At 44.9% G+C, this 72,089-nt stretch overlaps 3 protein-coding genes across 5 annotated transcripts; 1 reads left to right on the forward strand and 2 right to left on the reverse strand.

Annotated features, from left to right (window-relative positions):
• Nucleotides 1–14,016: 14,016 nt before the first annotated feature.
• Nucleotides 14,017–17,683, reverse strand: tagln3b (transgelin 3b). The gene is made up of 5 exons (XM_040167714.2): nt 17,232–17,683; nt 16,153–16,370; nt 15,380–15,554; nt 15,137–15,239; nt 14,017–15,047 (listed from the first exon to the last, which is right to left on the reverse strand). The coding sequence occupies exons 2-5, from the start codon at nt 16,330–16,332 to the stop codon at nt 14,906–14,908; spliced, it is 600 nt and encodes a 199-aa protein (XP_040023648.2). The 5' UTR covers nt 16,333–16,370; nt 17,232–17,683; the 3' UTR covers nt 14,017–14,905.
• Nucleotides 17,684–18,467: 784 nt separating this feature from the next.
• On the reverse strand, nt 18,468–21,469 carry abhd10b (abhydrolase domain containing 10, depalmitoylase b). The gene is made up of 5 exons (XM_040166969.2): nt 21,276–21,469; nt 20,601–20,787; nt 20,050–20,161; nt 19,292–19,429; nt 18,468–19,205 (listed from the first exon to the last, which is right to left on the reverse strand). The coding sequence occupies exons 1-5, from the start codon at nt 21,367–21,369 to the stop codon at nt 18,864–18,866; spliced, it is 873 nt and encodes a 290-aa protein (XP_040022903.2). The 5' UTR covers nt 21,370–21,469; the 3' UTR covers nt 18,468–18,863.
• Nucleotides 21,470–22,226: 757 nt separating this feature from the next.
• On the forward strand, nt 22,227–30,541 carry ythdf3 (YTH N6-methyladenosine RNA binding protein F3). Of its 3 annotated transcripts, none has more exons than XR_013454056.1 (6): nt 22,256–22,723; nt 23,471–23,495; nt 23,802–23,881; nt 24,175–25,920; nt 26,105–26,206; nt 28,478–30,541. XR_013454056.1 is itself a non-coding variant. In XM_040166968.2 (5 exons), the coding sequence occupies exons 1-5, from the start codon at nt 22,700–22,702 to the stop codon at nt 28,499–28,501; spliced, it is 1,899 nt and encodes a 632-aa protein (XP_040022902.2). In that variant the 5' UTR covers nt 22,227–22,699; the 3' UTR covers nt 28,502–30,541. The 3 variants fall into 3 exon arrangements, 1 of the variants encoding a protein (XP_040022902.2); XR_013454057.1 differs by having other exon boundaries at nt 22,290–22,723; nt 26,105–26,202; nt 28,478–29,482; XM_040166968.2 differs by lacking the exon at nt 26,105–26,206 and having other exon boundaries at nt 22,227–22,723.
• The last annotated feature ends 41,548 nt before the right edge of the window (nt 30,542–72,089 follow it).

Consider the following 72,089-nt stretch of genomic DNA (forward strand, 5'->3'; position numbering starts at 1 on the left):
CGCGTCCCCGTCGCTCCCTGAGAGATCAGCTGAGATGCACAAAACCATCACGAGCTGCTTTTGCACCAATTGATTACATTAAGTCTTTGTTCTCCGTAATCCTCCTCATATTTATTTTTTCTTTTAGGCTCACGTGTTATTTTAAATACAATCATATTGATTGTCTCTTTATCTTGGCTTGTTTCTCAGAGCTTTTCTGTATTATTATCACAATTGTCAGGATTGTGAGTTCAAACTGACTGTACAACTCTATATATTTCAGTTTCTACAGGTTTTCTACAGGTGGTGGGCCGTCAGGGCCAGCAAGGCCCTCTCTTCTGGTCTAAACACCTTCCGTAGTGAGTCTTCCTTTACGACTGAAGAGTATTCCGCTTCTTCAGGATAAGTCCGCTATTTAAAATCCCTCTTGGGTCAGGTTGCCAGCAATGTTCCCTCTGATTTTTCACGTGTCTGGGCACACCAAATGCACCCTGAGCACACGGAGGACCACTGTGAGCAACATCAGATGTGCGCGCTGTGACCACACACATCACACCTGTTCAAAACCTTGGATCATCAAGTTACATGCTTTATTAAAAGAATCAAATCACAGCAGCAATTTTCATTAGTTTACTTTTAATATAAGCGATTTGGTCCACTTAAAATGAAAAAGACAAACATCTTGTTGGTGTTCATGAGATGTGTAGTATGCTATATGTTATGTGTGTTATTTTGCCAAATTACATGTGCTGTAGCTTGTGTTGCAGTGCAAATTCCACAATTACAAAACAGAATTGTTTTGTGGATAAAAGTTAAACAAACTTATTTCCGTTACCCTCACAGAAAGTACCGTGTAATATATCTATCCATATACTTTGGAACGGCGCCACCTACCCATTGGCACGCCATGCTGGCCGAAAACGGTACTGCACCTGCTCTTGCTTGAACCCTGCATCCATCCGAATTCCACTCCGTCCTAGAATTCCACTCGCCACAACGTGATGGTTCAAAATGACAGAGCTCGATTGGCCGGTGTGTCCTGTCGACAAGTAGAACACCTAATCAGTGGTGTAATGAGCCCTGTGGCTAAGACAAATGTGACGTAGCCCTAGGGTCATCCCACCAATCAGCACATACAATGATACAAGTGACTTTTTTTATGAATATGTCTTGATATTTCACACTCCGCAGCGGTTTTGGAGATTACCCACAATGCATCTGGGGCAGTTTTGGCCTCTTTCAGACCCAATAACGTAAAAGCTAAAGCAATTTGCAAGTTGGAAAACGGCTTCTGGGGCGTCACCGAGCCAAGCACAGTCTCCCAGACGTCAAAATCGCCCCCCAAAAATGTACTGCACCTTGACTGAGACAAGGACTTGCCCAGAGGGCTTTAAATACCTCTCGAGTTCCAAGTTCATTTAGCGGATGGCGCCCCAGCGTAGTTCCCAGTGTGGTGCGGCGGTCTCGTAGTCTGCACGTGACCGTTCGCTCACACACCTAGTGGCCAATAGGTGTGTGAGGGTAAATGGAGCGTTGCAACTACGCCTCTGGATCGTTCCGCACGTCCACTAACATAACAGGCGCGTACTGCATTTTTTGACTACTTACTGACTTGATTGGGTTTTTAGTGGTATTGTAATAATAATAACTTGCTCAATTTTTTGCCGATTTGGAAACGGTTTGCTTTGTCATCAACGTAACAGGTCTACTTGTGGCACTGCATACGTATGAATAATGTTCTGTTCACTATCATTTTCGTGTGAAAAGCCATGGTTATACCCATTCATAAGTATCACCAATACATACATCTCTGTACAGGGTGGGGATTTCAACATGCAGCATTTCCTGATGCACATTTCTAAAGGGAAACCGTGTGCCTTTTTTAGAATTTCTTTTTTTTTTTTTTTACAACATAAAACCATTACTCATATTATGTATGCTGAGCCATAACTACATGTTGCACGTTGAGGACAAAACAAAACCGTTTGGTCTCGGTTGAAAACGCAGACGAGAGACCTAGCCTTTATTATGAATCCATGGTCTCTATCGGGAACCAGTATGACGTCTATATATTTCCGAGCAAGGTGCGGTCGCCCGACACCGACGCTTCAAAGCCTGCCACGGGCGCGAAAGGGGTTCCTTCGCCACTGGCACACACTGGCTTTGCCAACTTGAGTTGTCCAACCATGTGTGTCCACAGCATGCGCGAGGGAATATGGATCGCGGCAAAAGTAAGCTTCTAAATCGGACCGCACCTCCACAAAGCGGACGAGACATCTAGCCTTTATTATATATTTATCGGGAACCGAACCCGCGTTCCCAAAACTCCGAGCGAGTGCGCATGCGCAGTGAGGCCCCACAGTCTGTGCTGATGTGCTAACCGCTGGGCCAAGTAAGAGAATCGCGATCCCAACCAGTGACGTGGAATAACGCGTCACTGTCGCCCCCTGAGAGATCAGAGAGACGTTTTTAGTGGTGCATGCACTTGTAATATTAATAACTTGCTCAATTTTTAGCCGATTTGGAAACGGTTTGGTTTGTCATGAACGTAACAGGGGTAGTTATGGCACTGCATACGTATGAATAATGTTCTGTTTTATATCATTTTTGTGTGAAAAGCCAAAGCCTTTCTGTATTATTATCACAATTGTCAGGATTGTGAGCTCAAACTGACTGTACAACTCTATATATTTCAGTTTCTACAGGTTTTCTACAGGTGGTGGGCCGTCAGGGCCAGCAAGGCCTTCTCTGCTGGCCTGAACATCATCAAGATATATATCTTTTTTTCCTGTCCAGTGGACTGTATATAGTCAGATGTGCCGTGACGCGTCCCCGTCGCTCCCTGAGAGATCAGCTGAGATGCACAAAACCATCACAGCCAGCAAGGCCCTCTCTGCTGGCCTAAACACCTTCCGTAGTGAGTCTTGGGAGCGTACGTCCACTCATAACTGGCCTGGGGCGCGGCCTGCTTTTTTGACTACTTGAGTTGTATATGTGAAAAAACACTACCCTTCTTTTTTTTTCCGTCATGTGAAGGTGAAAGAAAGCACTTAATCGTGAACCAAAGATTCATTCTAAATTCATGAGCAGATGCTGGTGCGTGAGAGGTGCTCGCTCTCAAGTGGAGATGAGCGGGAAACACATCACAAGGTGTTCCCACTTAAGTCACAAGGAATCAGCTAATCCTAATGAACACTTGCAAAGGTCACGTGACCCCCATGTGACACAACGTGGGAGTATTAGTTTATTCAGAAATAAAATCACACTCCCCATATTACATCACGGTGGGCGTGAGCCGGTGACTCAATGCTACTTAGATGTTACTACCATGACAGCTCAAGAGCTGCGTGCCAGAGACCTCGGTACATTTTGTGAGCGTTTAGTGAGTCTCTGTGCGTAGATCCTGTCAGATGTAAAATATGGATAAGGAGGAAGGCTGCAGACCATTTCCCCTTTCAAACACACACACACACACACACACACACACACACGTGAGTTCCAACTGACTGTACAACTCTATATATTTCAGTTTCTACAGGTTTTCCACAGGTGGTGGGCCGTCAGGTCCAGCAAGGCCTTCTCTGCTGGCCTAAACAGCATCCAAATATATATATCTTTTTTTCCTGTCCAGTGGACTGTATATAGTCAGATGTGCCATGACGCGTCCCCGTCGCTCCCTGAGAGATCAGCTGAGATGCACAAAACCATCACGAGCTGCTTTTGCACCAATTGATTACATTAAGTCTTTGTTCTCCGTAATCCTCCTCATATTTATTTTTTCTTTTAGGCTCACGTGTTATTTTAAATACAATCATATTGATTGTCTCTTTATCTTGGCTTGTTTCTCAGAGCTTTTCTGTATTATTATCACAATTGTCAGGATTGTGAGTTCAAACTGACTGTACAACTCTATATATTTCAGTTTCTACAGGTTTTCTACAGGTGGTGGGCCGTCAGGGCCAGCAAGGCCCTCTCTTCTGGTCTAAACACCTTCCGTAGTGAGTCTTCCTTTACGACTGAAGAGTATTCCGCTTCTTCAGGATAAGTCCGCTATTTAAAATCCCTCTTGGGTCAGGTTGCCAGCAATGTTCCCTCTGATTTTTCACGTGTCTGGGCACACCAAATGCACCCTGAGCACACGGAGGACCACTGTGAGCAACATCAGATGTGCGCGCTGTGACCACACACATCACACCTGTTCAAAACCTTGGATCATCAAGTTACATGCTTTATTAAAAGAATCAAATCACAGCAGCAATTTTCATTAGTTTACTTTTAATATAAGCGATTTGGTCCACTTAAAATGAAAAAGACAAACATCTTGTTGGTGTTCATGAGATGTGTAGTATGCTATATGTTATGTGTGTTATTTTGCCAAATTACATGTGCTGTAGCTTGTGTTGCAGTGCAAATTCCACAATTACAAAACAGAATTGTTTTGTGGATAAAAGTTAAACAAACTTATTTCCGTTACCCTCACAGAAAGTACCGTGTAATATATCTATCCATATACTTTGGAACGGCGCCACCTACCCATTGGCACGCCATGCTGGCCGAAAACGGTACTGCACCTGCTCTTGCTTGAACCCTGCATCCATCCGAATTCCACTCCGTCCTAGAATTCCACTCGCCACAACGTGATGGTTCAAAATGACAGAGCTCGATTGGCCGGTGTGTCCTGTCGACAAGTAGAACACCTAATCAGTGGTGTAATGAGCCCTGTGGCTAAGACAAATGTGACGTAGCCCTAGGGTCATCCCACCAATCAGCACATACAATGATACAAGTGACTTTTTTTATGAATATGTCTTGATATTTCACACTCCGCAGCGGTTTTGGAGATTACCCACAATGCATCTGGGGCAGTTTTGGCCTCTTTCAGACCCAATAACGTAAAAGCTAAAGCAATTTGCAAGTTGGAAAACGGCTTCTGGGGCGTCACCGAGCCAAGCACAGTCTCCCAGACGTCAAAATCGCCCCCCAAAAATGTACTGCACCTTGACTGAGACAAGGACTTGCCCAGAGGGCTTTAAATACCTCTCGAGTTCCAAGTTCATTTAGCGGATGGCGCCCCAGCGTAGTTCCCAGTGTGGTGCGGCGGTCTCGTAGTCTGCACGTGACCGTTCGCTCACACACCTAGTGGCCAATAGGTGTGTGAGGGTAAATGGAGCGTTGCAACTACGCCTCTGGATCGTTCCGCACGTCCACTAACATAACAGGCGCGTACTGCATTTTTTGACTACTTACTGACTTGATTGGGTTTTTAGTGGTATTGTAATAATAATAACTTGCTCAATGTTTTGCCGATATGGAAACGGTTTGCTTTGTCATCAACGTAACAGGTCTACTTGTGGCACTGCATACGTATGAATAATGTTCTGTTCACTATCATTTTCGTGTGAAAAGCCATGGTTATACCCATTCATAAGTATCACCAATACATACATCTCTGTACAGGGTGGGGATTTCAACATGCAGCATTTCCTGATGCACATTTCTAAAGGGAAACCGTGTGCCTTTTTTAGAATTTCTTTTTTTTTTTTTTTTACAACATAAAACCATTACTCATATTATGTATGCTGAGCCATAACTACATGTTGCACGTTGAGGACAAAACAAAACCGTTTGGTCTCGGTTGAAAACGCAGACGAGAGACCTAGCCTTTATTATGAATCCATGGTCTCTATCGGGAACCAGTATGACGTCTATATATTTCCGAGCAAGGTGCGGTCGCCCGACACCGACGCTTCAAAGCCTGCCACGGGCGCGAAAGGGGTTCCTTCGCCACTGGCACACACTGGCTTTGCCAACTTGAGTTGTCCAACCATGTGTGTCCACAGCATGCGCGAGGGAATATGGATCGCGGCAAAAGTAAGCTTCTAAATCGGACCGCACCTCCACAAAGCGGACGAGACATCTAGCCTTTATTATATATTTATCGGGAACCGAACCCGCGTTCCCAAAACTCCGAGCGAGTGCGCATGCGCAGTGAGGCCCCACAGTCTGTGCTGATGTGCTTACCGCTGGGCCAAGTAAGAGAATCGCGATCCCAACCAGTGACGTGGAATAACGCGTCACTGTCGCCCCCTGACAGATCAGAGAGACGTTTTTAGTGGTGCATGCACTTGTAATATTAATAACTTGCTCAATTTTTAGCCGATTTGGAAACGGTTTGGTTTGTCATGAACGTAACAGGGGTAGTTATGGCACTGCATACGTATGAATAATGTTCTGTTTTATATCATTTTTGTGTGAAAAGCCAAAGCCTTTCTGTATTATTATCACAATTGTCAGGATTGTGAGCTCAAACTGACTGTACAACTCTATATATTTCAGTTTCTACAGGTTTTCTACAGGTGGTGGGCCGTCAGGGCCAGCAAGGCCTTCTCTGCTGGCCTGAACATCATCAAGATATATATCTTTTTTTCCTGTCCAGTGGACTGTATATAGTCAGATGTGCCGTGACGCGTCCCCGTCGCTCCCTGAGAGATCAGCTGAGATGCACAAAACCATCACAGCCAGCAAGGCCCTCTCTGCTGGCCTAAACACCTTCCGTAGTGAGTCTTGGGAGCGTACGTCCACTCATAACTGGCCTGGGGCGCGGCCTGCTTTTTTGACTACTTGAGTTGTATATGTGAAAAAACACTACCCTTCTTTTTTTTTCTCCGTCACGTGAAGGTGAAAGAAAGCACTTAATCGTGAACCAAAGATTCATTCTAAATTCATGAGCAGATGCTGGTGCGTGAGAGGTGCTCGCTCTCAAGTGGAGATGAGCGGGAAACACATCACAAGGTGTTCCCACTTAAGTCACAAGGAATCAGCTAATCCTAATGAACACTTGCAAAGGTCACGTGACCCCCATGTGACACAACGTGGGAGTATTAGTTTATTCAGAAATAAAATCACACTCCCCATATTACATCACGGTGGGCGTGAGCCGGTGACTCAATGCTACTTAGATGTTACTACCATGACAGCTCAAGAGCTGCGTGCCAGAGACCTCGGTACATTTTGTGAGCGTTTAGTGAGTCTCTGTGCGTAGATCCTGTCAGATGTAAAATATGGATAAGGAGGAAGGCTGCAGACCATTTCCCCTTTCAAACACACACACACACACACACACACACACACACACACACACGTGAGTTCCAACTGACTGTACAACTCTATATATTTCAGTTTCTACAGGTTTTCCACAGGTGGTGGGCCGTCAGGTCCAGCAAGGCCTTCTCTGCTGGCCTAAACAGCATCCAAATATATATCTTTTTTTCCTGTCCAGTGGACTGTATATAGTCAGATGTGCCATGACGCGTCCCCGTCGCTCCCTGAGAGATCAGCTGAGATGCACAAAACCATCACGAGCTGCTTTTGCACCAATTGATTACATTAAGTCTTTGTTCTCCGTAATCCTCCTCATATTTATTTTTTCTTTTAGGCTCACGTGTTATTTTAAATACAATCATATTGATTGTCTCTTTATCTTGGCTTGTTTCTCAGAGCTTTTCTGTATTATTATCACAATTGTCAGGATTGTGAGTTCAAACTGACTGTACAACTCTATATATTTCAGTTTCTACAGGTTTTCTACAGGTGGTGGGCCGTCAGGGCCAGCAAGGCCCTCTCTTCTGGTCTAAACACCTTCCGTAGTGAGTCTTCCTTTACGACTGAAGAGTATTCCGCTTCTTCAGGATAAGTCCGCTATTTAAAATCCCTCTTGGGTCAGGTTGCCAGCAATGTTCCCTCTGATTTTTCACGTGTCTGGGCACACCAAATGCACCCTGAGCACACGGAGGACCACTGTGAGCAACATCAGATGTGCGCGCTGTGACCACACACATCACACCTGTTCAAAACCTTGGATCATCAAGTTACATGCTTTATTAAAAGAATCAAATCACAGCAGCAATTTTCATTAGTTTACTTTTAATATAAGCGATTTGGTCCACTTAAAATGAAAAAGACAAACATCTTGTTGGTGTTCATGAGATGTGTAGTATGCTATATGTTATGTGTGTTATTTTGCCAAATTACATGTGCTGTAGCTTGTGTTGCAGTGCAAATTCCACAATTACAAAACAGAATTGTTTTGTGGATAAAAGTTAAACAAACTTATTTCCGTTACCCTCACAGAAAGTACCGTGTAATATATCTATCCATATACTTTGGAACGGCGCCACCTACCCATTGGCACGCCATGCTGGCCGAAAACGGTACTGCACCTGCTCTTGCTTGAACCCTGCATCCATCCGAATTCCACTCCGTCCTAGAATTCCACTCGCCACAACGTGATGGTTCAAAATGACAGAGCTCGATTGGCCGGTGTGTCCTGTCGACAAGTAGAACACCTAATCAGTGGTGTAATGAGCCCTGTGGCTAAGACAAATGTGACGTAGCCCTAGGGTCATCCCACCAATCAGCACATACAATGATACAAGTGACTTTTTTTATGAATATGTCTTGATATTTCACACTCCGCAGCGGTTTTGGAGATTACCCACAATGCATCTGGGGCAGTTTTGGCCTCTTTCAGACCCAATAACGTAAAAGCTAAAGCAATTTGCAAGTTGGAAAACGGCTTCTGGGGCGTCACCGAGCCAAGCACAGTCTCCCAGACGTCAAAATCGCCCCCCAAAAATGTACTGCACCTTGACTGAGACAAGGACTTGCCCAGAGGGCTTTAAATACCTCTCGAGTTCCAAGTTCATTTAGCGGATGGCGCCCCAGCGTAGTTCCCAGTGTGGTGCGGCGGTCTCGTAGTCTGCACGTGACCGTTCGCTCACACACCTAGTGGCCAATAGGTGTGTGAGGGTAAATGGAGCGTTGCAACTACGCCTCTGGATCGTTCCGCACGTCCACTAACATAACAGGCGCGTACTGCATTTTTTGACTACTTGATTGGGTTTTTAGTGGTATTGTAATAATAATAACTTGCTCAATGTTTTGCCGATATGGAAACGGTTTGCTTTGTCATCAACGTAACAGGTCTACTTGTGGCACTGCATACGTATGAATAATGTTCTGTTCACTATCATTTTCGTGTGAAAAGCCATGGTTATACCCATTCATAAGTATCACCAATACATACATCTCTGTACAGGGTGGGGATTTCAACATGCAGGATTTCCTGATGCACATTTCTAAAGGGAAACCGTGTGCCTTTTTTAGAATTTCTTTTTTTTTTTTTTTTACAACATAAAACCATTACTCATATTATGTATGCTGAGCCATAACTACATGTTGCACGTTGAGGACAAAACAAAACCGTTTGGTCTCGGTTGAAAACGCAGACGAGAGACCTAGCCTTTATTATGAATCCATGGTCTCTATCGGGAACCAGTATGACGTCTATATATTTCCGAGCAAGGTGCGGTCGCCCGACACCGACGCTTCAAAGCCTGCCACGGGCGCGAAAGGGGTTCCTTCGCCACTGGCACACACTGGCTTTGCCAACTTGAGTTGTCCAACCATGTGTGTCCACAGCATGCGCGAGGGAATATGGATCGCGGCAAAAGTAAGCTTCTAAATCGGACCGCACCTCCACAAAGCGGACGAGACATCTAGCCTTTATTATATATTTATCGGGAACCGAACCCGCGTTCCCAAAACTCCGAGCGAGTGCGCATGCGCAGTGAGGCCCCACAGTCTGTGCTGATGTGCTTACCGCTGGGCCAAGTAAGAGAATCGCGATCCCAACCAGTGACGTGGAATAACGCGTCACTGTCGCCCCCTGACAGATCAGAGAGACGTTTTTAGTGGTGCATGCACTTGTAATATTAATAACTTGCTCAATTTTTAGCCGATTTGGAAACGGTTTGGTTTGTCATGAACGTAACAGGGGTAGTTATGGCACTGCATACGTATGAATAATGTTCTGTTTTATATCATTTTTGTGTGAAAAGCCAAAGCCTTTCTGTATTATTATCACAATTGTCAGGATTGTGAGCTCAAACTGACTGTACAACTCTATATATTTCAGTTTCTACAGGTTTTCTACAGGTGGTGGGCCGTCAGGGCCAGCAAGGCCTTCTCTGCTGGCCTGAACATCATCAAGATATATATCTTTTTTTCCTGTCCAGTGGACTGTATATAGTCAGATGTGCCGTGACGCGTCCCCGTCGCTCCCTGAGAGATCAGCTGAGATGCACAAAACCATCACAGCCAGCAAGGCCCTCTCTGCTGGCCTAAACACCTTCCGTAGTGAGTCTTGGGAGCGTACGTCCACTCATAACTGGCCTGGGGCGCGGCCTGCTTTTTTGACTACTTGAGTTGTATATGTGAAAAAACACTACCCTTCTTTTTTTTTCTCCGTCACGTGAAGGTGAAAGAAAGCACTTAATCGTGAACCAAAGATTCATTCTAAATTCATGAGCAGATGCTGGTGCGTGAGAGGTGCTCGCTCTCAAGTGGAGATGAGCGGGAAACACATCACAAGGTGTTCCCACTTAAGTCACAAGGAATCAGCTAATCCTAATGAACACTTGCAAAGGTCACGTGACCCCCATGTGACACAACGTGGGAGTATTAGTTTATTCAGAAATAAAATCACACTCCCCATATTACATCACGGTGGGCGTGAGCCGGTGACTCAATGCTACTTAGATGTTACTACCATGACAGCTCAAGAGCTGCGTGCCAGAGACCTCGGTACATTTTGTGAGCGTTTAGTGAGTCTCTGTGCGTAGATCCTGTCAGATGTAAAATATGGATAAGGAGGAAGGCTGCAGACCATTTCCCCTTTCAAACACACACACACACACACACACACACACACACGTGAGTTCCAACTGACTGTACAACTCTATATATTTCAGTTTCTACAGGTTTTCCACAGGTGGTGGGCCGTCAGGTCCAGCAAGGCCTTCTCTGCTGGCCTAAACAGCATCCAAATATATATCTTTTTTTCCTGTCCAGTGGACTGTATATAGTCAGATGTGCCATGACGCGTCCCCGTCGCTCCCTGAGAGATCAGCTGAGATGCACAAAACCATCACGAGCTGCTTTTGCACCAATTGATTACATTAAGTCTTTGTTCTCCTTAATACTCCCCATGCTTATTTTTTTCTTTTAGGCTCATGTGTTATTTTAAATACAATCAAAATATCTTTTGATTGTCTCTTTAACTTGGCCTGTTTCTCAGAGCTTTTCTGTATTATTATCACAATTGTCAGGATTGTGAGTTCAAACTGACTGGACAACTCTATATATTTCAGTTTCTACAGGTTTTCTACAGGTGGTGGGCCGTCAGGGCCAGCAAGGCCCTCTCTTCTGGTCTAAACACCTTCCGTAGTGAGTCTTCCTTTACGACTGAAGAGTATTCCGCTTCTTCAGGATAAGTCCGCTATTTAAAATCCCTCTTGGGTCAGGTTGCCAGCAATGTTCCCTCTGATTTTTCACGTGTCTGGGCACACCAAATGCACCCTGAGCACACGGAGGACCACTGTGAGCAACATCAGATGTGCGCGCTGTGACCACACACATCACACCTGTTCAAAACCTTGGATCATCAAGTTACATGCTTTATTAAAAGAATCAAATCACAGCAGCAATTTTCATTAGTTTACTTTTAATATAAGCGATTTGGTCCACTTAAAATGAAAAAGACAAACATCTTGTTGGTGTTCATGAGATGTGTAGTATGCTATATGTTATGTGTGTTATTTTGCCAAATTACATGTGCTGTAGCTTGTGTTGCAGTGCAAATTCCACAATTACAAAACAGAATTGTTTTGTGGATAAAAGTTAAACAAACTTATTTCCGTTACCCTCACAGAAAGTACCGTGTAATATATCTATCCATATACTTTGGAACGGCGCCACCTACCCATTGGCACGCCATGCTGGCCGAAAACGGTACTGCACCTGCTCTTGCTTGAACCCTGCATCCATCCGAATTCCACTCCGTCCTAGAATTCCACTCGCCACAACGTGATGGTTCAAAATGACAGAGCTCGATTGGCCGGTGTGTCCTGTCGACAAGTAGAACACCTAATCAGTGGTGTAATGAGCCCTGTGGCTAAGACAAATGTGACGTAGCCCTAGGGTCATCCCACCAATCAGCACATACAATGATACAAGTGACTTTTTTATGAATATGTCTTGATATTTCATACTCCGCAGCGGTTTTGGAGATTACCCACAATGCATCTGGGGCAGTTTTGGCCTCTTTCAGACCCAATAACGTAAAAGCTAAAGCAATTTGCAAGTTGGAAAACGGCTTCTGGGGCGTCACCGAGCCAAGCACAGTCTCCCAGACGTCAAAATCGCCCCCCAAAAATGTACTGCACCTTGACTGAGACAAGGACTTGCCCAGAGGGCTTTAAATACCTCTCGAGTTCCAAGTTCATTTAGCGGATGGCGCCCCAGCGTAGTTCCCAGTGTGGTGCGGCGGTCTCGTAGTCTGCACGTGACCGTAAATGGAGCGTTGCAACTACGCCTCTGGATCGATCCGCACGTCCACTAACATAACAGGCGCGTACTGCATTTTTTGACTACTTACTGACTTGATTGGGTTTTTAGTGGTATTGTAATAATAATAACTTGCTCAATTTTTTGCCGATTTGGAAACGGTTTGCTTTGTCATCAACGTAACAGGTCTACTTGTGGCACTGCATACGTATGAATAATGTTCTGTTCACTATCATTTTCGTGTGAAAAGCCATGGTTATACCCATTCATAAGTATCACCAATACATACATCTCTGTACAGGGTGGGGATTTCAACATGCAGCATTTCCTGATGCACATTTCTAAAGGGAAACCGTGTGCCTTTTTTAGAATTTCTTTTTTTTTTTTTTTTACAACATAAAACCATTACTCATATTATGTATGCTGAGCCATAACTACATGTTGCACGTTGAGGACAAAACAAAACCGTTTGGTCTCGGTTGAAAACGCAGACGAGAGACCTAGCCTTTATTATGAATCCATGGTCTCTATCGGGAACCAGTATGACGTCTATATATTTCCGAGCAAGGTGCGGTCGCCCGACACCGACGCTTCAAAGCCTGCCACGGGCGCGAAAGGGGTTCCTTCGCCACTGGCACACACTGGCTTTGCGAACTTGAGTTGTCCAACCATGTGTGTCCACACCATGCGCGAGGGAATATGGAGTGCGGCAAAAGTACGCTTCTAAATCGGACCGCACCTCCACAAAGCGGACGAGACATCTAGCCTTTATTATAAATTCATCGGGAACCGAATCCACGTTCCCAAATTTCCGAGCAATGTGCGCATGCGCAGTGAGGCCCCACACTTCGTCATGGGACACGGGGAAGCCGGGACTCAGATCACCAACCTTGTAGCTCCCAGCAAACCCTCACTACCCCTGCGTCACGACGACCCCACAATATTACCAGTTTCTTTTGCCTGCAAATCAGAGAACAGGATTTTAATGGGCTGTTAATTCAATGTATCCTATTAACAAGTTAAAATGTTAATTTGTGCATGCTTTTTTGAAATGTCAAGTCAGGAGCAGTTGACCCCATAAAACTGGTTCATTGACATAAAATGTGAGCTTTTTATGGTCCAAAGCCCACCATCACCGGAATGCCTTTAAGAAAGGTTTATGCTTTTCTTATTGGCATTGTCCTTCAGTTGTCATCTAGATGCTAGGCAGATTTTATTCTTAACCATATTTAGTGTGAGTGGCCCTCCGAACACTGACTTCACATTGTGTTCTAAAGGCCATACAAAAGAAAAGTACTACAAACATTCCCAAAGGACAGTAACTCAAAGAGGTAATCACCTCATGGCAGTTTTGGTGTCTCTTTTGTATTTGCTACACCCTCCACAAAGGTAGGATGAGCTTGCTAACCACATTATGAGACCAGCATGGGGTCTACTGCCTTACTTAAAGTCACTCACTTAGTCAACAGTTCTCCTGGACACAGACTTGAATCAGGACTGGTAGAGGAGCCGTCGGCCCAAACGTTATGCTGTGCTGCTGTCGCTTTATTAGGCCTTGTGAGGAGAAACGTGGGGGATGGGTGCATGGGAGAAAACACAAAACCAAGCTTGTGTAAGAGACAGACACAAATATATGTTCACATTCTTTATTTTCTTCAATACTTCTTCTCACAAGCCTCTCTCTCTCTCTCTCTCTCTCTCTATATATATATATATATATATATATATATATATATATATATATATATATAAAAACAAAACAATTAATAAAAGTGCACATTGACGCAACGTCTTTACCTGGCACCAGAAATGGAAACTTCACTGTCAAACATGCTGGCAGCTGCACATTTACTTGCATTGACACATTATGGACAAAGATATTATCTAGCAAACAAAAAACAAGAGCATGATTCCGAATCGAATGTATTTTTAGGTCAATGTATCAGGACCCGGTCTCCGTAGTCCCATAACCAGGCACAACGTGAGGTTGATTTGGTTACAGAGGATACTGCAAAAAGTCCTCAGACAAGACCACAGACACGTTGAATAACTTAATGAGCTCATCACGTTAGATGGCTAAATAAGTACTCACGTACAGATCATCCTGAGACAATAGCTAGAAGTAAATAAATGTACACATAAACACAAATAGAAAGCATACAGCATGTTGTAACAGTGGCTAACAGTATTTCAGAATGATAATGTAAATAACACCGATGGTTTCTTTTGCCATCGTTATTCTTAAATAACTTTCAGCTACTCATTATGTAATCATTTATAGATGCAGGTAAACAAAGAGGGAGGCAAGAGATTAACAGGAAGAGAGTTTGAAGAAGACTCGTATTTGACATCATTTTTTAAGGTACAACACTGTTTTGGGAAAGCAGCAATTCAAGGAAATTTGAGGTTCACATGGCAGGCGCTATGGAGGAGATGGAGGTATATATCGGGGCTACAACCTTGGGGGTATTAGTAGAAAAGGAGGTCTGAAAGCAGGGGAGGGGGTCAGTCAGAAAGCGGTCTACATGATCTGGCGGTGCATGCCGTAGCCCGTCATGCCAGCTTGGGAGGCCCCGCGGTTGCTGCCCATCTGCAGGCCAATCAGACTCTGGCCCTGGCGGAGTTGCTCCTGGCTGAACTCTCGCCGGTATCCCCGGGCTTTCCTGTACACGGGCGACAGTCAGAAGGTGAGGAGGAGGGAACATGAAGCTTCCCGCAGCTGTTTGGATCTCCTCCGTCACATCGTCTTTACCTGCGGAACCAGTCCAGGTCACCTCTGTAGTGACCGTCGTCCTTGGTGACGGCCACACTCCCCAGAGACATGAGAGTCCTTTGCACTGCCGCCATGTCCTTTCCTACAGCCAGGACGAAAGGATAATTCATATAAAATGATAGTTTGATAATGATAGTAACATCTCCTAACTAAAATGGACGAGTACAAGGGAAAGTGTAACATGACATCGGAGGAAATGTAAGTAATCAGAAGTAAAATCACCTTCCCAGAGATCCACAGTTTGAAATATGTCCGTGGTTGTTACTCCGTAAGCTTCAGCAGCTTCCAGGAACTGAGAGATCTTCTCCATCTGTTTGAAGGCCATCTGCGTCTCTGGAATCTTCTTGATAGGCTCTTTCCCTCTCGGATAAAGGCTGTTGATGAGCCGACAGAGGATCTGGGACAGAGGAGGCCAGAAATCTAAATCACACTGGACTGACACTTTTAGCTTAACAAAATGACAGTTAAGGATTTCATCTCATGCTTAAATTACATAATTAATATGTTTTAAGTTAGGAGAGCAGGGTGGGTACAGAAATCTCAATTTGGATTTAGTTGTGAAAGCCAATAAAATGTATTGTTGTGGGTCCTGTTAGTGAAAAAGCAACATATTTATTGACTGCATCATAGCCTTAAGTTACTTACAGGAGTATAAATTAATATCAAACTTTTTTTCAAAGTAAGGAGACATTGCAGCATCATGCACACGGCATTTTACAATTAGCTGGGAATTGTAGTGGGATAATAAGGTATGGTCAGTCATCGAGGTCATCAATCATTCGGTACAATATGATACACTTGCAAAGCATTTTCAACAACAGTTATTAATTCCAAATTTCCTGTTTGCTAAAACAAAAAAAGATTTCAGTAAGACTAAAGCGTGGGACCAGTCTTTTAAAGTGGATGGAGGCTCGGCCATGTTGCAGCTTAAATAATTCAACAGTAACTTCTATTTTTATATTTTAAGCACAGGTAGGCCCACTGCAGCCACTCACTGTTCCATCCACGAGCCATTTCTGGAAGTTCTCTCTGCCCGTCTGCGGCCTCTCCAGGTTCCCTCCACACTGGCCAACGATCCAGTCCACCAAGCGCTGCTCCAGGTCCGGGTCGTACTTCTGCTCGATCTTCTCCTGCACCTCTCGACTCAGTCCGTAGCTGGGGCCTCTGTTCGCCATGGCAGCTCTCTCAAGTATCTGTAGTGTACAGAATAGCCCTGCAGAGAAAATGTCATGAGGATGAAATGGCAAAACTCTGTTACAAACTAAATTCTTCTTCTAACACCCCCCCCCCAGCCCCATCTTTCTAATGTATAACGTATATTAGTGAGTTGCTTTCGACTGCTTTATATCCTGAATAAATGGATGAATAAATAACTAAAACAATTTTCTTCGTGCACAAATGTTTGTTTACTGTAATACAAATCTGTAGCACTAGACTTGTCAACATTTGAAGAAAAGCACCAAAAGCCAGTTCTTATTATGTCCCTTGCTCAGCAAGGCGCATCTCCGGAGGCTTTGGCAGAGAAGGGTGTGGTCGATGGAAGATGTCCCGAACAGGGACGGGCCCTTCCGTTGCCATGGTAACAATCAAGCCATTTTCCGGCACGCTGTGTGCAGTGATGGGCTGCGTGCAAGGATGGCTAGAATATGACCTCCAGGATGCAAACGTCATGAAGAGAATTAAGTAATCAAATGTATTTATGTTCTTCCTCTAACAAAACAGGCATTCATACAATCCTACCACCGTTCTATAATTAGCCCGCAATCGAGTTTAATTAAATTACGTCAGACCACTGTGACGCATTTAAATGTTTGTGTTACCTCTTCAGTTCATTGGTTTCGTTTCATCGCGGTTGTTGGGAGAAAAATTCAGGAAAATCCAAAGAAAGTCCTGCGTCTAATGTCAAGAGAACACATCCCGCAGCTTTTTGAAACATGCACATTTTACAAACCTCAAAAAGCAACTGCGTGAAGCTCTCACACCACGTGCTGCGACACCTAATCGGCAGCATAAACATCATATCCAACATGTCATGCACCCGCAGCGGATTGTATTCAATAAAGACCACACTTACTTGGAAAATAACAGCGTGGTCAGATTTGTCCGCGTCACGGTGTGATTTTCCGCTGAGCTGCGCAGGAACTGAGGATGCTGAAGTGCTGAAGCATCCATGAAGCGCAGCAGAAGGCGCGTCGGGCTGGATCTCATTCGTCCAGGAGGGGCGGGTCACTCATTATATGTGGCGACTCCCAAGTAAGGGAGGGGGGCAGAATGCAACGCGACAGCATGCAGCCGCCGGACAGTGGCCACTGCGGCGCATGCTCAGCTTTAACTGAGAGACAAAGACGGGGACAAATGAGTTGTATCCGCGACTGTAGATTTCCCTTCCCGACGCCTCATGACTGGTAGATTCAGTGCCTTGCTCAAAGGCACCGGAGCGATCAGCAGAGTGGGTGTTCAGTTATATTAAAGACACTTTAACCCGTGATGCCCTGCTAAATTTGTTTGGCTTAACTAACCTTAACTTGTTTGTTTTTTGGGGCGGATTGATTTAGCAATGTAGCAACGGATTGATTTAGCAAAAAACAAAGACATTTAGAAGACATTCTAAAGACAGATATCTGCCCTTTTCTACAGCAAAACAACACCAACAATACTTACAAAGCAGTGCCTGTTAAACAGAGATGGAACATTTGCGTTATGCAATAATTAAGAAGGGGGCCCAGTAAAACAATTTGCAAAGCCATATGCCTGACACGTTACACCCGCCATGCTGCTGGCTCCCATCAATTAATGTTTGAGTTTAGTTGAGGCAAAAAAAATGAATGACTACATAGATCAACCATGAATTAAAGGTCAGCGCTGCAGTTAAGCGGACCAGAGACAGTTAAGCGGCTGGTTTCGCCCCATTGAGCAGAGAGCAGCTATAGTGGGCAATGACATGTTAATGATAAACAGTCCTGTGCTCCACTCAGCCAACCAAAGGCAGGCAGATTCTCTGTCTTTAACCTGCAGCTACCCGGCAAATTGAGTTTCCGTTAGCAGCTGTTAATCTGGATGTATATAAAATTAAAAGTTATATTTTGAAATCCTGCATTAGCAATTATGGTGATTTAAGTTGGGTTCTGTCAATTTAAAAAATGTGCAATTTTCAAGAGCACTTAACTGTATGTTATGATGGGTTTCTGCGATTAAGCTCTCCATTTCCTAAAATTGTAAATACTTTACAATTTAACTATTCTGTGTGCATTTCTATATTAACAGGCAGATTGTTTGTCAGTTGATGATGTGGTAACAGACTGACCTGCAATTCAGTGTGCAGAGGTTTTATTGGCCAAAACAGGTGAAAAGTGATTAAAAAAGGCACAGGAAAGCTATGCGGCTAAGTAAAGAACAGTCAAATAGGGAAGAACAGGGACAGCGGACCTAACAAAAGGCCAAAATAACACTCAGTATAATAACTTGGGACATACAAATCCAACCTGAAGATATAAGGGAACCGCTAACAGGGAAGCTCCCTTTCATTTAAGTTTGCACTGTAACGGCATGTTGACATGACAGATGAAGATAACAGGGAAAAAAGAAAAAAAAGAAAAGAGGTCATACTCAGTAGAGGAACACGCCGTTGTTTGGTAAATTTCTTGAGGATCGACTTCCCAGTAAACACAGTCCTTCTATCCTTATGCTCGCTTCCCCGCCCCCTTACTCAGACCAGAGTGGTCAGCTTGTCTATGAGATCATCAATAGTGTACACCATGAGCTTGATGTCGTCCCTCTCGGACATGCGATGCTGGCCGTGTCGCCGCAGGATGACGTCCACGTCGTTGCTGAGGACGCGCTCCGCCACCTGCATGGAGATGTGCCAGGGGACGTCCTCGTCTTTGAGGCCGTGGATGAGCCGCACGGGACAGGTGATGGGGATCGGACTCTGCAGCACGCAGTGGTTTTCCGCCTCTCGCAGAAAGTTCATGTTAAACTTGCAAAGACCCTCCTCCGAGTGCTTGGTGGGCAACGTCCACTCACCCTTCTCCTCAAACTCCTTGCGAGTCTGTGCATGGAAACACGGGCAAATCCAACTCAAAGACAGATGGAAATGAAAATGTCTGCATGCGAGTAAATCTAATATATGCCTACCTCCAGGGGAAGAGAGTTGAACAATGTGACAATGTGATCGGCGGCAGTTGAGATGCCCACCAGTGCGGCGGTCTTCTCTGGTCTCGCAATTGCCGCCAGCAGCATGAACCATCCGCCTATACTGGAACCCACCATTATCTACAAGGATGCAACGACACCACAGAGAATGTAAACCAATTCATTACAAAAGAAAAACAGCAGACTTGTGTAGTGTAATCACAGTAGCGGAGGTCAATCCATCAAATGATGTAACACGGCGCCATCTTCTGGCTGTGAAGTAGAACACAGTGAATAGTTGAGGTTGGAAGGATAATAATAATGTTGTTGCAAAGATTCAATTTTGTGGTGGAAGTATTTTCATAGAATCTGAATTTATGAATTTGGGAGAAGTAGTATGTTGGTTTTTTGTATTAAGTAATTACGCTTCTGTAAATTCAACTTTTTTGTGGAAAACATTATCATAATCAAAGCAAGTCGTCTTATGTGTTTGGAGTGTGCTTAAAGTACACAAAGCGTTTAACATATGAATATTTATAATTTATTTCACAACAACCCGCCAAAGTATCTGATGTTCCCATCAGAGTATCTATTAGATATAGATACACTTGCTTCACTGTCGAAACACATTCAAACATTTCAAGATGTTTTCCTTGCAGTCTCACGTTAAATGAGCATTTACAATGTTAAACCCGTTTCCCCTTTATGGGAAACGACTAAAGGCCTTGAAAAAAGGGGGCACCAGCCTCGGGAATATTTACCTGTGGCCCCTCGACTAACTCATCCAACACGTAAAGGACGTCTTTTTTCCAGGTGCCAATAGTTCCTTCTGAGAGGACCCCCTCCGAGGCCCCGTGCCCTGTGTAGTCAAACCTGGCAAAACATTAACAGAACGCCATGAAGGTTGAAGGGTTCGTGTAGATTATTTTTGAGACATTAAATCACTTGTATACACAACACTGAAAATCGGGTGACTTTTCAGTATGATGGAGCGATGTTCTTTTATCTCTCCATAATCCAATCCACTAAAATATGTTTAGTATACCCTCTTTTCTTGGGGCATCATGACAGTTTGAGACAAAAACAAACTTACATTTAGTTAATTATTTACACTGAGGCATATAATGCATATTAATTATGAGGGGATGGATTATTTTAAGCAGCTTACCAACACGAATCGCATTCCCTTTTCTATTTATTATCCCAGTAAACGCACAATTAGCAGAAGAGTTTATGTTGTGGTGTGCACGTGCTTCTCCTCTGCAGGATGGGCGCGCGCATCTTCTCCAGCTCGTGCTCCTCAGTGACTTACCGCAGGTACGAGTGTCCCAGTGACCTACAGAACTCCTCCAGAGCCTCGGCTTTCTGCCCGTTCATGTTGGAGCCATATCCCGGGAGGAAGAGCACGCCGGGGCTCTTGCCCTTCACTCGTCTGTAGGCCAGCTTCGGAAGGTCCGGTCGTGAGGCGTACTGGACCGTGGACTTGTGCCTGCTGACCCCTGGTAGGCACAGCGCGAGGGCAAAAAACGTGTTGCGTTACGTAAGTTAAATGACTCACAACAACCGACGTCAAAATGGCTTCATTACGAAAACGACGTTTGGTAAATACAGTGAAACGCACAGACACATCGTTTTTATTTTTCTTAAATAAAACTTCTCTTGACGCAAACTAGAAAACCCGCACCTGGATACGAGGGGATACAGCGTGTGCCCCCCCCCCCATAACGAGCAAATTGAGAATTGAGGCACAGTTTATGTTACACAACGAGAGAAATTCACGTCAAAGAGGTTCCAAAATACAACGTAAATCACCGGAGACAACGCAAAAGCTTTCTGGGGCGCAAACAGCGCACAGTTCACTTGCCCTACATTTTTAAGACGACGCAGTCCGCGTGAGCCACACCCCCTCTCTCTGCGCTTAAATGCCCTCATACGAAACTCACACCTGGAGAAATGTATTCTGCTAAAAGCGTAAATTTGAACAAACCTTCCGGGCGCAGTGACGACAAAGCAGCAAGCCCTCCATTACTTAAAATGTGTGAAAGTCCTCTGCGGCAGGACCTCAGCGCCACGGCTGCCATACTGCTCCGCGACCCACTGTGGAAATATCGCGAGAGTTGGAGCACAGCTAGTCTCGTTTACTCAGAGCGCATCTAATTGTCCTTCAGCGTTACATTACAGTTGAATTAGCAAAACAGTGTACACATACTTCATTCCTTTTTATTTTTTTTTATGTCAAGTACAGAGGTTCAGAAAGCCCTGTCAATGTTTTATTATAACAATACATAAAACATGTGAAAGCAAAGTACAAACAGGTATATGTACACAAGTGCAGTACTTGACTAAATATAGCAGTTATTTTCCACCATAAATATTTTTCTCCGATGCCAAATAGACTAACTAAATGTACACTCATATTAATAACATAATGCCGTATACTAGCACGCTAGTAACTTTAATTTAATAATAGAGACAATTTGAGTGTTTTGCAAAGTGACTTTTTATAGCCTTGGATAAAATAAGTATCCACACCCTTTTTTGAAGCAACATAATCAATTACACAGTTTCCCATTAGTCATCCATTCAAATTGGCTCCTTTATTGTAGGCTTATGAAATATGCAAATCAGTCAATACTGCTGCATCACTGCATCTGTATGTACATACTGGTTGGCTCTATACACTATTTGATAAAATACCTGTCAAATGTTTTGTATATATTCCCTTTTGTTTTTGCATGCATCTATTTCGTATTACTTTTAAGTATTTGAGTATATCCATGCACCCCCCCCCATGCGTGAGTTGACTATGTTATTATTTACATATCAAACACGACGATCGCTGGATATATTTTATTTACAGAGAACATAATGTGGCCCACGCAGAGGGGAACTTGTTGTGTCTTGTCATGTGAAGCGTCGGCTTGCAGCGTGACTCGGAGCGTCACCGGCGGAAGGTCACGGAGCGGCGGAACGGAACGGAAGCGGGAGTAAAAAAAAAATAAAAAAAACTCATCCGCCATTGTGGGAAATGGTAAGGGATATTCCAGCGAGACAACCGGGCAGGTTTTTAGACCGACCGCTGAAGGCCAAATCCGTGGCAGGATCGCTCCTTTCCCCCCGTTAAAACCGAAGTCTCTGTTTGTAACAACGAAGAAGAAGAAGAAGAAGGAGAAGCGGATCGTCGTCGGCTCCGAACCCGGTAAAGAAGAAGAAGAAGAAGAAGAAGAAGAGGCAGAAGAAGAAGAGGCAGTAGCAGCAGCAGCAGCAGCCGCCGTGTAACCGTTACAGAGCGATCCGACGACCCGACAGACGAGGCAGAGGCTGTGGGTGGTGGTGGTGGTGGTGGTGGCGGAGGGGGGGAGAGAAGCCGTGGACAGTCACAAACAACCCGCAGTTTCGGTTTCCTGGAGGATGTCTGCGACCACAGTCGATCAGGTTCGTATGTGTGTGTGGGGGGGTACTTTAACAGTTCGATCTGGTTTCATTCGGGCCACGCCGGATCAAACGAGCTCATATATATATATATATATATATATATATATATATATATAGCTATATATATATAGCTATATATATATATAGCTATATATATATATAGCTATATATATATAGCTATATATATATAGCTATATATATAGCTATATATATATATAGCTATATATATATATAGCTATATATATATATAGCTATATATATATATAGCTATATATATATAGCTATATATATATATAGCTATATATATATATAGCTATATATATATAGCTATATATATATATATATAGCTATATATATATATAGCTATATATATATATATATATAGCTATATATATATATAGCTATATATATATATATATATATATATAACACCCCCCCCCCCAGTGTGTGATTTACGTGGCTAGCTGTTAGCTGCGCGGTAGGCCGAGTGAATCACCGACCCTCTCTGGCTGCAGCCGGTTGCCAATGCGGCACCGTTTAGTTGCTGGATGTCAGAACGTTTTGACATCAGGTCAACAACGCCGAGCTGCCCGTAAAATGTTACAGCCGGGCAGAAGCTATTTTAGACTGAAGTTGCTACAATCTGCTGTTCTGTGTATTTATGCAACTAGCATACATACGTGTGTGTGTTCGTTTCCTGTCGTGATCTAACAACATCTCCACTTCCTGTGCTCCTCACTGTTTCAGAGACCCAAAGGACAAGGAAATAAAGGTAACACTGATTCTGCCCTCGGTTATTAACACACCAGTGTAATGAATTAACATGAGCTAACATGCTATCTGCTTCTTTTTTTAAACGTGGGCATGAAACTGCAGATCTTATATGTTCCTGTTGTTGTCCCTAATTCTGCATTTGTTTTGATGATGTTTCACCAAACTGAGATCTTGTCACGTCTTTAGATTTGACCACCACTTACCTCCTCTGCACAGGTTAACAAGTAGACATCTTTAGCTGGTAGTATTCAGGACTCCCCTGTAGTCCGTGTGATGATTGACTGAACTTTCTTCTCGTCCTCAGTGCAAAACGGATCAATGCATCAAAAGGATGGTGTTAACGATGATGATTTTGAGCCTTATCTAAGTGGCCAGACAAATCAGGTAACGTCCTGTACTAAGCCATGATAAGGTCCTTGCAGTACAACCACTCAGCTAGTACTTGTGGCCAGTACCAGTAGTTTATGTAGTGGACAAATCAGTTATATTTTCATTGTTCTCTCTACAAAACAATTAATTACAGGCGCCCCCGTGTCTATCTTGTTTCTAATGATGACGTGTCCCTAAAACCTAACTCAATGTCACCATTCATAATGGGATGTTACCATGTTGGATAATCTGTCTGGTTTGTTACTTGTCATTGTGTCTGGTGTGTTAACCGTCTTTCTGTCACACAGGGTAACAGCTATCCGCCAATGTCAGACCCCTACATGCCCAGCTATTATGCTCCTTCCATTGGTTTCCCTTACTCTCTCGGAGAGGCTGCTTGGTCCACAGCGGGAGACCCTCCCATGCCCTACCTGACCACGTATGGACAGATGAGCAATGGCGAGCCCCACTTCATCCCCGACGGTGTGTTCAGCCAGGCTGGGGCCCTTGGGAACACCCCTCCCTTCCTGGGCCAGCATGGCTTCAACTTCTTCCCTGGTAATGCAGACTATTCCACCTGGGGTACCAGTGTCTCTCAGGGTCAGTCCACACAGAGCTCCGTGTACAGTAACAGCTATGGGTATGCCCCCAGCTCGCTGGGCCGGGCCATCACGGACGGACAGGCTGGCTTTGGAAGCGACACCCAGCTCAGTAAAGTCCCGGTGCTGAACAGCATCGAGCAAGGTATGACGGGCTTAAAACTGGGTACGGACATGGTGGCAGCCGTCACTAAAACCGTGGGCTCCCCCCTGGGGGGCACAGCAGGAATGAGCAGTATGGCAGCCAACAGCCTCCCACCGTCTGTCAACTCGTCTGCACCTAAACCCGCCTCCTGGGCCGCCATCGCCAAGAAGCCGGCTAAGCCGCAGCCTAAGGTCAAACCCAAAGCCAACATGGGGTTGGGGGGAGGTGCCATTCCCCCACCCCCCATAAAGCACAATATGAACATTGGTACTTGGGACGAGAAGGGCTCCCTGAATAAGCCTCCGTTAGCTCAGAATATGATGCCCCCGCAGCCTATGGTGCAGCAGCCTCTCCTAGCTCAGCCCCAGCCCTTACTGCAAAACCCATTGCCTCCTCCGCCTCAACACCACCATCACCACCACCACCAACAACAACAACACCACCACCACCACCAACAACAACAACCACATCACCAGCCCCAACATCAACACCAACACCAGCCCCAACACCAACATCAGCCCTTCCAGCTTCACTCCCTCCAATCCCCCCAACACCCCCAGCCTATGCCCCCCGGCCATCCACACATGCACCTCTCCTCTCAACCCGGCCCCCCGCAGCACCTTCATCAGCAACCACCTCAGCAGCCTGGTCCCCCGCCCAACCGCTGGGTGGCTCCCAGGAACCGCGGCGAGGGCTTCGGTCTGGGTGGGGGACTCCCACTTAGTGCCTCCCCTTGCTCCGGAGAAGTGCATCCCGTGCTGGAGAAGCTGCGCGCCCTCAACAACTACAACCCCAAAGACTTTGACTGGAGCTTGAAAAATGGCCGCGTCTTCATCATCAAGAGCTATTCCGAAGACGACATCCACCGCTCTATCAAGTACTCCATCTGGTGCAGCACAGAACACGGCAACAAGCGCCTGGACGGCGCCTACCGCTCACTGGGCAACAAGGGGCCCCTGTACCTGTTGTTCAGCGTCAACGGCAGTGGGCACTTCTGCGGCGTGGCCGAGATGCGCTCCCCGGTGGACTACAATGCCTATGCAGGTGTCTGGTCTCAGGACAAGTGGAAGGGCAAGTTCGAGGTGAAGTGGGCATTCATCAAAGACGTGCCCAACAACCAGCTGCGACACATCCGGCTGGAGAACAATGACAACAAGCCAGTAACCAACTCCAGGGACACTCAGGAAGTGCCTCTGGAAAAGGCCAAACAAGTGCTTAAAATTATCGCCACTTACAAGCATACCACCTCAATCTTTGATGACTTTGCACATTACGAGAAACGTCAGGAAGAGGAGGAGGCTCTGAGGAAGGTGAGATAAGCATACATACAAATAGCCCTGTCCCCTTTTAAAATAGCGTTTTCGCACGTGTCACTGCGCGTTCCGTTTCGTCGCTCTTTATTTTAAAAACGGGGAGGGGGGGTACTTTCCCTTAATCACCGTTACGGGCTGGAGCCAGGCTGTAATCGGCTGATCTTGTTCCACCTGCTCTTAGACAGCGGATGCGGCTTCCTGTGGCTGAACGGGCAGTCTGGTGTAGATGGAGGTTCCCAGAGGTCTGTCAGCAGAGAGACACGCCACCATTACTCACAGGCAGGTTCGCCAAACTCTTAATTCTTCATCAGCCATCTTGTGCAGCCCAGACTGCGATGATTTGCCCGGTTGGAGTCAGCGTAGAGGTTTTCCTGAAATAGCCCACATTCCTGGCATTCCTCCTCTCAGACAAAGGCAGATGTAGGCTCCGATCTCCCTTTGAACGACAAGCCTCTCTGCTCTCCACAGGCTCCTCATGCATGCAACAACATAAGCCCCCGGCGGCACCGTCCCTGAGAGTTGGTACAGTTCACCTCCGATGTTCTAAACGCTTTGGATGATAGAAATGCATTGTTACGGTGGTTCGTTGCACGTGGTTTTGAAAAGCTCCCACTGTGTGAGCCGGCTCCCTCCAAAAGGGAGGCTGAAATGTGTTGCAGAGGTAATAACCGTGGTGTTCCACAAATTTTAAGCCTAAGTGGTAAAAAAAAAACGTACCCATGGGAAGGATGACATGTTATCCCTGCTTGCATTGTGCAGCATCCATTCTCACCAGTATGCTAATCGAAACTGCACTTCCCGACACCCCCCCCCCCCCCCCCATGCCCTTTCTCCCAGTCCCCCTACTGCTGGTGCTCCATTGAGGCCGCACCGACTCCTCTCCGCTGACCTTGTTAATATGCGCCGGGTTCCTTTCTCATAAATATTCCAAGTGCATGTTTTTCCGGGGCTTGTGAAAACAAGCTGTCAGCAGAAGGCCTTTTCCGTCCCGCGCTGTGCGGGCGTTGCGCTGCGCTGCTTTTGTAGCCCTGACCTCTTACATGACAGGATCGGCCACGCTGAGGCCTCGCCCTGCTTCGCCTGACAAGGTGAATTGTTCTCTGTTGTCTGGCCTGTCCTTCCTGAACCTTTTTTGAGGGTGTGTCAAACCAGCACCGCTACACCTGCACCCAAAACACCATGTCAACGTTTTTAATTCTTTTTTTTTTAAAGATGCTGTTTGCAGGATTTTTATTAGCAGAACTAATTTGGCAATTAATAGCGAGAGGTTAGCTACGTCCCCCCTTTGGGTGTTAGTCTGAGCATCCACGGTGGGTGTAGAGTTACACTGGTCTCAAGAGGTTTCTCAAAGGTGACACTGTATTCCTCTTTTATTGTAACGCATGACACACCCATGAATATGTAATATTCAAGGTGTGTTTTGTGGACAACGTATGTTGTTTTTATCGGCAAGACTGGGATTTATACAGTGTTCATGGCTGCAGTATTTTTAGTATATTTATCTTCTTACTGTATTCTGTATCTCACTTATTTTAACACTAAATCGAAAAGGTAACTGTACTTACGTGATTACTTATCCTGCAATTTACACAGCATACCAACAGTGGGAATGACAGACTAAAAATAAGATAGTGTTATCTTAGAGGTTGTTGAAAATGTATTTCCCTGCAGTATAGCGTTCGTGAAACATTTGCTTTTGTATGGGAGAACTTTCCATATAGAACAGGGAGTCTAATGCACGAAATGAAACACAGGACATGAAAAATGTATTCGGTCTGAATTGATAGTAATAATAAAGTGTTTAGTTTACATTACACGCTTTGATGCAAAGCGACTAACAATAAGTGCATTCTAACCATAAGGATACAAACTCAAAAGAAAACAAGGAATTGCAATTTCATTAAGTTTGCCGATTTACAACTTGCTATAGATCAGGTCAGTTATAAGTACACTTAGTGTTTTTAGTCGAGGTCGTGTCTGAAGAGCTGTGTCTTCAGTTTGCAGCGGAGGATGCAAAGGCTCTCTGTGGTCAGAGAGCTCATTCCACCATTTAGGAGCCAGAACAGTTTATTTTTAGCAGCACATTAAACTGAAAATTGCTGTTACTGTATCTTTTAGACGAGTTGTTGCTCCAAGTTCAATAGATCCTAAGTAATCATTGATATTTGCCGTAAACGTTCAGATAGACACATAGATAAATGCATCCTGTCGATACAGATACATAAAGTAAAATAAATATTGATCATCTTCATAAATGCCGTAGCAGGATCTTTTACCTTCAAGGTCTCAAAAACGAGTGTCACACCTTTTAGGATGTCACATCTTTCTTTCTGTGCTCGAGTGATTTACACTTTCAGGTGTATCTGACAGCGTAGAACACTATTCTATTAGAAAAAGACAAAGCGGTGTCTTCGGCTTGGGTCTTCCCTCAACATTTGACCTTTACCCTGTGAATGAAGTTCTTTCAGCTGTTGCTTATGTTTGCTTGTGTCCCTTTTGTTTGCTCCACTGATCACCTCTTTTCTTTTTTTTTTTTCTTCCCTTCTCTCGCCAGGAGCGCAATAGGAATAAACCGTAACCTTCAAGCAAGCTCTCTGCTAGAACTGCAACACTAATGATGTAGGACCTTAAATACATTTTGCCTAACCACGAGGAGGAAAGGCTCTCACAAGTCTTTCCGCCGAAGACGACAATGTATCTGAGTACTTGAACATGATGATAGATGGACTCATCCGTATCCGTTGACTGGTGTGTTCCTGTCTCACGAGAAAAACCGAACCCACATTAGAGTAAAATCTGTCATTAAAGCACTTTCAATCCTCCTAAATAGCCTCTACCAGTACCCTTGACTCTCTAATCTGTTCTTCTTCTTTGATTTTGTTTGAGAAAACTGACTAACTAAAGTAGTCAGGAGATTTCAACGGGCTTATTTGTAGTTTTTCTTTTAATTTTTTCACGCCTCAAAATGGGATATTGGTGAAGTTCATCAGCTCCTGAAGAGAATTAAAGATGTGTATGATTTTAGTCTTTAACTTGAATCTGTGTTCAACCAGCTGATCCGACTACTCTGACGGAGGTTTGGATGATTTGACCGGTGGGATGAAATAATTGGGAAACAGCCACAATCACGCCAATCATGGGATGTATCCTCTCCTACCGTGTTCCCTTCTGCACCGGTTTCTGTGTACCAAAATATTACCATTATGCAGAAGGCAAAACACCAGCCAATGCACATTGTGTTATTTTAGTTTTCGTTGTTGCCCCTCTCTTGTGATTCTGACATTCTGAAGTGCATTTGTCTGAGGAGAAACCTGCTGCTCTGGTAGAACTAGTGCAGGCCTCCTTGGGTCCTGTGGGTGACTGTCTTTGCTCTGGTGTTGATGTACTGTACCTCAGGCTCAATCAAGACTGTCTCCTTAACAACTAAGCCCTTTTTTTTGGGAGAGTCCTCACGCTAACGCCCGCTCGTTCCCCCAAAACATCCGACTGCAAGGATGTGACAGTTTTCTCCTCTAGGTAACTCGCTAGCTAAATAAAAATTCTCCATGTTTAGCGCAAACCATGCTTTTGTGTTTTTGTGTACTCATTTGCCTCAGAAATGTGTGCATTGCTTCAATGCTTCACACGGTATCACACACACTCTCAAATATAAACTATCTGCATATGCGCCGCTAAATACAGCTATGTATTTACCGTAGCAGCAGTTCCATGTCCACATCTGCTCTGCATTGCGGCTCTTTACTGACATCAAAGTGTAAAATGTGTTGGTGCCAAGGGGGTTGGTCTGACTATAAAGTAAAAATATGTTGTAGATTAAACTGACTTGGGAGGCAGACCTGCCGGCCCAGAGGTAGTTGATATAAAGGTACAACTACAGGGATTAGAATGTTTGACAACGTACGGATGGTGCAGGCAGTGGTGGAATGTAGCTGGAGTACATTTACTGTACAAAAGCGTAATTTTTAGGTCAGGGCACTGAGCTTGAGTGTTTACTTCTTTTTTAAAATTCTGCTCCACTACGTTTCAGAGGCAAATGTTGTACTTTTTACTCCACCACATTTGTTTTATACTTACTTTGCGGGTTAGAGTTTAACATTGAAAAACCTACAGTAACTGTAAAACTGATGAAAACAGTTGTTTCCAGCCTTAAAGGCGGATGACATTTCCCCTTAAAACTTCTCAGAAAGTTTCCTTTAAATGATTCAAATTTCACAAGAACAGATATTACAAACTATTCCAAATAGAGACCATATTGCTGGTCCAGGGAGGGTATAGTGATTCTGACTCCCTCGCTCTGATCACAAACCTTTGAGCTCAGAGTTTATTTTGATCTCGACAACACACCTGTAAAGTTTCGTGACTGCATGATTTATTTTAAACCGTCAGAAACTTTGTGTTATTACTTGAAATACAATGTGATGATAGAATATGTGGAATTTCCTGTTTGCTGTTTTAAAACATGTACGTATGGCGTTATTTCGATTTAGTGACCAGGGCAGGTGAAGGTAGAACAGTAATCGTAGACGGACTTTAAAGACATGTTAGACCTATAAAAGAAGACATTACGATGAAACAACTAAATGCAAAATTATATGAATAAAATTGTTATGAAATACAATTTCCCTGTGGGTTTCACAAATGTTTACACAACCTACATGCTGTTACATACATCAACATCTCATTACACACATCGACATACTATTATATACATCAACATGATCTTATATAAATCAACATGCTATTATATACATTAACATGCGATTACACACATCAACATGCTATTATATATAGTAAACATGATGTGTAAAATGACAATTTTTTCATAATTCACCGGAGAACTCTGACATGACAATGATTCATTTTCACGTGTTTATGCACCTTGCTTTTCATATTCTCTCTACTCATTCAGTTCCCCCTGAAATGAACCACTCACTTTCCTTCCCTCGTGTCTCCAGCAGAGTGCGCCATCACATCGGTTCTCTCGCATGTCCTCTGCTCTTGAGATGTGACACATAAGCCTCTCCTGTAAGCAGAAAAGCCCCCTTTCTTCTCAAGCCCTCCAACTCCCACGGTTACAATCACACCAGGGTGAGAAGTACTTGTTGTGCTTCTCCAGCTTTTTGGAGCAATTAATGCGAGCTCACCAAGCTGTGCAGCGAGAGGTGGAGAAAAAAGGATGTGCTGAGGGAGTGAGGAAAGTCCCTCTTTGTGTTCGTCAAGAGGGGAGAAAGAGCTGTAATTATAACATTGGAGGAATTGGATTGTGACTCCTCTCTTCTCTCTTTCAGTTAATTTGCGCATCAATCCGGTTTTTGCAGGCGGCCTTTGAAAAGACCACACTTTTCCCGCCTCTGTGAACTAAGCAGGGCACAAGCTATTTATGCACCCCGCAGCGCTGTATTACCCGGGATTGATGGTGCAGAGACGTACCTCTGGTACGATGCTGATTTGATTTTGTTCTTGGAACGCGGGGCTTCCGGTTGCCTCCGTCCACAGCGGTCAAATCAGTTCCAAGAAAGTGGCAAGCAAACTTTTCTCCCCCCCACCACCACCACCACCACCTCTCCTCCAAATCATCAAAATGTCCTTCTGCGGAGGGATTCGGTTGAGTGAAGATGAGAGAGAAGGAGCATCCTCTGCTTAGTGAGCTGACATGCCTTTGAAGTTTCAGTCGCACTGAAGATTCATCAACACATGGCTCAAGGCAAGGTTGGGCCGAGTCTCAGGGCCGGTACTTCTTCGATGTTTTTGAAGGTTTTTCTAACTCCGGGCCACGGCGCATCGCTCAATAAGTCCTCATGGAACAATAATCCCATCGACGACTGTGTTGACTGACATGATGATGAGGAGAGCCCGAAATTGCACTTTTGAACATGTGCGTATAATTTGCTGATAAGCATTGTTTGTGTTATGAACCGATCCAGCCAATAATGTTTTAGGACTCACAGTTGTATATTGAAAACTAAATTGAAGTTTTAATGTAATACTGAACAGATCAGGTGAAATATATTGTATTTACTATATGAAAAAAGGGGTTTTGAGTGACAGTAATGTCTAAGTTTTCTTCCTGCCCTTTTCCAAGTTGTCTCTGTTGCCATGGTTACATCATTATCTGCTAACTGAAAATAGAGGCTGAGTTTTGCTGAACACATTGATATGATGTAGATCTGAGCTGGAAAGACTTGATTCTTCTACAAACAATGAAAGAAAAATGACCCATTTGCAGATTCTCATTACTTCTTTTCTTTAAACAAGGTTAATGCTGATTTTGAACAGGGTAAATAATTACCACTTAGATAGATTAGCATAGATACCCACGGTTTTTATTTAATACCACGTTTCATATATCTATTTTAAAATTGTGTTTGTATAAACATCAAAGATCCGACGCTCAAGAAGTAGTTTTGCTGCTCACCTTTGTGTTAAGAGTTGTCATTGTCTCTGATGACCACAAGGAGGCGCCGCGCATTGAAGAGAAATAACACACACCCACATGAGCACACACATAATACACGCCTCACACCATATTTAGACATTTTCAAACCAACGGCTCAATACTTATTTTCTCCTCACCATCCCTCAACGATTGGAGTACAATCTGACGAGTATTAAGTGATGTCACACTCGTGAATGTCATGCAAATAATTACAGGGGCTCTCGTTAAATTGATTATTGCAAATCCATAAAGCTCAAAAGAGACAGATTAAAAAAAAATGATTTAAAGTTAGCAGCAGATATCCTGTCACTAGAATGGGTCAAGTCACACATAATAATTCTAAATGCCTTCTTCTTTTAAACCCCACACCTGCTTTCACCAGATTGTAAAGCAACACTTATAAATAATAAAATAAAAATGTTAAAGGCAACAAAGCACAATCCCAACACACACACACACACACACACACACACACACACACACACACACACACACACACACACACAGAGCTTATTCATTCTTGGCTCAGACACGACTCCACTAAATCTTTGCACCCACAGATACTTGCTGTATCGACTCTCTGAATGTCGTGCAGAGAAGTTTCGAGCCTGTGAAGAGACACAACCCTGATGACATCATGTGCGAAATCAGCTCATCTAGCAAAAGTGTACCAAACTTTCTTTCTCCAAAGCAGGTTTGTGTATGTCTGTGCACTACAGCACGGCCTGCAACAAAATTGACCCCTTGGGACAAATTCTGGATTTTAAGAGATACTTAAAATGTACATCAAAGAATATGCGTGGGTGAAGATTATTTGAATTACTTTTACTGCGAGAATGGATGAAATTGGTTACAATTACAACAATAACCGGCGTGTTAGTCAGCATTTTGTGTTTGTTTGACATGTGTAATGTTTAGGGGATGCATATCGGCAGTGTTCAAAGCAACAGAGGATAATTCAAGGCCTACGCGCTCATTCATCTGTTCAAATGTCATCAAATCAACGCCACAGTGTGTGGGTATGAAAAATCACTACTGCAACGTTAAGCAGGTACGTCTCAGTGTAACGACTATAGTTCCTGTGTATCCCGCTGCTGTTGGGTTACTTGCATCTCCTGCTGCCCTTCAGCGAGGATGTACACACATGAGAAGGCCTGTTTTATGATGCTTTAAAGTGAGTGAGAGCATGTGGCAAATGGGGAACAAAATACAAAAGAGAAAAGGCCCAAACAAAAACAGCCTTACTGGGTGCCTCTTATCTAAGTTCCTTTGAGCATATGTGGGGTATCGTTATTCATTTTACAGTTCTGCCCTCAGGTTCCAGGCCTTTGTGCGGAGTGTAAAAGTGAAACGTGAAAAGAAAAGATGAGTAAAAGAAAGAAGAGATTGAGAAAACTGCCGTGGTGTCTTTCATTCATTCATCTATATCTGTATGTGTGTTATGCCCTTTTGGGATACTTGGCCAAACCGGCCGCAGGGGCTCATACGCATGAATCTTTAATCTATAGACCAGATGAGTAAAGTTAACTAAAAGAATGAGAGAAAGCGCAGCATACACAGCTTCTGCAGCACATTTACACTTCACAGCCGGACTGCCCTCTCTCTTGTGCTGCAAAGATGGTAAGTGGAGACACACTAGCTGTGGTCAGGCTGCTCATTGAATTCAAAGGTTGGCATATGGACTGTGCATTGCAGGGGGTAGCGCCGAATGGAAAGGTCTGAAATGTAATGCATTTGAAATGAAAGTAAAAAATGTGCAAAGGGAAGAAGAAACGTGACACGCCGGCTGCTGAGGCCTACATGAGTCGGCAGGTGTACACCTATGTGTGTGTGTATTGTGTATGAGTGTGGGACAGAGAATGTAAGTGCACGGCTTTACTACAGGTGGAGTCTGTAATGTGATGCGGGCTGCGTCTGCTCCCGCGACTTCCTCCTCAACCCTTCTGTTCAGGCCGGATGGAGATTAAGGGCCATTAAAGGCTCTCTGCTGCATGTGCAGTTCCTATTGATCACATCGACTCAACTCGCTGTAGCCAATGATCCGATTACAAGTGTTGCACCGCCATCCTTATCCCCCCCCCACCCCCTCCATCTTCTCTCCTCCTTGCCCCTCCCCTTTGTTTTTCCTATCGCCCACCCTTTGCTGCTCACGGTGCTCTGTGGAGGTCGCTGCGATTCTGCTGATGTCAGCGCTGGGGCACACCCCACCGAACACCCCCCCGGGCGAGCTTCTGAGTATCTGCTTGCGTGTCTGTCTCTATTTCTGTCTTTCGGGCCTCGCTGTCCACTCACGCGTCGTACCCGCTCCTCGCTCCTGTGCTCTCACCATCTCCAGTCATCTCCCAACACAGCAGGGTTGATGATGAACTTTATTTCAACACAGGGGAGTTGGATGGGCCTCGCCTCGGAGAGCCAAATTAGTTGAGACAGTCTGAGAGGCATCAGCTCAAACCCACCGACCCCCCACCTCTCCGAGCATCACCCCCTCCCACGGCTTGCACGGTCAAACAGCCCTGGGGGAGCTTTCTGTGAGACCACTGTGGTTATTAGCTTTGACAGAGGCTCAAGGAAATCGTCTTAGTTGCTACTGTACAGGAAGTGTCCCTCTCCGCTCCTAATTCAGAGGGATTCCCGCATAACTGGCAACCTTTTCCCGTTAAGAAACTCCTTGTCTCAAAAAGTTTGGTTTGGACATCACTTTTCCCACAAGATAAAATGGAATAATGTTGATTTATTCCCCTAACGCTCTAATCAGTGCCATCATTAGGTAAAAATATCAATGCGCTCAAAACATCAGCTTCAACGGAATATAGCAGAAGCATGCTATCAGCCTAGATAGCAACAGATTCGGAGTGATTTGCACGATAAAGTTGACATGAAACACATTTTCAGTCCAGAGCTGCAGCCATCTGGTTGTTTTGAAATGTTTTACATGATGGTCCTCAAGTCGGGATTCGCTCTGTTGAGATTATTTGACTGGTATGTTCTTTTTGACTTGCTTTGACTCTCTGTTAAATAGTTAACATTAATACATACATATATATTTATTTCAAAAGTAAAGTCATATGACAGAATTGGGTCTGATAGCAGTCATATCTGAGTGATAGAAGTTGTTCTGTGTCCTGGTTCTATCAATCAGCTGCACTAGTCAGGGATTCACAGGGAACAAAACAACCACGGCGCAATACACAGAGAATAAGTGAAACAACATCAATTCACCACTGGATAAATCACTCACTTCAAAGAAAACCATGCCTCTTATAAGTCATATTATACATTTAATAATGCAGCAAGGGACCTATATTGAACAAACACTTATTTCTCAGTGATTCCTATTAAACAAGTGGACGCTTGGCTTTGAAATACAGTGGCGCCCTTGAGGCCAGATCAGGGCCAGAGCTGGAACATGAATAAAAGGAAGCTCCATTATACTTGCAACCAACTGGGCCTTGAGAATAGGACCACATGGGTGGGTGGGAGGCTTGTAAATAGATTTACTCCCTGGATGAAAGGCTCACTGTGATGTGTGTCCAAGCAGGGAACATGAGAGCCCGCCATTGTAATGTGAGAGTTTTGCAAAACAAAATTAACAGATTTTCATCTGTTTTCACACCCCTATCAGCAAAGTCATCCTTCTTCCATCTTCAAAATGCATGGAGATCACCATAAAGAAAACCTAAGTGCTGTGTGTACATGTGCGCTTTGATATTGTGCTCAGGCACTGACCTTCACCGCTCCTGCAATTACATCACAGGGCAGCTCCCGCTCTCATGCATATTAATGCAGGTTCTGGAGGCATCACCCACACCTTTGATTCCCTGGGATCTGAGCCTGCCCAATGCATGACAAGCGTATCTGGACACAGAGAGTATATGTGGTAGTTCTCTGCTCCAGGAGAGATATGTGTACCACGAGCGCGACCAGATCAAAGGCGCGCACACACTTTCCTCTGCAGGGATGAGAGGGATACTGTGTGCGTGTGCTGGAGAAAACGCGTGTGAAGATGAGTAAGCGTGTGTCGGTCAGTCTTGAATGTGTCAGACTACCACAAAGAACAAGAAACAAAAAAGCCCTGGTGGTTAACACAAGAAGATAAGCAAACCCAAGCACCTTGGAACAATGGTATTGTCCCAATGAGGCCACTATAATTTAAAGATTTATTTATTAACATATGCTGCTGCTGACTGCAGAAGATTGCTCGGCGCATCCCAGTGCTTCCTCTGTGTTTTCTTCCAGCTGCGGCCTGCACTGTTCCCCCGACTGCAACGGGAGTAAACAAGGAACCTCAACTAAAATATCCCTGAGGAATAGCAGCAGAAAACATCACAGCAGAGATCCTGGTGGTATTTTCCGGGCTAAATTGAGAGACGTGCTGGTGTAGAGCCTCTCGATGCCAGGAGAGGGCCTCAGTGTTACAATATGAAGCTCAGCGGCGGTCGCTTCCATTTTCTAGCAGCCACACACTGATTTGATTCCTGAGCTGAGACAATGTCGTTTCAATGCCTCTAAATGATTTAAAATAAGCGTCAAATAGCTTGCTTACATTTTACATTTTAACCTCAGCGGCATTCGATGTTCATTATCTAATTTCAACACATAGGATTTAAAGATTACAGGATACCTCTCACAGCAAAAACAAGCAGTTGTAAGAATTATTTTTACATGGAATGGAAGAGCTTTGTGCAATTCCACATCGGATATTTTTGTTATAGCCTAACTTAAAAATATAATCTAATTCAAGAACATGGAGCAATACAGTGTGAGCTGAAGACGAGCTGAATTAACAAATGAATCTTAATGTATGAAGCCAAATTGCTGTATCTGCCCTCATGCAATAAGAGGCCTGAAGCAGCATCAACTTCTAGGAGCTGTGAAAGAGCTTTGCTCACCAGGAAGCCAATCGGGGGGCTAACCATCACATGAATTGGCTCCATTTGCTCCTGCTGCACTGATCGTGTCATGTCTGAGCATAAAAAGTAAATTGGTGCAAAAAGAAGGAAATCTATTTAATTTTGCGAGGCATTTACAACTGGATAAAATAAGTAAAATATAGCACAGGGCGGATGGATCTGAACATGAAGCAAGCTCGCATTGAATGAAAAACTGAGTGACGATGCTGTGCATTGGTTATCTGATCTTTGCAGCAGCATTTTCTTATATTAAATCTCCATAATGAGTAAATTAGTGGGTCTCCATCTGTGGTATTGCAAAATTACATTCGCACATGCCGACTATATTCACAGACGCCTGCTGGGAGTGTTTGCTGGAGAATAAACATACAGAGATTATTTCACACAGGTTACAGCAGCTCCAGCACAATGCACAAAAGGGCGCATTATAGCTGGAATACAGAACGTAATTCACACGCTCACTGCTGAGAAGACGCTGGCACGGAGGAGGCTTCATTTACAGTGTGAAGTCCAAAAACGCACAGGTCTCTCTACCAGTGCTATTGATCTGCATGCTAACCCCTCTCCCTCTCCCCCTCCCCCACCCCCAGACTCATCTCTCCCCCGTTGCACGGCCCTCCCTTTGTGGCAACATTTCCTCCTGTGTCATGGAGTGCACTGTAGCGTGGATCTCGGTTTCAGTGCACATTTGTCATCGATTTACCGTGCGTCTCTCTCTTCATGCTAAGGAACACGGCATCTTACATTCGGCATCAGGTGAGCTTGCTTCTTTAGAAAAGGACCTGTTTGGAGAACAAATATCTCGATTTACTTACTGCGGCCTGAATAAAACGTAGTGCTCTGCAGCCTCACAGTGTCAGAATTTAGTGCAGATTCATCTTTAAAAAAATTAAAAAATAGCTTATTCCTTACATGTAAAACAAACTCACAAAATATGGAGCTCAAATAATTAAAAGCAAATGTAAACAAACTACTTTAATTTGAAGATGAAGAAGCAGATTGTGAAACACAATTTGAATGAATATGCAAGCAGCCTAAAGGAGGCTGCGAGTAATTGCAGAAAAATTACAACCGGTAATTATGACCTCAGTTATTAACACTTTATCAGAGTGGAATAAAACAATCCATATCAGATTTCAAATTTGAATTATGAATTAAAAAAGTCTTTACACCTGTCAGTGAATGCGTAGATTTTTTGGAGACCCATAAGAAAAAGATAGTGGGATGTAACTATGCAAACACACATACGCAGACCTGTTTACAATCACATTAACACACACACACACACACAGGAAAAACACACACGAACACACACACATGCATTCGAGCACACAAGCATTTACATATCATCTGCAGCCATCTGCTCTAAATGATAGGTAATTAACTCAGGCCTGCCTTTGTCTCTCTGGCTGGTCGGCTGACATACAGGAGCTCTTCAGGAGAATATATGTGAATCAAGGACTTCAAAAGAACGAGAGGACGGCGGGGGAGGGGGGGAGTGGGGGAGGTGTGGGGAGGGGATGTTTGTGAATGATGCTGCATAAACCCAGAGAGGCAGCGAAGAGACCCATTACAACGATGGGAGGAAAAAAGAACGATGTAGATGGTGGAAAGTGGACATGCTGGGTCAGAGAGGATGTTCACGCGCACACACACAGTACATTGTGTGTGTGTGTTGAGCCTGCCGTGCAGCTCACCTACAGTTTTCCGATCAAGGTCAAGCGGCATTAAACAGAGGAGCTTTGCACTGTGTAGGTTGGAATAAAGGAAAGCTACAGCTCCAGTTGCCGCCACCTCTTCTATCCAAAAGAATAATGAGCTGTGAGGCTGTTTTACTTCACACATTGTAGCTCAAATTGTTTTTCTGAGAATTCAGGCACTGAATATATTTGTGTATTACCTGGAAATATAAATGTAAAATGGTTTTGAAAAAAAAAAGAATAATCAAGAATTGATTAAAAACCAAATAAAAACCAAAGGGTTTTGTCTTAATAAATCAGGGATAAAAATACATTTTTTTTCATCAGTCTGTATATAACGGCAAGCTTCCACAATCTGATAAGCCGCCTTTGTTAATCCTCTCTCTTTTCCACCAACGTCTCCTCCTCCCAGTCACCCTGGTATCCAGGTCTGTCTCCATTACAGCAAAACGGCACTATAATTAGCCAGGTATCTCCGGCAGTAATGATGAGTGGGAGACGAGGCTGGCATCTACCTGCTAAGGGCTGGAGACGCCGGGCTCTGGAGCCAGAGTAGCACGCCGAGGAACCACGCCGCTCATCAAACGGGATAATTAGAGTGTGTATGGAGATGTGATTCCAGGTAAGAGGTGACACGGAGCACGGGAGAGGACATTGGTCTGCACACTCACCACCTTTCCTCAAACACTAAATGGACCAGGACCGGCGTCGGAGGCTGAGCAAGACAAGGGGAGGCGGCAGAAGGACAAGATATCGCTCGGCTCCCATGTATTTTATTAAATAGACAAAAGGAGAACCAGAAATAATAAGAGCAAAGAAAGATTTAGTGGCAACATCAAAAGCCGCCCAGTAAGAGCATGACGTACACATATAAAAAGGCACAACCTTCACATCTCAATGCACTCAAGGTGTGGTTGTTTGGTGTCTAGGACTTGGTGCAGTACGGAGACTGATGGATGACCTCATGCAGTAATTCCCCAGTGGTGTGTCCTTCCCTTTGAGAGAGACAGAGGAAGAACAACAGAAAGAAAGACGTACGGACAGACAGACAAACACGCTCAGGACGATGATGTTTAAGGTGACGGGGATGATGGTGGCGGCTCGTCCATGTAAATCCCATATCTGCTGTTTGCACAGCCTGAAAACCGCAGCGTCCCTCCCCCAGACGGCCGCCCGACACGTCTGCGCCGGTCAGCGGGATATAAGACGCACTCACGCGCCATTCCAGCAAACAGACCAACAAGTGTTGCCATAGTAATTGCAGCGAGTGGTAGATAAGCGCCGGGAGAAAACGTCCAAAAGGCGTCGTGGAAGAAGACCTCTGCGCGACCTTTACAGTTGGAATTCCAGGCACCTGTAACAAGCACCACATGGATCCACCTCACATTTGACGTGAAGATGCTAAAGCCACTGCATGTCCTCGCCACGAAGATCAAGCTCGGCTTGAAAGATATTTCTCTTTAATATTCTGAAACTGGGTAATTTCACCATGATAATGGTCACGGGCCAAATCAACGAGTTCCAGTAGAGGTTAGTTCACAACTCAATATCTGGCTTTTTATTTATCCAAAAAAAACAGAGAATCTTGGCTGGTGGTTTTCACACACCTCCCACAGTGCTCTTCTTCTAAACAAATGGATTCACACAACATCTGCTGGGGAAATACATGTCTTATTTTCAATGTCGTATAGTTGTCTTTTATTATTGTGTTGCAGAATGCAGTAAGTACAGCTGTCTCCTTCGGTTACAATGGTTCAAACCGTTTTACTTGCAATCGACCTTGGTAAAATCGGGACGGGTAATATGTCATAGGTGTACTACTACAAACAGAGACTTTGACAGGTCAATCAATAATACCATTTTGTTGATCCTGATTTAAATGCCTTTCATAGAAGATAGAATGAAAGGAGGTATAAAGTTTATGCCTGTTGTGTTTTGACAGCAATGTCCCGGCCGATAAAACTGGCTTAATCACACGTACAGAGCTGAAGGTGTTGGAGGAAAATCAATGGTTGGACTGCAAAGTCAGGTCCTCTGGGTGAAGTTTGCTGTACACTCTGCCTCAGGAATCTTGCAAAAAGCCTCTAGAGGGGAAAATAGCGTACGTGCATTAGGCGTGATACAAGCACACAAATGTCGAGCACACGCATGTAACATTTAAATTATTAATAGTGTCTTTTTTCATAAGATGGAGGACTGAATTAGTTCACTGCTGGTGTGACCTCCCCCCCCCCTTACACGCAGACACACGCACATCCTCCCAGTCCTCCTGCAGCTCCCCAAATCTCTCAGGCTATAAAATGTACATCGCACCTCCCATCTAAGGGAATCTCACCCCAAATCCTTCCTTTGAATTATTGACGGGGACCAAGCCGGCTTCACTCTAAATATCCTTCAATCAATACGCCTCGCTTCTCCTCCTATAACATCAAATGCCTCCGACGATCGATGCGGCCAATCAGAGGAGCCGTGGCGGCTGGAAATGCAGAGTGTGTTGTTCTGCATTGTTTACACTGACACCGCTTGCCGTGTGTAATAGGTGTGTTTAATGCTCCGGACAGGCACGATTGCTGATTGACTGAGATGCTCCTGTGTGTTTTTGCTGCCTGCTACGTGTCACAGATAATTCCACCTGTTTATTTTGCTCTGTCTGCGAGCCGTAGAGAGTCAGGCCGAGATTTCTTTAAGCCCGAGGATGCGATTAACGTTCTTCATGAAGCGTCCTCTGCATTGGAACATGCCGTGCTTTGCCTGCGTTCCTAAAGTGTGTGTGTGTGTGTGTGTGTGTGTGTGAGAGACATAGTGAAATGTATTCTAAAAAGACAGTGCTTAAATGATTTTACATTTCATAAAACCGATGCAGGTATTTGTTGACCACCGGCACAAAAGCCAGAGAAAGCCTAGTCGAGCACCAATGCAAGCCGGTTCATTTCACTCCATCCCTGCAAGTGGGAATGACTTGTAGCGATTTACTTTTGCAATTGCACGCTGAAAGGTAACTCAACGCCTCACAACCTTTTTACTACGGGCAGAACGAACACAAACATATGTCTGAAACCCTACAATTATACAAGGCACACACACACTAACCCTCACGCAGGCCCATATAATGATTGCAGGAGGCGCTGCTCTGTTATTTGCGAAAATGGAGCGGCTGATGCGTGATTGTTGTCTGTCTCTGGTAAAAGCTGTTAGTTCCTCCCGAAGATGCTGACAGGCCCGTGCGCCTTCTCTCCAGATCACACACCAGTTCCACACTCTGCACTGATAGTCGTGCTTTCATGCAGTCTATCCGGACCGGGCCTCACAGGAAAAGCAAACACTGATGTGCTCTTTCTCGTACGGTTCTGCACACACCCGTTATGCAGGTTATTTCCCCGTACCTCTACCTAAAAAGGTACAGATTGTTCATTTAAGGCCGGTCTGTATGACGCAACAATGTTGCACTGGACCGAAATAAATGCTCATATCCCCGTACACGGTTAAATTCCTACACTGGTCTGCTGTTGCATCTCTGCACACACACACACACACACACACACACACACACACACACACACACACACACACACACACACACACACACACACACACACACACACACACACACACACACACACACACACACACACACACACACACACACACACACACACACACACAAGCACAGGCGCTCTGCAGTGAGACGGGTGTACCAACAGGGCCCAGATGATGGCACTCTTCTCTCTGTACACAGGCTGCCGGATGCCCCAACAGCGTGCACCGACTGCATGATGCAGGCTGGCCTCATTTTAATGATTTAAATCACTTGAGGTCCACCACCACGCATTTTAGAGGCTTGACTGAATTTATCCTGGTTGATAGAGATCAGCGCTCTCGGCCCTGCGCGTTGTCAGACTACAGTGAAGGGAGAGACCTCTCTGACTGACACGATTGGATACAGCTCTCTGCTCTGATTTTACTTTTGATCCCCGCCGCTCTGACTCCGGCCCTGGGGACAGATGCGCAGAATGGAGCGGCACAGATAGCGGCGAGTGCCACGCGCTCTTCTATCTCGCCGGTCGGCCCTTTATAGGAATGCAGGTGTTGTGAACGAGCCCTGTTAAATCTTAAGCTTGGCATAACCCGGGCATGTAAAAGTATGGTTACTTTCTGCGGTCCAACAAGCATTAAACTTTATTACTAGCGTGCACGCTTTGATGCACTCGCAACCTTTAAAAAAAATGATTCCGCCTGGATTCTTTCTCAGTACACAGGCACATAGTTGACACTGCGCAAGTACGAGCACAGGCTGATTCCTGCAAAGACAGAAATAACAATGCAGTGTTGCAAGTAGCTGCCTAACGCTTTGAGTCTGTTTCTGCAGTTAGGTGGATAGAAAAACACAAGTGCCCCTGTTCAGCAGCAGGGCACAGCGAGGTGGAGGGGGAGGAGGAGATGATACAAGTGTAACCTGCACAGAGGAGGTGCAGGAGCCTACATGATGCATACACACACACACAGCAAACCACGTGCACACAAACTCAAGCCCGCGCAGCGAACAACAGGTCATCATCGAAATAACGCCATTAACCTTTGCCCCTTTCTCATAACTGGGGACACACACAAGCAGACGTAAGCACACACACATACGCGCACGCATGCATACACACACACACACACACGCATGCATACACACACCGACGTACATATTTGACCAGTCGCAGCGCTGCGAATCCAATGATTTTTCCCCTGAGCCCCCCCTGTCCCTCCTCCCACACACACACACACACACACACACACACACACACACACATACACACACACACACACGGGATTGGAGCCCAATGCACTATTGATTAGCGGGGTGGCAATATGTGTGATTGTGTGTCTGTAATGATGCGTCGGTAAGACACAGGGAGGGGGGGGGGCACAGCGAGGCTGGAAGCACGGCGTCAGAGGGCATCGTGGCGCGCCAAGGTCAACTGAAGGACGCCGGCGAGTGCTGCGGAATTAGAGCCGGGAGCCCGAGCCTGCAGGAGCGAGGGCAGCGCTGCAGAGGGGGGAGGGTGGGTGGGTGGGGGGGAAGCAGAAAATAGCACAGCCGAGGGAGACGGAGAGACAGGGAGGGACCGAGCACATAAATAACGCCGGCTGAGATTTTCCTACGCCGGCACCTTTACTTTACACAAGCGACAAAAACAGATTTTCTCCAGGTGAGGGATTCGCAGCACGTCCTGATAGCAGAGAGGTTTAGGATGGAACCATATAGGCTATGCATGTTTTGCAACCAAAAGTATTCTTTGTGCACCGTGGCCACTTTCAGAATTTTATGATCATAATATAAATTTAATGATGATAAACACCGAATGTTTTTACTAAAGCACGAAATAAGTAGTACTAATTCACATTATTTCACTTGTTTCTTGTGCATGCACCTGGTGTACCACATTAACATCATGCAGAACCCCCAGAAGTCTGACAAGTTGCCAAATATTGAAACATGTGGTTATTTTCTCTAATTTGATGCAGCATTAAAATGAATACACCAGAATTTGGGGATAAGTCAGTGACTTTAATGGTCACACACCATCATCCGTAGATGTTTTTTTTGTCTTACTCCTCTAATGTTTCTATTCTTCCATCTATCATGGGAAATTTGATCCACATTGCATAATTAAACGATCGATAGCTCTGTAACAGCGAGTGATGTGTCCAGGAGGTCCAAACTCCATCCACCGTGACGGCTTGCGACCTGATGTGTGGCTCTGTGCGCCGTCCTCTGTGGACGCGCAGGGAGCACGATCCGTGAACACAAAGTCCTGTGCAGACAACATCTCGCCTGGGAGTCACATGGTGTGATTACTTTTGCAGAAAGTTAAGCGACACAAGCAATTATTGTGTAGAATGTGATATATATTTTCAATTTGACCATTTAAGTGAAATGCGGTAATTGGAAACCTGGTTTAATTTCTCATAGATAATTATTTCAGAGGGTATTAAGGCGCGGTGACACAAGCATTATAAAAGGGATATCTCTACTAATTAGATTGGTGATATATTTTCAGTATCAAACTGTTTTGAAATGAAGACTACGATACATCAGGTGAACTTTACATCCTCCCTTCTGCTGGAATAATCATCCCCTGGTTACCCGACAGGTGTGTGGGTGTTTCAGTATATACCGAACAAGGCAGCGGCTGACACAATGGGAAACTGAAATTGAGCTGTTAAAAGCCAATTGTGAGTTGTTGAAAATGCCAACAGGCATTTCTTATCTTGCATCAAAACAATTAAAACCGCCCGGGAGGTAAAACATAATGAATCAAACCTGGACTTGTGAGTTACCATAGAAACATGTATAATCATGGTAATTGGACCATTGTGAACAACCGTCCAAATTATGCAAACAGGCACAGAGACCTAAACGCTTGCTGTGGAGAAAATGTAGAGACAACGGTGTTCTTGACATTAAAAGCAAAAATAACAACTTTTGGCCACTTCAGGTATAATGACATTTATCAGAATGGAGCTCTCTCCGTCCCTAATGACCCTGGAGTAGGAGGGACGGGTGCTGCAGAGGGGCAATTATAGAAAACATTCCTCACCATTTGCATGTCTATACCAGGATGTTTGATAAGCGCGAGGTAATCTCATTCATTCTGCATATAAGTGACATGTTTTACAACAGGTTTTACAAATGATTAAACTAAACGGTTCAGAGTCACCAAGACAAACATTAGCATAAGTACTTTATCCCTTTTAGGCTCACCTGTGCCTTTTTTTGTGTTCAAAATCACTGCAACTTCATTCTTACACTTCACCCAAGGGTTCATCTTCTAACACTTTGCAGGGGATCCACACTCTAATCCTAAAAATAAAATTGGCAAAACTTTCTCCACCTCTATGAGCTAAAACAGCAGTACGCTAATTATGCATTGATGCATAATTAGCATTAAGAGCCTAGTTATGTGATGCTGAATAATTTACAGATGCTATTTTAATTCAGAATAGCTACTCTAAATTGTGATTTCAAGTTACAATCCCAAAGATTGCCATTTTTATTGTATTACTAAGGTCCAACCAGGGGTTCCCTCTATGGCGCAGGTTGTGTGAAATTTATACTGAACAGAGGATGTTTCCAGGCAACTCGTCAAGGATAAAGTAAAGAACGTTTTCACTGATTAAACTTCTGTCCATTCACTTTTGAATTGAGGGCTTTGGAGAATTTGAAATAGTTGTTTTAGTAATTGAATGACTTTCCCACCACTTAACCTAAAATATTTGGTGTATTAGGTTCTGCTTGCGGCGGACAATTGGGGGATTTACGTTTGAATGATTCAAGTAACGGACACAACGTGTCCTCATTTCAAATCACTGCAAAGACTCAACGTTGGCCCCTCTCCGAAAGATTTATTCATCTACTTTTTAAGTCAAGCTTTCAAACTAAATGTCAAAGGTCAGCGATAGAGTGTCAAAGGGAAGCGTCACCTGTCACACACTCTGACCCGGGGGTCATTGGGTGCTTGGTCACATGGTCACAGCGGCGGGCGGGATGAGCTACAACCGCCGCATGACAGGAAAACATGGCCGGTGTGTAAAGGTTAACGTCTGACTCAACAGCCTGTCAGACGCTCCATCCGGGGCAAAGACTGGGACTCACAGTGGCCGTGATGTACCGCTGCGCAGAAGACACGCAAGGACTTCGCTATAATGAACGCAGGTCGCCCTGTTGTGATCCACGGTGCCACGATTTGAGAGCCATTGACGTTAAAGCCTCTTTTTAAATTCTTGGTCGGAGATATCAGATCACACTCCCCTTCACTCTCACTGCTACTAACATTGATTCCCCTTCATCATACGTCTTCAGTGTAAATTGTCCACTGCGGCTTTCCAATTGATTGAGCTCTGGATGATGAGGGACATGTTAGCACGGTAACAGCGAAGCCATTGATCCGTGAAGTGATAGATAAAAAGCATTTATCATTTTGGAGCACCCGTGATAATTAATTGGTATTGATTGAAGCGCACCGCGAACGCCGATACCGCGAAGGCAGCTGAGAGGCGGAGAGAGAAACGACGACTCAACATTCATGCTCTCATGTGCAGAGTGTCCTCAGGAGTCTAATACTCCTCTCCGTGGCTTTCACTAAGTAAAGGACAGATATGCAGATATCTTGGGTAATTGAAGGCTATTATCATAATGCACTCTACCGTGTGTGTGATTCATACTCAGATGGACGGATTTTAGCTGAAAATATTTCACAACCCTCGGCCTTGATTGCAGATTGAGAGTTACAGAACGGCGACCGCTGATTAAAATTATACACCTGAAGAGGTAGAACGAGTGCTTGTCTTCTGTTTCCATCCAGAAGTTCATGCAATTCAAACATCAAATTGTCAAGTTCAATATTTTATGTTTCCGCTGGTGCCGTGAAGGACAGGACGTGAGATCTACTTGTGCGTTGTTAAAAAAGAAAAATGGGGGATTCTGGCACGAACCAAAACTCTCCTGTGTGATCAGTGGAGGCACAGTGCAAAGAGGTGAGTCATTTCAATGAGGAGGAAAAAAAACAGCCATTAACTTCTTTAAATTCAGAGAGAATAATGTAGCTCTGGGAGCAGGAATTCTACCGCGAGGACGTCTCGCTGCCTTTTCGCTGTGGGAGAAAACCCCCTCGGCTGAGACACCACCACCATATTTTTTTTGGGCTTCAAACCAGCTCATTTCTCTAACTATTTTGTCGTACAGAGACATCGTGAATCAAAGAAACGGCACCCTTTCATTTTACTACTATGATTTTCACTTGCTCTCCAGCACCCCAGAGCCTTCTCAGATCATTAAATCATTGCTTTGACTCTCTTGAGCTAAAGGTGGCTACACAGAGGGGACCTTGGCTCCAGGATCTGCAGGAGGCCGGGCACACTTCCCAGTTGTATTTATTTCTCTGGGAAATATCAAGAAGCTTGAACCTTGCTCTCGCTGTCCCTCGTTGCGCTGCAATTGCACCCTGCAAAGCACCCTGCAATTACAAGCACCTATTCATCAGTGGACGGAATGAAAATGTCTTTGCAGATGATGGACTTGTGTATTCTGGTGGAAAGCATGATTGTATGTGACTGTGAGGAGTGTGCTGATTCATTTTCCAATTATATTGTAAAAGGTCAAAGAAAAACAGTTGGATTTAAAAAAAATACTTAAAAAAAAATTGATCAACTTCTGCGAGTTATTCAAAAGGATCTGCCTGTTAGCTTCAGCTTAGCTTAGCACAAAGCTTGAAACAGCTAACCTGGCTTTGGAAAGAACAACGTTGTTTCCCCCGATTCCAATCCAAATACTTCAGGTAAGCCAGTAATCCAACTTACGAGCACAAAATACAACATGCATAGTAGATAATATGTCAAATGATTTGTTTCGAGAAAAGCTCTGTTAGGAATGCGACTGACTTAATGGATCTTCTAACCTCTGTGTTTGAAGGTCAAAAATTTAAATGGAGCCATTTGCTCTGATTGAAAAGGCACTCAATTAAGGCCAACGATACAAGAGGGAATGAAAGCAGTTTCACAATGTGACGTTCTCCATTTTCAAGAACGGATCTTTGATTAAAAAAGGAGAGAATTAAGACGTTCGAATAGATCCTGCAGCGCTGCAATGATGATAAGAGCGAAAGAGCTGCTCGTGCAGTTTAGATGAACACGCAGTTTACCGAATAAAGGATGGGTGGACGGCTGAAACAGACGCCAACAGACAAAAATTGTGTAAAATCCACTGTATCAACGAGAGCTCAACGTAGACACAAAGGAACGAGGGAAGGAAAATTAAAGAGGGAAAAGGAGAGAAGAATGAAGATGGGGAAAAAAATAACAATGTTGAGATTTCCCTGCATGCATTTCTCTAATTTGCCAAAATTCATAATCCCCTCTCTTCTTTCCCACACGCGAGATCCTTTCCCAGCATCCATAATTCCAAGCACTAAGCCAATCCCCCTGTTCATGTTAGAACTCCGTTGTTTCTTATCGCACTGAAAGTGGTTGCTGCACAGATATGATGTGCTTCTTTTACACACCAGCAGAAACAACAGCTTCTTCTTTTTTTTTTCCTGCTTTGTTTGTAGCTGCCTGCAGTGACCAAAATACATGAGTGACTAGCGTAACGCACCAGGCGGCTTAGCGGGCTCTTTTTTCCGCAGTTAAATATACATTGTTACGCTCATCTCGTGTTGTATTTTTAATGGCTCCAGCCGCGCTCGTGTTGCAGAGTCTCTCCAGGCCAGATCCTTTCTCTTCCCCTCTCCTGTACGTACCCTTATCCCTCTTGCCTCTGGGCACTCGTAGGCCTGCCGAAAGAAATCACCCCCGCATCACTGGAGACATGCAAACCCCCCCACCCCCCGCAACCCACCCTCTCACACGGCTGCTAAAATAAACCACTCACCTTGCCCCTGCATTGTGAGCCCGTCAGCCTCGCTTTCAGGTGAACGTGCGGCTTCCACTGAGCTATTTTATTATCAGTGCAAACGGAATACAGGTGTAAGCCTGATTTGAGCCTCGTGCCCCCCCCCCCCCCCCCCAAAAAAACCTGAAAAGTGATACGGTTTCACGCTAAGCGCTGCGGGGTCACATTATACACCCAGCGATGGTTCCATTTCTTCTTCACTACGTCGTACCGGTGGACCAGCACAGGCTGATTTGTTGTGGCGATTTCGCCCCCCCGTCGGTGTCCTGGGCAGAGCTCCTCCATTACATGGAGCTCCATGCAGCTGTTCCAAAATGGCTGCCGCGGCGCTGCCATTTGTCTGGTGTCAGAGGACGGAGCAAGGGAAGGGAAATACGCGCCGCTGCGAATGCATACAGATTAGGATTAGAGCGCGAGGCTGCAACGTCGGGGCCTCGGTCATTAACAGGCAATTTTAATCAGGGTCTGTCCCGCGGCTCCGCTGCTCGCCTCAGGAGCCCCGCAATCCTCAGAGAGCAGGAGAAGCAGAGATAGAGAGGAGAGGGAGAAAAGAGGGGGTGGGGGAGATACCGGGAGGAGGAGAGGACGAGAGAATAAAGGAAAGGAAAGGAAGACCCGTTGTAACATCGGGAACAGGGTGGGGGAGGCAGCGTGCCGAGCGAGCAGCGCTGGATGTGTTTTCGCATCTACATGCTGTGTCCTCTGATGGGCAAGATGGCTGCTGGACGTGCTGCGCTCCTGGTGGCGCTCTATCTGCGTGCTATTGATTTTGCGCCCTACCGATGTCCGTGTATTATTTAAATGTTAAGATGTCGGCGATGGTAATCGCCGGCTCCATTAAAAGGAGTAACGGCTGCAGCGACAGACCTGCAGAGAGCCCAGGCATGGCAAAATGAATTATTAAGGAGAGGATGAGACGGTGGGACGTTTCCACCGTCTCGCCCCGGCGAATGTCATCCCACTCAGCCAGAAGACACGGCAGGCACGGGGCTGGCTTGACAAAAATCGACAGTGACTTCCTCCTCCCCCCGCCCCGGAACCGGTTTGATCCTGATTGCAGACACTGCAGCTGGCAATTTCCAGAATAATCTGCGGCTCCAGCCCTGCCTGCCCTGCCCCCCACGGATCAGCCAGCTCTTCCCACCCCCACCGCGCCTCGTGCCCCGGCATCCTCCACGGCCCTCCAGCAGCATCCGTAATACGGACGGGAGGAGAGGCCTTTGATTTGCTGAATCAGAGGATCCCATCTCGCCACCACTGTGTGTGAACATGTAGATGAGAGAGCGAGCGAGAGCGAGAAAGAGTGAACACGTGCAATCTAAATGGGTGCCTGTAAAGTCAATTAAGCTACAATTTTGTTCTCTGCTTTTCCCATCAATCTGAATAATAGGTAGCTTTTGGTTGAGAAAAGAGCTGCTGAATGGAAAAACACACATAATACACACACGTTGATGAGAATTATCAATAAACATGGTTAAAAGAATACAATAAATGTAATTTTTCATTATCTGCACCCCTTTTTTGTGATTATGTTCTAATGAATGAAATTGAGGATAAAATGGAAACACAAATCCACAACTTTAGTTTGTGTCGGTCCGGCAGTGTTTTCCTTTTATTTACCTCAACTCATCACAATGCATTATATTAAAGGCTGCACGGGAGAGAGGATCGATAGGAAGCGCTGGTAAAAAACTTGTTGCCTCAATAGCTTTGTCACTCACTGCTGGTAAGTAGAAACTTAGCGGAGCTGTCCTCCCACATAGGCTGCTTAAGACCAAATAATTGTCAATTATCTATCAGAGGGCTTTTCCTTGCTCAGTCAAGTTTATTAAGTACATCACTTTGTCACAAAAGTCCAGCCAGATCCAACTAATCAACAGATATACACAAGCACAGTTGTTTGTGTTGGCTTTGTTTGCTGCGTGACATCTTTACAATTGCTTTACGAAGTTCCCCTTCAATTAAGCAATAGTCATCCAAAAGGAGAATGATCAATCAACACTGTTTTTCAAAAAAAAGCAAGATGAGTGAATGAGGAAAATGATATAGAAATTTGTCCAGAGATAATTATTTAACATTTGGCATGTAAATAAAAATAACGTGTCATTGCAGTAACATTTCCTGAGAAAAATATATAGTCAAACAATTTAAAGCCATAATTATATGTTGGTTTTTGAATGCAAAGGCAAAATTCTCCCTCAATAATTCAGTCATTTATCACCCAGCCATTTATTTTACAGTTAATGTCATTACTCTTTTCCATACTACGTCCCCAGAACTGAGACAATACCTCAATATAATAATGTTGGGTGACTCGATGGAGTCACCTTTCCGTCCTCCATTTAAGATACTGCGTCTCAGCACAGAGAGACACAATAAGATGTAAATTGGCTGAGGGGCTGATATTGGGGAGGGATTAACCATCGGAGAGAAGAGCGTGCACCGTCTCCACAGATGTGACCTGGAGCCGCTCTACCGACCACAATGTTTTCAGCTGAATATCCCCAAAACACAATGAGAACCACACTGTGACCACTGTGGCCTTTTAACAGTCCGTACTGGTGCCGCTGATTTTTTATTAATGGAAAATACATTAACAATGATTATCGCCTTGCGGCTCTAAGTTCCACCAATGTAGAAGTTTACTTTCCAGTTTATCACTTAATTGTTGATTAACTCTCAAGTTAACTGTTTTGCTTGCATTAGTAAAAGACCCACAAAACAGAACTATAGACATTTGACATTTGATCCAAGACACGTGAAGTCTGAATGTTTTGGCCTGTGGTAGGGGGCCAAATTGGCTACAGCTAACATCCCTGTTCATTTTATTCTCTGCTCTAATAGATTGAGCGATTGGAGTTGCCTCCAACTTACGTAACGATCTCTGGTGGATTGGAGAGGCAGTGAAGCTATGTGGAGTGGAGGAATTCAATGAGCGAGGCGCCATTTGGGTCGGATGCGTCTCACAGCCCAAAGTTTTAGATTAGGTGGTTTGGCAGTTGGGAATGTTTTCTAACTGGAGTTTCATAGAGACATCTTGGAAATAATAAGAGAAGACGACAAAATAATGAATCTTCACAAAACAAGAGCTTATAGAGCATATTGTTGGATTTGTATCCGAGGGCTTTACCATCAGCTCAGAGTGCAACATCGTCTGTCCCTTCCTGGGATAACTTTGTTCACTTTAGCATCAGATAGGGATGTAAAGTCCAAGATGAACCTCCATATCAGACTGCACACAAATTCAGCTGTATCCACTGGTAATAATTTACAAGATTATTCACAAGTTCTTCTTCTGATCTCTCTGGTTTTTCTCATATTGCCAGATGACAATTTCAGATATCAGTTCATTTTTACTGCATTGCATTTCAGAGACATGGAAAAATCAAAGAAGGAAGGTCCAGTATTTAATAAATTACGTTGATCTTTGTTTGGGAGTTGTTTTTATTCATATCAGGCAGAGAACCCGTCCAAGGTTCAAGTCCGGCTGTTTGATGTTGGCGGCTTCTGTTTGCAGGTGACTGTGTGTGAGTTTCTGTCTGTGTGTGTGTGTGTGTGTGCGTGAGACAGAGAGGACAGACAGCTAGAGAAGGGGGAGTGTGTGTGTGTGTGTGTGTGCGCGCCCTGTGGCTGTCTCTGATGTGACAGTATGTGTGTAGACTCGCTATGTAATTTAGTCCTTGTAAATTTATAATTTGGTTAGCCCAACTGCTCTCAGAGACTATTGGAATGCTGCCAACCTCATGCTGAGTGTGTGTGTGTGTGTGTGTGTGTGTGTGCATGCTTGTGCGTTCATTGCTGTTTTTGCCGCTCGAAGCGCACTCCCAGCCCTCTCCTCCTCGTCCTCCTGGCTCCTCACATCAATACACCACAACCTTCACGCCCCAAGGTTGCAGCTAACCGCTCTCCTCTACCGGCAGCATCACAGCATCCTCGCCGGTCCTTCCTGCAACTCGGGCGCATGCAGCCCCGCCATCTGTATCTATGGGCTTTACAGTAATGCAATTGCGGCTCCTCAGAGTATCTGCACGGGGGCCCGAGGGCGGTGCGGTAACCCAGACGGATGGAGAGCGGCTCGCAGCGCTCGGCTCAGGTAATCAGCTGGAGTGCTGGCACGGGCAGAACGACACCTGCTGCAGAGGGGAGTGTAGCCGGCGCTAATTGCGGGAGAGTGATGGGGGCCGAGACGCCAACGACAGTTCGGCCTAATGCAATTAGCCGCCATGTTCTCCTCCAGCAAAATTGCATTACAATTTTTACATTTAATTTAGCCCGCGCAAAATGAAACGCTATCAGAGAAGAGAGATAATGAGAGCAATGGGATATTGAAATCTGCAGTGTGTTGGGAGGCTATTAATGAGACAATGAAACACCGGGGCTGACAACATTGGTGAAACACTTCACTGGTGTCATTAAGAGGATCTGGCTTTTGGGTTGTTGCTCCTGAGTCTACTGTGCGAGCTCTGTGCGTCCTCCGCCTTATTGCTCCATTCAGTCATATTTCCAATATTGATTTGGTATTGATCACCAGCTGGCTTTCCATTTATATATCTTATTGATCTTAAGCCCATCGGTTGGCTGTTTATGAGGGATTTCTATTGATCTTCCTGAATAGCCTCGCCTTCTCTTGTCTCACTGAGTGTATACCTCCAATCAACAAATACCACTTATACAATAAATGCTGATGTTTCTATAATACATATTCATCGGTTATCGGTGTCTTTTCCTTAATGATCCTGCTCGTGTTTACACCACAACTAATCCAACTAACTGCGTGGTCTTGGCCTTATTAGAAGACACGGGCTGCATTCGTCTGGCTCAGCTAAAGTAAAAGCAGTAGGCAGAGAGAGAGACGAGCCGGCTGCAGTGTGACTTCGCTCCTCTCCCGTGCTTTGATTCATTATTCAGCACCCGAGAAGTCGTCCTGCCACCCCAAAGCGGCAAAGAGAAACACGCAGATAGACACGCACCGGAGAGGGATGAGCACACGCAGAAAAATAGCAAAGAAATAAGCGTGATTCTTCACGATCAAAAATCTGAAATTGCACAAGTGTTAAAGAAAATACATTTATGCTTCCACGTTACATATAAAGCATAAAAAGACACACTTTTATATTAAGACATGATCACAGTAGACACACAAACACACACACACACACTGCCCCCTTCTGACAGCGCTGCGGCCTGCATGCGGAATGGAAACGTCCCTCCTAATGACTCCGTAATGACAGCGACTTATGTCCTTACCATAGTTGATTTGTTTCCTGGGTTTTAGGAGTAGATTATTTTCATGGTACAGACTTAGCGTAAGCCGTTCAGAAACCACAAGCACTGCACTTCAGCCCTGGTTTGGGATTTTAGCCAGGTCTAATCAGATTAAAGCACTGCTCCCCCCCCCTCCCCCCCCCCAACCTCACCAACCTCCCCAACCACTGCCAGCCTCCCCTCCTCTTCTCCTTTTTGAAACAACATGCCACACTGCTCTCTCCGTCCTGCTACACGAGCCTTAAGAAGCGGGCCAAAAACAAATTGCTTTTAGTGGCGGTTGACAAGTAGTTGTGTAGAGAAAATAAAAGGTTGTTTGGAGCAGATTAATTCTCCTTCACAGGAGAGCCGGGCTGCACGGCTGCCGTGTGCGTTCTCCTCTCAGTGACGGGGGGGGAAGCTTCAACGGGAGGAGCTCATTGTTCCTGACTTAGCCAGGCCGGAGGACACTTTGTGAAACGGATAAAAGCCAAATAAACCAGCGGTATCCGAATGCGATAAACTGCAACGGCATGTTGCTGAGGTTAATTCAGACCGACTCAATCCTCATCCTCGTCGCACACTGCTGAGCAAATGTTATTCAGGGCATATTCTTCTCTCATTGGTTTCACAGTCATTTTAGGAGAAAGCTGAGGACTTGTTTTTGTTCTTGCCTGTGGTTTATGGGAGAGGAGTCCTGACTTCTAACCTGTAAAGGGTGCTTGCCGGCCTGACCTGGATCCTTCAGCATGAATTAAGTGAACAATGGGAGAGCTGGCTGAATGATGGCTCCACGCGCCTTTGTGCCTCTGTTACAAACCATTCCTAAAAAGGGGCGGCCTGGATGACACATTCTCTAGAAATCGATTACATTTACTCAGCCCCTGGGCCTCCTAAAAGCTGGATTTAGAGTAAAGTAAAAATGGGAGAAATGGCAAAAAAAGAAAATGAAATGAAAGCCCATTTGCATTTAAAAACAGAATAGAGAAAAGTGAATGAAGGCGGGTGGAGAGAAATGCCTCGGCGCAGGACTACTTTGCAGCCTCTGACGCGCACTCATGCGTCAAATTTCATCAGCAGTAGACCTATTGATTTTTTAACCCTGGAAATATAAGACCGGCGAGGGCAGGCAACACGATATCCGTGAATGTTTGGGTTGGTTATTTGCGCCTCTCCCTCGTCGCTGCATGCCGAGGGCTTGAGCAAAGCAAACGCCCGTCTGACAACACGCAGCTAACAGCGAGGCTGAGCTTCACATGCGTGACACTCGATTGAAGACGCATACGTTAAATCCAGCGCTGGGAAAAATTCAATATTTTTATTGTATCTAATTCCAGCGCAATCAAACACAAATACCAGAAGGTCCACTACGACTTTGCTGTTGAAACTAGTTCAGCTTCCATTTAAAAGCTTTTCATGGCAAATATGATCAATGCTCTGTAAAATTGAACAAATAAGAGCGAAGCCTCATACACCTGTCAGGAGCCGCCTCGAAGAGGAGCCTAAATGGAGGTGCGAGGCTTTGTATTCAAGGTGCACAAACTCTACATTTCTAGGTTGACACTGTGTCTCGGCGCTCAAAAGCTCCAAGGCCCAATTTCTTTGACAGGCCCGTCTCCTGCTAATAGGTCACAGAGCCATTGAAGTGCAGGGAGACAAGAATGGCAGATCAGCTCCTCCGCAGGTTTGGATTGATTCACAGTTTAGCTTCTTACAGCTTCTGAGCCTTCTGAGCTGTTTGCAAGTCTCGAGCTGGAGGGCGCCGAGGTCCGTTGGCCATGGCCACTAAAGAGAACAGGGGAGCAGGACAGAGCTCTTTAGTCTCCCAGCACAAAGGCCGAGTCACCGCAATGAAAGGGACTGGGACACACAGAAGCCGGTTAAAGCACTTTCTGTTTGGCCCAGCAGCTTTTCAGAAGCCTGGATTAAAAGAAAGGAGCGATTCAGGAGTCGCTCCCTTGTCTCGATTGCTTACTAAAATAATTTAAAACCCGAGACTGGATTTATACTGGGTCAAGGTTGCTCAACTTCCAGATGCAGCCCAGTCCATCTGCTGCAGGTCAGACCTCGCTTTCAATCACAGACAAGCAGAAGACGACACGCCAAGGGGGCGTCCGAGCAATCAACCTCTCCAAATAAAGGGAAGGGATTTCATAATGGCGCCCTATCAGGCCGCCACGCGTCGAGGTTATCTGTATGACAAAGCGACTTTCCCACTCTATGCATTTTCATGAGTCGACCAGGAGAGTTGACTGAAAGAGAAGGGTAGCGGTTGGTGACCTCCGGGTCAGGGGGTAGAAGGCTGCAGCTGGTCGCAGTACCTCCTCATTGACTGATTCCATATCCGCCCCATTGTGTGCGGCGCGTGTCCATTGTTCTGCAGCGGCATTAAAATGCATAGATTCCTGTCAGCCGTTTCACTGCTAGTTGACCTTATTAGTTAGGTGGATACATAAAACATGAAGTTTAGGATCATTGGACGTATGTGATTCACTCAAAAGGGAAGATAGTGGGCGCTGAATATGGCAGCGCTGTCTTAAAGGGTTGCTCAGTGTTCACGGTGCAATCAATAAACATACAGTTTACCGTTATGCTGTGTGATACCAAACAAATCCTTGATGTAGGTGTAGGTGCAGATATATTCGAACAATGTACCGAGGTAAAAAAGACGCCTTTGGAAATCCCTTGTGCTCTATGGATTCTCCTGGAAGCCTATTGTAGGTGCTCGCCACCCCGCCCCCACTCTCCTCTCTATTTTCCCTCTCTTCATGCTCCGTGCAGAGCACACACAGGCACGCTGCAGCGAGCGGAAGGAAGAGAGGAGAAAAAGCAGAGAGGAGAGGTGCTGATATTCTGAAATTGAGGGGCAACCCTGTCACAGTTGACCTAAAGAGTGAATTCCATTTTCTCTCTGCTATCCTGGGACTGACGGACCTAACTGAGGGCTTTCGCGCCCCTCGGCCCACCTCTCTCACAGCCATTTCTATCCTGAGTTCTCACCCGCCGTTAGACTGCTGTTCGTGCAGGTTCCCTGCAGATCAAGAATACACACCGAAAATATTTCCCAAAAGTGCAAAGACACATCTGACAAAGATAAAAGGTGCATTCATATCATCTTCAATTTCATATTCTGCTTCGATAGATCTATTTTAAATATCCATTATCTCAACGAGGCCTTTTACTATGCAGGGCACTGGAAGGGTTCTGTAGAAACAGACTACAGTCTCTAAAAAAAGGCAGCGCTGTCATTTCACGTGTACTTCTCTAGTAAAAACAAAGTACCAGCACTCATCACCAGAAGCACATCTGCAAAATATGGGGCTGAAGCAGTGACGGATAAAGGGAGTATATTTAGACCTCCAGTCCCTGCCCTTTGTGTCTTCCTGGTTTGTTCTACTGTGGGAGCCTAATCCACCAAAAGCAGATTATACATCCATTACATTCCTTAAAATTGCAGTTTTTTTAATACCACATTTGCAGAGGGAATGCAATGAAAGCAGCTTACTAATCATAAACCTCGCAAACTCTGTCTCTGCCACAATAAAAGGGTGGAGACATGCGAGCAAAATGAAACATGTTATTGATGTGCTCAAAAAAATACATTGTTCCATTGTTTCTTTGTAAGAAGGAAGAAAATACTTCACAACGGAGAGGAAAAATACAGTGTGATTACATACATGAGATGTATGCGTGTGTGCAATTGATTGCGCACTGTGACCTAAATAGTTTTCCAACTTGAATTGTGTTACTTTGTAACTAAATCAATATCGCATCATTTTGAAATGTTTTGTCTTTCCCTGCTCACAGATTTCTCCGTCACACAAAACCCCTCAAGTGGATTAGCTCAATATGAGAACATGACATTTGACAATTCAGTTGAGTTTCTGCACTTTTAGTCTAAAAAACTTTTCATCAATAGTTTTTTTTCCTGATGAGGTAAAAAATAGCAAATAATTTAAATTGCAATTACATGACCTGCAAGTGATCTTTTGTTTTCTTCAATAATGTAAATGCATTCCAGATAGATATAATGAGCAGACCAAAGCCTCCACATAAAACACTCCATTCAGAGTCGGCTTCCGTGTACCTGACCCAGTGAGTGTCCTCTCAATGACAACATGGCCGCCCCCACAAGCTGAAGCCCGGCCGCCATGATGACACAATGTACCCATCTGCCCTTCAAACCAACCCGGCAGCATGAGGCTGACCTGTGTGTGTGTGTGTGTGTGTGTGTGTGTGTGTGTGTGTGTGTGTGTGTGTGTGTGCGTGTCCCATCTGCCCTTTCAGCCAGGCAAGCAGCATGAAGCTGACCTCTGACCTTAGGATTATGGTCCCAACACGTGCCAGTGAGCAGGGTGATGAGATTGACCTATGTGATGCTACTGCTGCGGTGTGTGTATGTGTGTGTGTCTATTTAAGATATCGGACGGCAAAAGATCCACTGAACAACACACACGGGCAAACAAAACATGGCTTGCAATGCACACTTTTGAATCCATGCATTTATGTCTCTCTTGTTTCAAATGTTGTTAAAAAGCACTCAATCGTTCCGTTTACACCTACATTCAATAGTGCGGGTTCGTAAGTGTGGATACGTTAATACAGTGAGCGATCTAATGCGGCTCTGAGGACAGCCAGCTGTCCTGAGCTCTGACACAACCAATCATCACAAAGCCAGCGTGATCGCCTTGGCAACCCCTGCCACCACATAGCTTACCCCCGAGCGTCCTCCAATGAGGGAGCACCACAGCCTTTCCAGGCTCCTCCCACAGAGGTGGTGCAGAGCCTGCTGCATGAGCGGATGCTCTAATCTGGATCCAGTGAGGAGAGGATCACTAATCCCAGATTATGGCTCCTTGGGATTATGACAAACTGATGCACAGGTTTTGCCCTCACCTCCAATCCCCGAACCTCTCAATCTGGCTCTCTGCTCTGAACCTCAAACCGCACCCGGAGGAGTCTATTAAAGTCGAAGACGTGGCAACCGTATTGGTGCCGGAAATGAGATGTCTTGTTCGAGGTGTTGGCATGTTGGTCTGAGCAATTCAGACCACATCTGCTATCTGTCTCTGGATGTTTCTGAGCTGCGCAATGTTACAGTACAAGCGCACACAATGGTGTGAATGCTGCGATTGTCTGCACATTGAAGAAAACGGGTTAGCGGAAATGAAAGGTTCTCTCAGTCGCTGCTATCTGACTGAGCAAGTGACGGGTACATCAAGGGGGGGGTGGTAAGCAGAGCAAAGAAGACACTCCACCTCTACGGGATTGCAAATCACCATTCAGATACCTACTACATGTCATACAGAATAAAAGCGGGGACAGCACAGAACACTGCTCAGGCGAGACAAACGCAAAACTTCATGAAAAATGTTTTGCCGATCTCTCGGCTCATAAGAAATTCAATCTCTACTGACAGCATTTCTCAAAAGTGTTTTTCGCTCCCAAAAATCAGAAACTTTGCACAAGCAGTTCATAAATCTGAATGTGGCACAAGTCCCTCAGCCAGCAGAATTTAATTTATAAGTGACAGTCTTTGGGATTTAAGCTCCCGCGACTTGAGATTATCATGACCCAAAATGATTTCTGCAAACAGGAGAGAGATGGGAGACAAAGGGAGGAGGGAAATAGAAAAATTGTGGCGGGGGGGTGGGGGGGTGGTGATATAAAAGCTAAAATATTGTTCATTACAATAATCCATACATCACACGGTGACGTGTGAATTACAACCTCGGCGTCAACATGCGCGCAAATAATTACTAGGTTGTAATATTAATGATGAAATGTCCTCACGCGTGTTGCAGCTCGTGATCAATTCGTGGTTAATGAGTCGTTTATCTCTGTCCAATCGCTGCTCTTCCTCATGCCACCACCATGCTGCACGGACGATGCACATGGTGGAGTCCTCCATACAGTGTGGATAAATGTGCAAATTATCCCCTATAACGAAATCTATTTATCCTGCACAGTGAATGTGGAGAGGAACCTACAGCCGAGTGTGAGAGATGTGCAGCACAGGGATGAGAGTCTGCAAGTCGTCACTCCAAACCAAAACCAAAGAGGGGAGATTCATTGAATACCTCTTCTCTGTTTGAAGTCGCCTCGTGCCGACTGAAAACCTTGAGACCCGCGAGCCGTTCACAGTGGCGCGGTCAGATGCTTGTGCCTCCCCCCGATTTCATTTCTGATTTTCAACAGGATCGGGCCCACCTCGTAGCAGTGCGCCTTAGCTGTTAGCCGCGTTAGCTGTGTCATTCTGACCCTCAGTCGCGGCTCATCCGTCGCCGCGCTGACTCAGGGACTGCGCTGTGCTGGCCTGGGGCTCCATGAGAGAGTTTTTGTTTGTGCGTGTTTGTGACATGGAAGGCGGTTTACGCCCAACGGCGTTCGTACCTCTTCGACTTTCTTCCTCGCGGCTCGTTAGGGGCCTTCCTTCTGTTCTGACGCTGATTAGTCCTGACCTGAGCAACCTAGCGCTGCTATATCCAATCAGCCTAATCACTCAAACTCTTTCCTTCCCCCCCACCTTCTTTACGCTAATGGGCTTTCCCTGCTCTGGTGACTTAGCACTTAAGAGCAGGGTGGGGGGGTGGGTCACTACTTGGAAAAACCTGTTAAAACTTCTTAACAGCGCAGACGCTGCCCTTTAGTGTGCAGGCAGCTTTGGTATTTATGAAGAAACGACTAGTGCCATCCGTAGGTACCCTTATTTACTCATGTGAGCGGTGGATAACCCAGTTACCAGCATGCCTTTGTATGAATTTGCATCACCTCCCAAAGGGCAAGCAAATGAATGAATATTCACGCTTAATCTATAGCCCACGGCAGCCATGCATTATTCATGAGTTGTTGCTGTTTTTGTGGTAGCGCGCACTCAGTTTTGTCATCACAAATCATAATTTAATTTTCTCCCCACTTCATTTTCTGCCATGCGCCAAGTGAAGGCTGCACTTGTTAAAAGGCATGCAGCAAATCACCGCATGGAACGAGACTGACTAATGTCTCTGGCACCCCCGCAGTTTTTAATCTAACGAATAATATAGAGCGCCGTCCTTAACAGAGAGATTTATGCATTTTAATGCTTACAACAACATTCCTAATCTCAGATTCTGCCTCTGGTTCTCGATGGGCTTCCTTGTCAGCGAAGACTCGCGGCTGTCACTTAGCTGCGGAAGGGCTCAGAGCAGCAGCGGTAAAGACATTCGCGAGACAGGTGCCATCTTAAATCATGGCAGTCATGGCGACATCTCGCAAACTAGATTTGGACCCCTGATATTCTACGTCTGTGTGCACCAAACCCCTTATGTTTAGGATGTCAAAACCCACCATACTTAAACACATTTAGATACACATGCATCCACAAAGGCCTGATCAGCTGTAACTACGGCATGACTCGGAATGAAAGAATACGTCAGAATGGGGAAACAGCGTTCACACTCACTTGTCCAAGCCAGCAAAAGGGACCTCTAATAGGTTTCTGTATGAAGGAAGGAGAGAGTGAGGTGACAGTTTAAAAGCCTTCCTTGACACTCACAAAATGGGCCTACCTTCTTCCACACAATTGCGTCGACAAGTCAAATTGCATTAGTGATGCACAGTGTTTTCACAGAAAAAAAGAAGAAGAAATCACAATAGAGCTGAAATATGGTGCGTTGTGTAGAGTCAATGTTTGGAGGGCGTTCCTCTTTTGTAAGGAAATGCTGCAGGACGTTGACATCATCTTTCACAACAAAATAAAATCGGCACTTTGGCTGTTGGCAAATATCTTAGCTGAAATTGCTTTTGGGGAGGAAAAAAAACAACCTATTATATATAAGTGTGTTGAAAATCACAGTATGTTCATTTAAGAGCCTTTGTCTCCCTTTAGTCATGTCAAAATATTCTCTCAACAATCACTCAAATCCTATCTTTGTAAAATATACACAGATTCTTCTTGATATAAAACGTCAGACTGGTTTAAAAGGAGAAATAGCACAATCCAGCAAAACAAAAAAATAATTGCACTTATACTTTTTGGCCAAACATGAATATTCAAATCCATGAATTAGCGGTGAAAAAATAATTAGCAGTATATTAGCATTTGTTTACTTTTCCATGCATAAAACCTTTTAATGAGAATGCATTAACAAGCTCTCGACTCCGGGGAGGTTCTCAGCGTTGAGAACGCCTTGCATCTTTGGGAAAGTGCTTCGTTATAAAAGAAAAAAAGTTGGAAATGTATTATGCCACGGAGAGCTAAATATACTCGTCTAATGCAGCATGACACGTCCTCACCCAACCTCAACTAGTGGGATTTTTCTCTCCGTGCATTGAAACGTAAAGGGGAGGAAAATACCATCTCAGGGTAATTATAACACATACAGTGACTTGACATTTAGGGCACAGTGTAGAGAGGGGAGATAGTTGGCCTTATCAGAAGCAATAATGAAAGGTCAATGGCCTCCTCAGTGTTTACCTCCAATCATTTGGTCTGAAGAAGCCTCTTCAGTTGCCAATGAAAGAGCAGCGACCTGTTTGGGGAGATAACAGAATTGTTGGCCGCAGGTAAAACAAATAATGCCGTTTCATTTTTTCTGAACCCGGTTTTTAGACTTTAATTTCCACAAAGAAATTTGATTTCATCACAGAGCATAAAAAATGCTCATGAGAAATTCAAAAAGGAACTCTTTATTTCCCAATTAGATGTAATATTGGACAGAAAAAAAAGGTAAATGGTACAATGACACGCCCACCATATCAGCACTCCCCAATGCACACGCAGCATATTAATGTGTATTGTTCCATTGTTACACTGTTTCTTTCACACATTTTATGCCACTGCTGCGGAGGTGAAAACTAAGTAAAGTCTCTTTTTTTCCTCTCTATGTATTTATGTCTCAGTCAGTGCAGGAAAAAGCTGCATTGATAAATAGGTCAGAGAGCTTTTCCAGCCCCCCAATGGTTTCAGGCCCAGCTTGGCAAATTGAACGTAATTAAGGCCCAAGGCAAAGGTTGCACTTTCCTTGAAATAGAGGGAGGAGTGGTACAGAAGGTAGCTTGCTAGGATGGGAGACACGCTTCCATGCATGTTCAGTAACGCATGCCTGGGCACACAGGATCCACAGAGCCGCAGCCGTGAGAGGAAAAGGAAGAGGAGGAGGGCTGGAGAGAGAGAGAGAGAGAGAGAGAGAGAGAGAAAGGATGGCAGCCATTACAGAGGCAGGAAAACTCTCTGTGCATGTCTCTCTCCATCACACCGCTGCTCCTCTCCGACCCTGTTTCTGGGTAAATGTTTGCTCATACGTTGTTGGTTATGTTACTTGCCCTGACACACTGTACATGCACAGTGCCTGCTTGGTCCCAGCGATGATGTGCACATAAAACATTGTTTGATTCGGTTTTGAGTCGTGAGTTTCTGATACAAAAAAACCCAGAAAAGACTTTTGGGCTGAGCTAAACTAAAAAAAAGGCTTTTAGTAGCTTTCAAAGTAGCGTTCACAATGCTTTCCTCAATAGTGGGTTGGGGTATACTGTTAGTGGCCCGGCACGCTGTTAGTTTCCCAGCATCCTTTGCTCTGGGGGCTTCACCTCTGGTAAAGGAGGTGGAGGTGCAGGCCTGGATGGAGGTAAGTTGAGTATCCTCCGTCAGGCTGTACTGATGAAAGCACAGCAGGTTTGCGATGTATTCTGAGTCAGCTTCCTCTTCCTCCACGCGGCACCCATCTCCATTAATGAGAGCCAGTGGAGAGCGAGGACTCCCGGCAGGAGATCTACGTGGCATCATCTTCAGCCGCCAACACTGTCGCCCCCTCGCATTAGCTTTCTCATTAGCTTTCTCATTTGTTTCCCCATTAGCAGAGGGTCCTTGATAACAGCTTAGATGCTTTCTGTGTGAGGCTACACGATGCCATGAAAGGAGTTACACACAAGTTTCCTTCTTCGCACTGCAGATGCAACTAATTGTTGGATGACAGATATTAAAGTATGAAAAGAAATGTGTTTGTGAAGCACTGCGGTTAAGAATAATGTAAACATTGTGAGAAGATCATATTTCAGGTTTAAAAGCTAATGGAATATACATTAATAGATGTTTGACATTATTTATGATTATATCCTTTTTCTTCCTCTAATGATGTAAATATTTCCCCTCAATAGCAGAGCAGGGCGCTGTGACAAGTCTCCCTACAAACCCTTCAATGTGTTGTACAGTATTTAGACTGGATTTAAATGATTAACAAATAGCCTTTTTCCCAAGAGAGCATTATGAATTATGTCAGTAACTAAAAGGGCAAACTAATATTAACTCTCGTGCTAAATTCACAATGTCATGATAGTGACAACTGATTCTCATAATGATTTAAAAAATATTTCATTCAAAAAAGGAAAACATAATTAAATCAAACTAGACTGATTACGATAATAAAGCATTTTGTTATTGCTTTTAATCAGAAAACATTTAACGTAAATTACATGGCAGAGAAATAATTTTTTATTAGTTTTGCCTCAACGCCTTCAAGAGATTTCAAATATCTGCAGAAAAATGACTTGACATTCACCTAAATTGCCTCTTGGAATTGTCCTGTTTATTTCTTAGATGGACGAGCAGCAGCATTTCACCAGGCGCGCTGCCCGTCGTTAACACCCACTGTGGTCACGTGAAAGATTTACCATGGAGACGCTGGCCGGGAGGCTCCAACTCCAGCCTACATCAGAATGTCAAGGAATGTCCAATGTGGAGACGGGGGGAGGAAGGGAGGGAAGGAGAGAGGAGATACAGTGGCGTTGCTCCCTAAGCACAGCAGGCTCAGCTGGCCTTAACAGTCCCCGGTCCCCTCCGCCTCGTAAGACTAATGGCGGAAAATCACAACCTGGGGGGGTTGGGGGAGGGGGGGGGGGGGTGTTTGATCCTCTTCAGGGCCTCTGAGGCCTCATTAATATGCAGCTTTTTGTGTGAAACGGACATAAATACACGCACTGAAATGTGTGCAAGGTTTCACACGGCGGCGTGTAGGAACAGAACCATTCAGAACGCACACACCGGCGAGCATGAAGCCGCGCAGGAAAGGCACGAAAAGACATTCATGCATCTGCTGCAGTCACAGACGCACAATGGGACGCTTGCATGGGGGGGGTATAAGCTACGAAAAAACATTTTGCTGTTTGCCCCCTGACTACACATGTAAGAAAACCAGACAGGTATCACCTCCCTCGCCGCTGCGTGGTATATGTGAATGTGCTGCGTAGGCTTTTTTTTTTTTTCTTCGCCATCTCTGTTCTCTATGTATGGTTCCCCCCCCCCCCCCTCCCCAACCCTCTCCATCATACTGCATGCTCCTCACCCACACAGCAGGCTCCCCTCCACTCTCCCCCCACCCCCCCCCCCCCCACCCGAGCAAGCTCTCACCACCCCCTGGGAGGACGGAGCAGCCAGAGAGAAATTAATTGAAACCTAAACCCCGATGCAGGATTAACTAAGTAGGTGAATTCCAGTTGTCACATAATCAGGGCTAGTGTACTATTTGACTTTCATCAAACGGGGCTGACTGAAACAGCGGCCGGGGATGATGACAGGGAAAAAGGAGCCAGCTGCTGCGTCTCCCCCCCCCTCCCTCCCTCCTCTCTTTCTCTCTCCATCCCATCCCCCCTCTCCTCAGCATCCCTCTCCCCACCCCTGCCTCCTAACCTCAGTTTAGGATGTTTCCCAGGGCGGACCGTCGGTATGTGCACAGGGGATCTCAGCGGGTAAAATCAAGTGTTGCTTTCATTTTTTTATGACCTCTCCACACACACACAGATAACCAACGGTAACCATGGAAATGTATCTCTCTTTGTCATTGACGATGAAGACAAGGAGGACTTTCAATAAGCAGTTTCTCATTCTGTATTAAACAAAGCAACTAATTACTGCACAAGCTGCTGAAATGTGCCCTTTTCTCAGCTACCACAAATGCGCCACGGTGTTGGTTTTGGTTTACTTTGAAACAACGGGGAGGGAAAATGTTGAAGTAAAGTGGGTCAAAACAGCAAGCCGCTCTGATGAAGCATGACTTGCCGCAAAAAAAAAAAGAAAGAAAAACAAGCCGCGAGGACGTCAGAAGATTTTTTCCTTAACTTTCTGAGGATGATTTGGACCAAGCAAATGCGCTTGATCTATTCTAACACCAAAGATATCCTTTGGTTTAATTTTAGACTGCATTCTGTGATGGTCATTTTTGATCAGATGTTGATGCAAAAACAATAAACAAAAGAATGGAATTTAGCATAAATTCTAAACGAGCCGTGCGGGAAAAGGTGACACACTAGCCCCCCTTTTCAGCACTAACAGGCAGTATACTGACATTGAATAAGTGGTTTGTATTGCACTATAATGTGGTGGTAATTGGAGGCTGGTGTATAAAAAAGCCATTAATGAATGACAAAAAGGTAAAACACCCGTACTGTTATGAATTAAATCTTCAGGAGGAATTATAATTGTTGAGAAATACTGTATTAGAATGTCCTAAATATAGCAAACAGCTAAATTATAGTGTCTTACAAGGTTACAAAGTTTACAACATAAACAAGGTTATTGCTTTTGCTTAATAACAACCCTACAAATAATATAAAATGCTAGTGTTATAATGAATACTACATGACCCTCGTTCATTCCCAAATGTCGACATAATTAAATGGAGAAAACTCAATTTTTCAAGGTATTTCTTTTTTTGTTTTAATAATTGGTGCCACAGCTGGAATTCAACGCTGCTGCTGCAAGCAATGACACTATTACAACTCTGAATAATCTCATTCTGTTTGCAGATCAATATTATAGCAAGTTGTCTGCGTGTGTGTCGGAGTGTGTTTGTCTGTGCATGCAGCGGATTGTCTAGGTGTGGATGGCAGTGGGTGTGGGCAGCGTGAGTACAGCAGAGCAAGCTGCCAGCTATCCAGTTGATAATATAGCTTGGGTTTATGCCCAGTGAGGTTGACCTCGGCCTGTCGGCTAGCAATGTCATTTACCACCTGCCTCACACACACACACACACACACACACACACACACACACACACACACACACACACACACACACACACACACACACACACACACACACACACAGTCCTATCTCTGCCTGCAGCTCTACCACATGACACATATACGGACATATCCCTTGGTGGTGGGAGTACTTGTGCATCCACATGTGTCGTAGTGTGTTATGTTCGAGAAGTGTCTGCGTGCATATCAAAGAGAGAGTACATTAAATTGTTTTGAACGGAAGTTAGGCTTATGAGAAAATCATTTCATTGTGTTTCTGAGAAGAGAAGGCACGGACATAAAACAACCACACGAAAAAGAAAAAAACAAAAACAGAACTCGCACGGGCTCAGACACGCTTCCACAGAGCTGTAGGGTGAAGACGTTTGGAGCAGCACACCTGGACAGATGGCAGGCAGCCGTCCCGTTGGACCTGCCATCAGAGCGCTGCCTGAGAGGAAGAACGCAACAGAAGCAGTTTCATCTGCTCCACTCTCTCTCTCACACACACACACACACACACACACACACACACACACACACACACACAGGATCTCTTTCTACATTAAAATGACACCATATGGACCCTGACACAAGCACGTGTGGGCATTCTTGTCTAATAAGTCACTGAAAAAATACAATGGAAACCACTAACAGTACATGTTTGTATAAATATGTCAAATATGTGCACACGGACTGCTGCGTGTGCCAGGCTGTAAAATAAACCACTGTAATGGCACGACAGCATTGTTATACATACTGCGACAGATAAATCGTGGTACAAACCCGGGGATAGGTTTATGCCTGAACTCTGGCACCTGGATTCATCTCAACTGATCTAATTAAGATGGATTTTTGTTCAGTCAAAAGGTTTTACTGCGGGACAGACGGGAGGCTGCTGTTGCTGCGTCTCTGCTGCGTCTCGGCTACAAGAAGCTGATTGTGGATGTGATGCTCTCCGTTACAGGGAGGAGCGACGGATGGAGTGGCTAACAAACTCCCCGAATCAACTAGTCCACCCGAAATCACATCAAATCATTGAGGAGTCCATTAAGGGAAGTTAGAAAGGCCTTGGATCTCAACAAGCCTATCCTTCAATTTTATTGAGTCTTCTCAGTAGCTCTTGGTGTATTGTGAATACCTGTCAATAACAATTTGTCTACATGAGTTGTGTTGACAAACAGTGTTTGTGTGCAGCTGACAAACACGTAAATGCACATGCACGCGGTTTAGACTTTTCTTCTCCATCCGGACCCTCGGGAACAATAGGAGAAGAGCGTATATGAAGAGTTGTAGGGTCGTAGTGCAGTTCATACGACAATATGCAATGCGTTGCACATTTTTTAAACCGTAAATGTGAAGCATTATGTGCTGTGCTTTAATATACTTTTTTTTAAAGAAATAAAAATATGTCAGCCACAGAGATAGCAAACCTGAAATTGTCACCAGTTAAGAGTTAGAAAACTAAAGTGCCGACTGCACAAGGGACTATTGATGCGTGGTAATTGTTGAGAGGAGATATGAGCTTCTGATGTCCGTATTATCTAGCTTGAAAGAAATCAAGTGAATTGTATATGGACATTCTGTCAATTGTTGCGGCTTTCATTTGCTAAATTCTTTTTTTTTAAAGCAGAAAGGGTGGTGACAGAGATTTCTTTGCTTCCTTAGATCTGATGCGGGGAACATTTAAAAACAAAAACGTATTTTCCCCCACAGGCTCTGCGCGGCTTCATTCCGTGGATGTATAGGCAAAGGCACCTTCACGCTGACAGCTATACTGATTCCTAACCCTCTTCCCTTCCAATCGTTGAGCTTCAAACATACCTAGACCCCCCCCCCCAAATATCCATCCATCTCCTCTTTCGTACTCCCGCTGTCTGCCTGTGCCTGCAGAGAGCCGCTGCACACAATCCATGTGCATCGTGTCAGATAGATTGTGGAGAGGAATCAATAATGCAACTGTAAATTTCATTTAAATAAACATTAGCGGCCTACTTAATTAATGAAATCTCATCTGCAATTTGTCAGTGAAAGGAGTGCTATCTCCTTTGATGTTGGTATGAATATTCTTTTTCAGAAAATGAGGCACTATTAGTTCTTATTGTGGCGTTAGACTGTTCCTGCACTCTGCGCTGCTGCCTGAACCTTCAGAGAACACGACGCGACCAGATTAAAATCATTTACTTTGCGGGGAGGACAATGAGAGGCCATAAAATGAATGTGAGGAAACATTATGAGGAATAGCGAGGAGAAATCCAATGGATCTGATCTGCATGCAAGCAACCTGATAAAATGCTTGAGCAATCTCAAAGGCCATATATCAAACAGTACACGGCGTCAACGTGGAATCAATATGTGAGAGGTCCACACCCATCAGCAATAACGCTGAGCGTTAATAACCAGCAGGGATATGAGAGATAAATAACTAGGGGAAGTATAAAACAACACACTGTCATACTGGGAGATGAGTATCTAACCTGCCCTTGTCGGTGAGCAGAGAACAGCTGCTCATGACCCAATTTCACGTGGATACATAATTCATTGTTGAGCCATAACACTTCCACACCACTATAAAAAATACTCATCACAACAAGTTAGCGAATCTATTTCAACAGATTCCCTCGTTTTAACATCACAACTGCTTCATTAGTTGGGAGAACTACTCATAAAAGCTTCACTGACCTAAATAAGTCAAGTTGATCAACGCATTGCCCAAGTTGATGAGTTTAAAAGATTCAAGATGGTATAAAAAGTCTTGATGCGATAACCATGAAACTAAAAGCTAACACATCAATCACAACAGTAACAGTCAATTGTATCTTCTAATTAAAAGTAGAGATTGAAAGATGAATAGATATTCATGTGTTCCTAACCACGAAATAGAAAACTGCCGTAGAAATAAATACTTTAGTAAATAGACTGGGATTGTATGTGTCAAGGCACTTTTTAACCAACAGACTCTTTTACACAGAAGCACGCAAATGCTTTTCATTCCTTTTGAAGCAAAACCAGGTTACAGAATCGAGCCAAAAACTGATTTGTGCTCAGGTGTGGAAGAGACTAGAATAAGCAAAGTGGAACCCCCCCCCCATCCCTTATATTTGGGACACCTGAAATAGGCCAGAGGCTGATTTCCTCCTATCAGAGGAGCACTGGGAAGCCTGAGAGACTGGAGGGAAGAGAGGAGGGGGATGGATGATGGCGGCGGCGGTGGGGGGATTCAGCGGGGGCCTTAAGTGTGCTATCATAGGCGTCTCTTGTGCCTGCCTGCTTTATTTGCAGTAGTCAGGTTAATGAGTCCACCAGCCCACTTGATGTTGAGAGGCCTGCCACAAAGAGTTGCCTCATTAGAGCGAGCCTGGCACGCTGCTCTGAGACAAAGGGACATTCACGCTCTCTGAATGCCTTTACGCTCCTCAATGCTGCCAGCCCGCCTGGGCCAACGCCATGGCATGCCCCCCCCCCCCTCCGCCCTGCACACGCCCTGGCTCCTGGCCAGCCACACCACGGCCCTCAGTCAGGCTGGTTGGACCGGCAGACTGCTGCAGCGCCGGGCCAAAGTGTCGGTGCGGAGGAGGGGGGGGGGGGGGGGGGGGGTAATCGGAAAGTGTCTTTTACAGGGGAGGAAGCCAGCCGACATGCTACGTTATCGATGAATGCGATTGGTGCTCGGTCTCTCGGGATGCCCGTGACCGAGCTCTTCCCCTGCTTCCCTCCTCGCTTTATCTTTGCGTTTCCTTGCTGTGGCTCAACGCTCTTCACTTTGTGAGCAAACCACCTTGAAAGAAAAAAGGTCCTTACCAAACTGGAGAAATCTTTAAGACATAAAAAAAACGTATGAAATGTTCTGCATAATGTTGAATATAGAATCAATCCATCAAAAAATGCTCTTAAGGCATATTTCAAATATTGTGGTTAACCCTTTTATATCTGAAGTGTCAATCATATATGTAATACAAAGACTCCTTTTACAAAATATCCCTCACGATATGCTTCAAAGTTTAGTCACTGACCATAAATCTACCACGGAACACGAGATAGTACATCACACTTTTACAAAACGCCGTGCGAGGATTTAGACACACAACCATTGGGGAGACATGAACCAACACTCATATTTCATGATTGATGCACTGGCACAGATCCAGTTCACCATTTCCATGCAAGAATACAAAAATCCATTTCAGGGTCAGGAGTTAAATATTTTCTGCATGGCAATCCGCTGTTTCCGCCACACTATTTATAGCGCAGGCAGAAACAGCTGAGCTGACTGCAGTGATGTCACTTGCGCTGATGGAATGCTTTGTTCCACAGCGTGTGCGAATGCCACCTGGGTCTGAGCGAGCTGCGAGGGGAAGCTCGATGTGGGAGCCAAGATGGCTGTCGTTCGCCCCATTTTTTCAAGTGTAAAAAACAAAACCAAAAAAAGACACCCATCCCTATCTCCT

Source organism: Gasterosteus aculeatus, chromosome 21 (assembly GCF_964276395.1).
Source record: "Gasterosteus aculeatus chromosome 21, fGasAcu3.hap1.1, whole genome shotgun sequence".
In the NCBI taxonomy this organism is placed as follows: domain Eukaryota; kingdom Metazoa; phylum Chordata; class Actinopteri; order Perciformes; family Gasterosteidae; genus Gasterosteus; species Gasterosteus aculeatus.

Bases quoted from the DNA above. Each gene is read 5' to 3' on its own strand.
- tagln3b (XM_040167714.2), bottom strand. From the start codon at position 16,332: ATGGCGAACAGAGGCCCCAGCTACGGACTGAGTCGAGAGGTGCAGGAG. The intron at 15,240-15,379 runs GTGATTTTACTT...TCCTGGCTGTAG, and splicing joins AACTGTGGATCTCTGGGAAG to GAAAGGACATGGCGGCAGTG. The intron at 15,048-15,136 runs GTAAAGACGATG...GCCCGTGTACAG, and splicing joins GACCTGGACTGGTTCCGCAG to GAAAGCCCGGGGATACCGGC.
- abhd10b (XM_040166969.2), bottom strand. From the start codon at position 21,369: ATGGCAGCCGTGGCGCTGAGGTCCTGCCGCAGAGGACTTTCACACATT. The intron at 20,788-21,275 runs GTTTGTTCAAAT...TGTGCCTACCAG, and splicing joins GTCGTCACTGCGCCCGGAAG to GGGTCAGCAGGCACAAGTCC. The intron at 19,206-19,291 runs GTAGGCATATAT...TTCCATGCACAG, and splicing joins TCAACTCTCTTCCCCTGGAG to ACTCGCAAGGAGTTTGAGGA.
- ythdf3 (XM_040166968.2), top strand. From the start codon at position 22,700: ATGTCTGCGACCACAGTCGATCAG. The intron at 22,724-23,470 runs GTTCGTATGTGT...TCACTGTTTCAG, and splicing joins CTGCGACCACAGTCGATCAG to AGACCCAAAGGACAAGGAAA. The intron at 25,921-28,477 runs GTGAGATAAGCA...TTCTCTCGCCAG, and splicing joins AGGAGGAGGCTCTGAGGAAG to GAGCGCAATAGGAATAAACC.